General features: G+C 37.2%; 8 protein-coding genes and 1 pseudogene across 19 annotated transcripts; 6 read left to right on the top strand and 3 right to left on the bottom strand.

Annotated features, from left to right (window-relative positions):
• The first annotated feature begins 5,023 nt into the window (after window positions 1-5,023).
• Window positions 5,024-5,983, top strand: LOC106390749. The gene has a single exon (XM_013831275.3). The coding sequence runs from the start codon at window positions 5,098-5,100 to the stop codon at window positions 5,713-5,715; it is 618 nt and encodes a 205-aa protein (XP_013686729.1). The 5' UTR covers window positions 5,024-5,097; the 3' UTR covers window positions 5,716-5,983.
• Window positions 5,984-6,015: 32 nt separating this feature from the next.
• Window positions 6,016-8,234, bottom strand: LOC106390750 (chromatin modification-related protein MEAF6). Of its 10 annotated transcripts, none has more exons than XM_048754249.1 (7): window positions 7,568-8,234; window positions 7,348-7,448; window positions 7,141-7,210; window positions 6,766-6,793; window positions 6,627-6,681; window positions 6,434-6,538; window positions 6,016-6,239 (listed from the first exon to the last, which is right to left on the bottom strand). In XM_048754249.1, exons 1-7 carry the CDS (start codon window positions 7,733-7,735, stop codon window positions 6,230-6,232), a joined length of 537 nt encoding a protein of 178 aa, XP_048610206.1. In that variant the 5' UTR covers window positions 7,736-8,234; the 3' UTR covers window positions 6,016-6,229. The 10 variants fall into 10 exon arrangements, with proteins under 10 accessions (XP_048610206.1, XP_048610207.1, XP_048610205.1 ...); XM_048754250.1 differs by having other exon boundaries at window positions 6,016-6,207; XM_048754248.1 differs by having other exon boundaries at window positions 6,438-6,538.
• Window positions 8,235-34,434: 26,200 nt separating this feature from the next.
• Window positions 34,435-35,181, top strand: LOC106383159 (outer mitochondrial transmembrane helix translocase-like). Its single transcript, XM_022714035.2, has 3 exons — window positions 34,435-34,480; window positions 34,582-34,817; window positions 34,969-35,181. The coding sequence occupies exons 1-3, from the start codon at window positions 34,435-34,437 to the stop codon at window positions 35,179-35,181; spliced, it is 495 nt and encodes a 164-aa protein (XP_022569756.2).
• A 5,776-nt stretch (window positions 35,182-40,957) lies between these two features.
• On the top strand, window positions 40,958-42,728 carry LOC106390748 (transcription factor bHLH104). Of its 2 annotated transcripts, none has more exons than XM_013831274.3 (5): window positions 40,958-41,256; window positions 41,564-41,872; window positions 41,947-42,027; window positions 42,095-42,257; window positions 42,333-42,728. In XM_013831274.3, the coding sequence occupies exons 1-5, from the start codon at window positions 41,198-41,200 to the stop codon at window positions 42,573-42,575; spliced, it is 855 nt and encodes a 284-aa protein (XP_013686728.1). In that variant the 5' UTR covers window positions 40,958-41,197; the 3' UTR covers window positions 42,576-42,728. The 2 variants fall into 2 exon arrangements, with proteins under 2 accessions (XP_013686728.1, XP_013686726.1); XM_013831272.3 differs by having other exon boundaries at window positions 40,969-41,256; window positions 41,561-41,872.
• A 365-nt stretch (window positions 42,729-43,093) lies between these two features.
• Window positions 43,094-44,548, bottom strand: LOC106445741. The gene is made up of 5 exons (XM_013887361.3): window positions 44,312-44,548; window positions 43,844-43,958; window positions 43,676-43,765; window positions 43,472-43,570; window positions 43,094-43,365 (listed from the first exon to the last, which is right to left on the bottom strand). Exons 1-5 carry the CDS (start codon window positions 44,371-44,373, stop codon window positions 43,261-43,263), a joined length of 471 nt encoding a protein of 156 aa, XP_013742815.2. The 5' UTR covers window positions 44,374-44,548; the 3' UTR covers window positions 43,094-43,260.
• A 1,821-nt stretch (window positions 44,549-46,369) lies between these two features.
• Window positions 46,370-48,188, top strand: LOC125585343. 2 transcript variants are annotated; one of them, XM_048754241.1, is made up of 2 exons: window positions 46,370-47,847; window positions 47,935-48,188. In XM_048754241.1, the coding sequence occupies exons 1-2, from the start codon at window positions 47,298-47,300 to the stop codon at window positions 48,024-48,026; spliced, it is 642 nt and encodes a 213-aa protein (XP_048610198.1). In that variant the 5' UTR covers window positions 46,370-47,297; the 3' UTR covers window positions 48,027-48,188. The 2 variants fall into 2 exon arrangements, with proteins under 2 accessions (XP_048610198.1, XP_048610197.1); XM_048754240.1 differs by having other exon boundaries at window positions 46,393-47,847; window positions 47,929-48,188.
• A 23-nt stretch (window positions 48,189-48,211) lies between these two features.
• On the bottom strand, window positions 48,212-52,790 carry LOC125585342. Its single transcript, XM_048754239.1, has one exon. It carries the CDS (start codon window positions 52,788-52,790, stop codon window positions 49,110-49,112), a length of 3,681 nt encoding a protein of 1,226 aa, XP_048610196.1. The 3' UTR covers window positions 48,212-49,109.
• A 7,398-nt stretch (window positions 52,791-60,188) lies between these two features.
• On the top strand, window positions 60,189-60,625 carry LOC111205837 (annotated as a pseudogene).
• A 1,169-nt stretch (window positions 60,626-61,794) lies between these two features.
• Window positions 61,795-62,970, top strand: LOC106390743 (enoyl-CoA delta isomerase 3). Its single transcript, XM_013831267.3, has one exon. The coding sequence runs from the start codon at window positions 62,089-62,091 to the stop codon at window positions 62,803-62,805; it is 717 nt and encodes a 238-aa protein (XP_013686721.1). The 5' UTR covers window positions 61,795-62,088; the 3' UTR covers window positions 62,806-62,970.
• The last annotated feature ends 7,167 nt before the right edge of the window (window positions 62,971-70,137 follow it).

The following is a 70,137-nucleotide window of genomic DNA, read 5'->3' as shown; positions in this document are numbered from 1 at the left end:
GAAACTAAATTAATACAAATCAAAGTTGCAAATGATGAAGCTAGTGAGAACGGGATAAAAGAAAGAGGCAAACCTTTGATAACTTAAGTCCATGTGGCATATGACAAACAACAGTCTCGGAAAAACCTGTTATCTTACAAAAGTGACGAAATCAACAGGTCCATTGTAAGTAGTCTTAGGTTTGTTGACGCTGTGGTGATATGCAGTGTATCACTTTTCAAAGCTAGGGTTTTTGGTCTACTGGTTAATCTGGATATCTCAACCGATAAGGATTTGGTTTGTTGGTCTAACGCGTAATTTTATTTTCTGGTTTGGGTCATCTAGTCGAGCCCAGTATTGAGCCTGTGGAATGGTTTTCATTTTAGTATTTGTAAAACAAAAACACAACTGTTTCAAGCATCTCTAATTTACATTTTTATATTTTGTACTAAAATACATAACTTTGTTATAGAGATGATTCTGCTCCAGTGTATGTTTCTAATTTAGAGAAAATATAAAAGAATACTACTTTTACCTCTATATTTAAAGATGTAAATAACATTTTTCTACATTTTCTCTTAAAAATAGAGAAGCTCTGTTATAAATGTGTACATTGGAGTAAATTCACGTCTATAATATAGTTTCTCTATTTTAAAATAAAATATAAAATTGAATATAGAGGTGGCTTTGGAGATAAATATATATATAGAGAGGTAGCTTGGAAATAATCTTGAAAACAGTGTTAGCTGTACCCAAGTTTTCGACTTGTACATGGCTAGGTTGACTCCAACAAGTTTCGGGCATCCGAAGTATGAATGATTAGAAAAATGTGTGTGTGTGAGAAAGAGAGCTCAGATATTTGGGGCTTTAGAGATTTAGATTTTTGGGTTAAATAAGTCAGGTTTCGGTTCGGGTTAAATAAGATTCCGTTGTTAGTTCGTGTTTATAGGTCGACTTAAGTCGGTTAGAATTTCTAATCAGGTCGTTTTAGGTTTAATTAGGTTAGCTGCTTAAGTTTAGATTAAGGAATAGTAAACCAACTGTAAACCGTCATGTGTTGGTTTTGGATCGTACCTTAAACTTTATGTGGATTTGAGTTTCGATCTTTCACAATGGGGACGAATATGTTTGTTTAATCGTTATATTTGTAATTAGGTTGATATTGAAGATGGTGTACAATGGTTATTATATAGGTGTAGAAACCGGTTCATTTGCTCCTTCGTATGCGCAACAACCTTTGAGAGCGACTCTGTCATAAATTGCTCTTGCATAGTCTCCAGTTAGTCGGTTTGGTGTCACGTGAACGAGATATCACACGTTTGGGATTTACGTCATAATGATGAGTTGGATTTTTGTCTCTTGGGTTTCTCCCATTAGGTTTAGATCCATTTTATCTGAGATGTTTGTGCTCTATTTCAGCGTTCTTCTGTTTTGTTCCGTTAAGCTTTCATCCCCTACTAAAAAAATGATTGGTAAATCAGTTTGATTCAAAAATACGTGGAAACCTCAATCAACAAATCACATTTACATAAGATTGGCCATTGTGATACTTTGTTAAATCAAAGTAAGGAAATGTTACAAACAAAATGCATACAAATTTAAACTATTATCAATTTATATCATCCAAGCTGGAATATTTGATAATATCAAAAATACAATAAAAACTCTATGTATTGATATGTTGAAACTATAATTTATAAAGTTATTAATTTACAATTTTTTAGATTTTTGTGTTTGATGTATTTTTATGTAAAATCAAGAAGAATATTGATTTTACGGTAAACATATTGATTAAATTTTATAGAAACAAATTTTACGATGTTTTTATTTAATTATTTGGTGTATAGAAAATATTTACCGTAGTACATGCATTTTAGGTGTAAAATTACAAAATAATATTAAAATATTTTGAAGTGTTTAAAAAAAATAAATATAGACTTCATTATGAATAAAAAAACTATCCAATATATTTTTTATAATTATATAAAATTTGTATGAATTAATTATTAATGTATATTTACATAATGTTTTTCAAAAGATTACTATCTTATCAAATTGTGTTATATTTTACACTGGCCCAATTCAAAATCAGAAATTTATTAATTTTTCGTGTAATTATCGAATATTATTTTATAGAGTTTCCACTATATTATCCCTAGAAATAGGTTTAGTAACCTTATAACTTGGCAAAACTTGAACTAAAACTAATTGGAAAATCAGACCAGGTTAAAATCAGACCAGGTTTGAGTGTGGCTATTTTATCTCAATGAACTTTGCACATTTTTATCAGTGGGTATTGAGTCGATTGTAGATACTACTGGATACCCAATCCCCTATACATTATTTGCAAAATAATTTTGACACATGTACTCTCTACAATCACTTTCACTATATAAATGTGACACGACATGCTAGAAATGATGATATGGTTTATGGTTAAATATGACATGGATAATTATATTTAATGCTTATTTATATTTTTGGTAAAAAAATTAGAATATGGTAGTAAATGGTAGTAAATATGACATTAACTAATGTAATAGTAAAAATATAATATTTTAAAATTTTCAAAATATTATTTATTTCTATTTTTTATAATTATACAATTTATTACTTAAAAATATTTTCAAATTTGTTTACAATTTTGTAAAAAAATATAATTTTAATCATAATATTGTTAGCTTCTTTTATATATCTACAAATTTTAGAAATATTTTTTAGTTGTACTATTTGATAATTATACAACTTTTATATCAGTTTTTATTAATTTTATACTAGTTGATTTAATAAATCTTATCGAAAAGAAATAGAAATTTTTTATCTAACACTATAATTTTAAATATATACAGATCTATTCTTAAGTTGATGACAAAAAAAAAATACAGATCTATTCTTAAATATAATTTTAAATAAACAAATTATTTATTTTATCTTAATTTTATGCTCAATTAATCAAGATTTATACTAAAATATTGATAATAAAATCTAAAATAATAATAAATTTTATTTTTAAATATAGTTTAAATTTTAAAAATATATTACTGCACATGGTGCCGGAAAACACCTAGTCAAATATATAAATGACTTAGAAAATACTAAATGTATAAGTTATATTTTTGAATATTGGTTCAGTTCAGATACTATAAGTATATATTTGGTATTTCATGTATTGTGTTTTTTTTTTTTACCTTTTCTCAAGTTTTTGTATTTGTTTGGTATTTCATGTTGACTTTTTAGTTTTTTCTCAAATTTTAAATATATTTTTATCTCTTTTTATATATTTTTAGTATATCATTAGTAAATAATTGAACCAAACCGTATACAAAAAAAAATCAAATATTAAATAACTTTAAAATTGAGAATTGAACCGTTCTAAAATCGATAGAACCTGAACTCAAATCAAATCGAAATACTTCCAAATCTTAAATAGGTCCAAAATCACTCTAGCTAAAGATCCAGACCGACCAGAATACCCAAATATCTAAGGCTACTCGATACCTATAAAATGTAAGCATAGAAAAATCAAAGAGCGCAGAAAGTTCAATATTTTATTTACAGTTAATATTTACTCTGAGACACACCTCATCACATCGCCGCGACCAATAAACTAGTCTACCAAATATTCCATCCCCAAAGAAGATAAATAAAAGTACACCTAAAGACTAAAGTGTTTTTACCGAAAACATCCGAGTTTTCTGAAACATGTAAGACATATTTAAGCAGATAATGTCAAATACATGTCTTAAAAAATTTGGTTGGTATGAATGAAGAATATAAAGCTCTTGTTAATTAGAAAAAAAAATAGAATGTGCATATAAATGTATGATTGATTGGTTGGTTGGTTAAACAATAATTATTAGATCAACAGTCCCATCCAATAATTACATTTAGTAGTAGTCTTTATCCATTAACATTATGGGCCTTCCCTTTGGTCGGATCTCACATGGTCTTAGCTTCATGGAGAAGAACGTTTTCTTTACAGAGCTTCAAAACATCTCACATAGTGCAAAGAAAAAAGAAACACAACTCAGATTAGCTATAAAAGAAAAACAGCTCAGGCTCATACTTCTTAAAAGCCAATGTGATAACTCAAATTCTTATTTTATGCCGACATATGTGTCTGGAAATTGGAAAACACCTTCTTTTTATTCTTCAAGCCATTATGTATTAGTATATTCATAAAGTATAAATTTAATTCATAATATACATTATTTATGAAAATATTAACATCCTGAAGATGTGAAAATATGAATATGATTTTCTGCCGACAAAAATGGATAATAATCTCTTTACTACTTTTATCATTGATAATTTTAACCAAAAAAAATCATTGATCAAATTATATTCATATTCATTTCTAAGTTACAAAAAATATTATATTGATTTCCTAAATATATATTTCATAATACACACACATATATATATGAAAATATTAGCATCCTGATTCCCGAAGGTACAAATATGCTCTTTTTGTTGGAAAAAAAGACAAAAATAGCACTAAATCAAGTTTATTTCCAAACTAGCACTCAAGGTCAAAAGTCACAAAAATAGCACTTAATGTTTTATCAAAAGTCACAAACTTAGGGTTTAGAGTTAAAGGGTGGGGTTTAGGATTTAGGGTTTATGGTTTAGGGTTTAGAGTTTAGGGTTTAGGGCTTAGATTTTAGGGTTTAGGGTTTAGGGTTTAGGGTTTAGGGTTTAGGGTTTAGAGTTTAGAGTTTAGGGTTTAGGGTTTATGGTTTAGAGTTTAGGGTTTAGAGTTTAGGGTTTAGGGTTTAGAGTTTAGGGTTTAGAGTTGAGAAATGAGGTTTTGGGGATAAGATTTCAAATTTTGAAAAATAAAAAAATTAAAATTTTCAAAGGATAAACTTAGAAATGTGCTATTTTGGTCATTTTAGTTTTTGAGTGCTATTTTTGTGATATAAACTTAAAAATGTGCTATTTTGGAGATTTGCTCTTTTTGTTGCCAACTTTTTACCCAAAAGCAATGGCGTTTTAGTAATTAATCAAAATATCAAGGGCTCTATTAGCTATAACCAAAATATAAACCATTTCTGTACAATAATACACATTTTGTCCACACATCGCCAAAAGAAAAAAAGAGACAGTAGTGTCTAAATGGTTTCGCTGAGGCAAAAGAAGAGGCAAAATCCAGCAAAGCGAGCATGGAAGAGCTTCACAAACATGGTCAAGTCCAAACTCAGAGACATCGAGATCGCTGCAACGGTCAGAGAATCAACGGCTCGTGTCATTCGTTTCCTTTCTTGCCGTCTCATCGTTCCTTTCCGAACAAGGTACCTCGAAAACACTAGCTATTCAGACAAATACTACAGCCGCAGCAGCAACCAAACTTCTCGGCGGTTTCTCAACTTCTTCTCACGATCTCACACCAAAACCAAGCGTCGAAGCTATGAATACGATGACGATTACTCTCAAATCTATCAATACCAAAACCAATCACACTGCGAAGGGACTAGTGAGAGCACAGAGAAAGTTGTGCGGCGAAAAGAAGAGAAAGTTGTGAGGCGAAAAGAGGAGAAAGAAGAGGACGAAGAGGGGATGCCGGAGATTGCTGATTCGATGGAAGATGCATGGAGGAGAGTGGTGGCTGCTTCGCCGCATTTGAGGGTTGACGAGAGAGCCGACGACTTCATCTACAAGTTTAGAGAAAGTATGAAGATGGAGAAAGAAAGGTCGTTTCTTGAGTTTCAAGAAAGGTTAAAACGAAGCGCTTGATTAATTGGCTAATCATGGTTTCATGTTTGTCTTCACGTTCTTCTTGAAAGGATTGATTGAATTTTTCTGAGTAACTTCGTGTTCTCGTTCTTTCTTCTTTGTTTCTTTTTTTTTTGGGATCAAATCTTCTCTGCTAAAATTTGGATAATCTCAAGTGTTTAAAACATCTGTTTTACTGATGTGAATACATATGGCTCACTATTCTAAACTTGTATGCATGATCATTCTTGATTAATGTTAATGTATAAAAATGTTTATCTTTAAGTTTCTTTTTTTTTTTTGTCAAAAATCATGCAACTATTGTTGGCAAGAGTTTTCATTTCCTGCTTATTAAAAAGGTAATAGTACAAAGAGGCAAAAAGGGAAAGAACAACTAAGTTGGACCCAGAAGAGAAAATTCTATTAAAAGCTTGGATCACAAACAATGAATCAAATGATGATGCATGCCAACCAATTCCACTCTCACATTCCTAAAGCTGCCTTCTCTACATCCTTCAATGAATTAATAATGGACTTATGGACTCCTGAGACCATATAATTAACTTAGAAATATTCCACAAAACATCTCATTTATTAATTGACGTTATAAATCCTAGATTTACTTTGGTTATGTTCTGGGATGTAAAAGAAAAAATGTTACAAGCTGATTTGTTTCTTGCTGTTTTCAGGCACCACAAAAAAACAGAAAATGCCCTAGATGAGTGAACCAGGAACATACATACTCGCATCCGGATCATCTTCGTCGTCATAATCTGGTTCTGATGGTCTGTTTCTCTTTGCATCTCTTGCCACTCCGTGTCCTCTCCCTTTCTTCGGTTTTCCCCTGTAATTGGTCAAACCCAAAATCATGTAGGCGAAACAGACAGGTTATGTATGAACTTAGTAAAGCAAACAGAGTTTGGGAAACTAACTGTCCCGTGGACAATCCACCCTTGGATCTCCCTGGGCCCAATTCAGCTCGTCCATCTACAACATGAAGAGTTTTAAGTGTCTAAACTGATGCATTAATAGGAGAAGTGAAGTGAGTTTAGTTGAAGTTGCACGGTTTACCTTCTCTTCCAACACCAAGTTCTTCAGCCTGAATAAATATCACAGGGAAGATTAAAATACCAGTCCAAGAAACTGCGATTAAGTGTAAGAATCCACTTGAAAACAAACACTATTTCCACTAACTAAAGGGCAAAACACGTTTTGAATTAAAAAAAAAAAAAGGCAGAGAGTAAAGAACAAACAAATGAGAACTTGAGCCTTTCACATCATAGTTTGTTCAGCTTTGGTACTTATTTGATACAGCTAGAGAAGTTAGCCATGTTGTAATTGGAATACTTTCATTCTCAACCTAAACTCTATGGCAGTGATTCTCTTACCCAACCAACACAAGGAAAACAAAAGTTAACCAAATGAGAGAAGGAGATAAAAACATACAGCAGGTGAGGTGACTGAGGACAATGAGAAGACTCTGTCTTCAGGCTGAAACTTCCTTGACCTCTTAGCACTACAAAGTAGGTTCATATCAAAGTCAATCATTATGTAGAAAGCTATAGCAATAAACAAGGCTATAGAAAATCTTAGAGAGTGTATTTGAAGCTGCAAAGAGAATCTAAAGCTGTCTACAAAGCAAAGCAAACCGACCTGGCAGTGCTTTTGGACGAAGAAAGGAAGCCTTCAAAACCCTTCAAGGCATTTCCTATATGGCTCGATTCTTGAAGATAGCTTGTCTCCAATTCATAAACCTATCCGACAAAAACCAAAAAAAAAAAAAAAAACAACCCTAGTTCGAGAGTTTCTCTAACGAAATCGACAAAATTCAAGATTTGAATTTGACCATTTGGTTCGAGAATCAACAACCGACCTGCTTCTCGATGCTCCGTAAGTCTTGTCGAAGCTTCTCTCGCTTGTTCAGAAGGGAAGTGAGCATCGCACCTGGATCCCCCGAACCCTTTTGCCCTAACGACATTTTTGGTTCAATCTCGCGATAATAGATTTGCTTTTCTTTGTTCAATTCAATAGAGTTTATCATAATTCCATCGGGAATAAATAGATAATAAAGATTTCGATTGGTGTTTGGCAACAACTAAAACAATCTATCTACGTCTGGACCCCAAACCTAGACAAAGCCCATTAGAGTAGAAGCTATCACTGACATTTGGCCCAGAAAACAAAAGTCGACCAGGACTAGAAGCTGAGTTCATAAGATCGTAGCAACGCTAGGTTAAAAGGGATATTCGCCAACGAACCCTGGGATTCTTGGCTACCACCAAGTCTCTGACGTTTTTGGGATCACAACCTCAGAAAGAAGAGAAAATATAGGAGACCGCGGATAATACTAGAGTATAAAGGGAAGAGAGAAGGCGACACGTTTTTCATACACACATACCTGCCAATCCATCACCCTCGAACTCTTATCTTCGCAACACATCAACCTCATCCTTCCTTGTTCTTAGTCTAGTTTGATTCAATTGTAATCTATATTCGTTACGAAACCCTTTTTAACATCGAATATATACAAATCCATTTTCGTCAACTTGATCTGATTACATCGTAGTGTTCTGAGAATATCGTTGCCCACAAAGTTCATCTTCCCTAATCTATTACAAACACTGTCAAATACCTATGTTGGTTTTATGATCCACATTTTGGTTCCGTCTGTGAGGAAAAGATAAAACGAAAGACATCCTTGCTAAATATCCGCCTTAAGATTCATAAGCGTGATTATGGATCCCACGCTCATCCCTCCTACGTCAACCTAAACATGGAGGGACAATGTCGATATACCCAGAGCTGACGCGACAAACAAAACCGAAACCCTGCCTATGGGTACCGAACAAGCCAATGCAACCACAACTATTAGAACACACCAGCCGCAGCGAGACTGGAACCAATCGAACGATATGGTAATTGGAGACGATCCCAACCAATCGAATCCATACACCGAGACCAATATCCCCCGCCAATAACGCATACCCGTGAGAAAGTGACCAAGTTACGAAGCATGCTTTCCACCCTCATTTATAAGTTCCAAAGTCAAGGGATCGTTCATTGCACCGTAATTAACCGGCTAGAGCAAGCCCAGAGGGACCTCGTAGCACATAGAGCTGAAGCACTCGAGTGATCTAGTTCCCGATCCAAATTTACTGATCGCAATCTTGTGCCTCACAATATACTAAAACTAATCATTTTTTAAAATATCACCTAAAGCTAATCTTTCTTTGTGGATAGTTTTAACAAAATTGATTTAGTTCATTGTTCTTTGTTTGGCAAGTTAGCAATCTTAACTTAAAAGGTTATCCCATTGTTTTTTGTTGTATCCAGTATTGATCCGCTGAATATGAAAGGCGCAAGCAACAAAGAAATAACTAAGACGCACTAATTAGTAAAATATTTAATATGGTGTTGTGAACTTAGGAGAATAGTTTCTTATTCTTATTAATCATAAACATAAGGAGTGTGCCCTTTATAAATTGGGAATTACATGAGAGAAAATGAAAGATTAAATATGGAAAGTGTACAAATCATAATCATAAGTAAATAAGGAAATAAGGTGGCCGACTCTCTCTCTCTCACTAACCGGTCGGCCTTCTCTCTCTCTCTCTCTCTCTCTCTCTCTCTCTCTCTCTCTCTCTCTCTCTCTCTCTCTCTCTCTCTCTCTCTCTCTCTCTCTCTCTCTCTCTCTCTCTCTCTCTCTCTCTCTCTCTCGGTTATGGATATCCACAATATGGTTTATAACACTCCCCAATGGATGTCATAACCATTCAGAGTTTGTAATACGCTTTAGATGTTGCCTCATTAAAACCTTAAGAGGGAAAACCAAAGGGACAAAACCATGGTGAAGGAAAAAGAGTACAACACCTATTACTCCCCCTGATGTGAACCTCACTGAAGGTCTTTCAGACGATGCATCCCTATCTGATGCGTGAGCTTCCTGAACGTCGAGGTAGGAAGTGACTTGGTAAATAAGTCTGCTGAATTGTCACTTGAATGCATTGGGACCACTTGGACCTCGCCGGCTTTCTGAAGTTCATGCGTGAAGAAGAACTTGGGCAAGATGTGCTTCATCCTGTCTCCTTTGATGTAGCCGTCTTTGAGTTGAGCAATGCATGCTGCATTGTCCTCATACATAATGGTTGGTGCATCCTTGCCTTCGGACATCCCACAATCAACTCGTATGTGTTGAGTCATGGACCTCAACCAAACACATTCGCGGCTGGCCTCATGAATCGCCAAGATTTCCGAATGGTTTGAAGAAGTGGCCGCGATCGTCTACTTCATGGAACGCCATGATATGGCTGTCCCACCGTGTGTAAAGACATAGTCTGTCTGTGATCGAGCATTGTGTGGATCCGAAAGATTACATGCATCAGTAAAACCAACTAAACCCTCTTTGTTTTGGTTAGTATAAAATAAACCCAAGTCTTTCGTTCCTTGTAGGTAACGAAGAACATGTTTAATCCCGTTCCAGTGCCTTTGGGTCGGACAAGAGCTAAACCTAGATAGTAGGTTCACGGCAAAGCATATATTTGGTCGTGTATGACTAGCCAGATACATCAAAGCTCCTATGGCACTGAGATATGGCACTTCGGGACCAATGACATCTTCATCGTCCATCTTGGAACGGAACGGATCAGTGTCCAAGCCGAGGGACCTCACGACCATGGGGCTAGACAATGGGTGAGACTCGGCCATATTGAATCTCTTGAGTACTTTTTCTGTGTATGCCATTTGATACACAAGGATTCCATCTTTAATGTACTCAGGTTGTAATCCCAAACAGAACTTTGTTTTTCTTAGATCTTTCATCTCGAATTCTTTCTTAAGATATTTAATTGTTTGGGAAATCTCTCCAGAGGTTCCTAGGATATTCAGATCATCAACATACACTGCTATGATCACGAATCCTTTGTTGTCGAATTTCTTTATGAATATGCAAGGACTGATTGGATCATTCTTATATCCTTCTTTCACTTGGTACTCACTTAGTCTATTGTACCACATTCGACCTGATTGTTTCAATCCATAAAGTGACTTATTCAACTTTATACAATGTTGTTCTCGAGAACTCGATTTGTTTTTCAATTCAATACCCTCTGGGACTTTCATATATATCTCATTATCCAGTGGACATATAAGTATGCAATTACTACATCCATTAACCGCAAGTCTAAGTTCTCTCTTATAGCCAGACTTATTAGGAATCTAAAAGTAGTAGCATCCACCACAGGGGAGTATGTCTCCTCATAATCGATTCCTGGTCTCTGGGAGAATCCTTGTGCAACAAGCCATGCTTTATATCTCACTACTTCACCATGTTCATTTCATTTCCTCACAAAGACCCATTTGTATCCAACTGGTTTAACATCATAGAGTGTTCGGATTAGAGGGCCGAAGACACCTCTTTTCTTTAAAGAATTTAACTCCACATTTATAGCTTCTTTCCATTTGATCCAATCTGATCGTTGAGTGCACTCATAAATAGACGTGGGTTCATGATCCTCATTTAAATCCATAAATTCAAGTGCTACCTTGTATGCAAATATATCATCAATGTCGACATTCTTTATGTTCCATTGTATCCCACACAAGACATAATTTATTGAGATCTCATTATTATCAGGACCATCAGTACCATGAAGCTTGGCGTCCCAAGCATCAGTGTTAGGTACATCAGGACCGTCGTCCATGTCTAAGGAATTAGGGTCGGACGCGGCCACATCTCGGGTAGGATCGGTCGCGACCATGTCTAGTGTTCCAACATCGGATTCAGCACCTTTCTTTGTTTTCTGAGGTTTCTTATCTTTGGAACATATTGGTCTACCACGTTTCAAACGTTGTCTAGAATCTGTAGAAACTTGATTGTGTCCTTCTTGAACATCAATTCGTATTGGTGCATTAGCAGCTGGTATATATGACTTAGTCACTCTTTTCGGGTCAGTAAAGGAATCTGGCAATTGATTAGCTAGCTTTTGTAAATGTATTATCTTTTGGACTTCTAAATCACATTTTTGAGTCCGAGGATTAGCTAGCTTTTGTAAATGTATTACCAGCTTATTGTTATCTCTCCCTAATGTTGGATGTTCGGATTCATCGAAATGACAATCCGCATATCAAGCCTTAAACAAATCACCCGTAGTTGGCTCAAGATACTTAATAATCGTGGGAGAATCAAATCCAACATATTTCCCCATCCTCCCTTGAGGTCCCATATTTGTTCTCTGTGGTGGAGCAATTGAAACATAAACGGCACATCCAAATGTCTTAAGATGGGATATGTCTGGCTAATGACCCATAAGCAATTGTGATGGTGAATATTTATGTTCACTAGATGGCCTGATGCGTATGAGTTCAGCCGCATGCAGGACCGCGTGTCCCCAGGCTGAGACCAGAAGTTTAGACTTCATAAGCAATGGTCTAGCTATTAGTTGTATGCGTTTTATAAATGATTCGGCTAAGCCGTTCTGTGTATGTACATGTGCCACGGAGTGTTGTACAGTTACCCCCATGGACATACATTAATCATTAAACGCTTGGGACATGAACTCACCAGCATTATCAAGACATATAGTCTTTAAAGAAAGATCTGGAAAATGAGCTCGTAAACGAATTATCTGAGCAAGTAACCTCGCAAACGCCAAGTTGCGGGCCGACAGAAGAGATAAATGCAACCATCTCGTGGACGCATCAATGAGGACCATGAAATATCTAAACATCCCACAAAGTGGGTGTATTGGTCCACAGATGTCTCCTTGTATTCTTTCCAGAAAGTTTATCGTTTTCTTAGTCACTTTAACTGGTGATGGCCTAACAATGAGTTTTCCTTGTGAACATGCTACACACGTTAGGTGTTTAGGGACAACTCGTTTTTCTTTCAAAGTATGGCCATTAGTGTTCAAGATCAATTTACGCATCATGGTCAAACCGGGATGGCCAAGCCGGTCGTGCCAAAGAGTAAAGTTTTCGATGGCCACTTTGTTAAATGTGGCATTGGCCTCAATCATACTGACTTTAGCATGGTAATGACCAGTAGAGAGTGCATGTATAGATTTTAAGACTTTCTTATTGCCTTGGGTGATTTCAATGATCTGAAGGAACTTTTTGTTTCCTTCACCCTTAGTCTCAATATGAAAGCCATTCATTCGAATGTCTTTAAAACTTAATAGGCTTCTATTAGAGCTGGGTGAATACAAGGAATCTGATATTTCAAGATGCGTACCCATAGGCAACAGGATGTTAGCCTGGTCGTGGCCTTCAATGAGGCTGGCTATACCCGCAATTGTTGAGATGTTGGCGTTTTTAAGGGTTAAGTTTATGAAGTATATTTTGTCTCTTAAAATCGTGTGGCTTGACCCACTTTCCACTACGAATACATCCTTGTTATCGTTCATTTCTAAAACAAGATTCATAGGATGATATTTTAGAGACTTCTTATAAAAATCATTCATTTATTAAGTTTAATAAAACAAGTTCAAAGAAATAACAACATGGAAAAACACCAAAGCAAAGAACACAAAGTTTAGATCACAAATGTCGAAATCAACTTCATTCTTTTAGACAATCTGAAGTTTTATAATCCATAAGATCGTATTGGTCATGATTAAAATCATCTTCACCATCTTGATAGGTCATATGGGCTTTAGGATTCTTCTCTTTCAAACTCTCTTGGTAGAGATCAACTAGATGTTTGGGAGTCCTACATGTCTTAGCCCAATGATTGCCCATACCACATCTATGGCACACAGATTTGGTCGAGTTTTGTGTCTTAAAAGAAGTACCACGGCCTCGGCCATGACCTCAGCCAAACGAGTTTCCTTGGCCACGGCCATAAGAGTTATAGTTGCCTCGGCCTCGACCAAAAGAGTTTCGGCCACGACCATGCCCTTGCCATCTTCCACGGCCACGGCCGTGTTGGCTATCACTCTGGACGTGGTTAGATTCTTTCTTTGCCTCTGCGGCCGGATGTGCTTCAGGTAATGGGGTTGATCCAGGAGGTCTCAATTCACTGTTTCTCATCAACAATTCATTGTTTTGCTCAGCGAGCAATAGACAAGAGATCAGATTAGCATAAATCGTGAAACCCTTCTCAGGGTATTGTTGTTGTAACAACTCATTGCTTGTGTGGAAGGTGGAAAAGGTTTTCTCAAGCATATCCTTATCCGTTATATCCTCACCACACAGTTTCAATTTAGAAACTATCTTAAATAGAGCTGAGTTATACTCATCCATAGACTTGTAGTCCTGGATTCTGAGATTCCTCCAATCAAACATAGCCTTTGGTAAGATCACCGTTCTCTGGTGATCATATCTCGCTTTCAATTATGTCCAAAGGTCTCATAGATTCTCAATGGTCAGATACTGATCTTTGAGGCTCTCAGTTAGGTGATGGCGAATGATCAAGATGGCTTTGTATCTATCTTTCTCACTAGCATTATTGGCCTAAGTGATACATTCACCGAGTCCCTTGGATTTCAGGATGATTTTAGCATCAAGTGCCCATTGCAAATAATTATCTCCAAAGAGATTTAGGGCAGCAAAATCCAAGTTGTTGATTTTCGACATCTGAAATCATATGTTTTATAATTTAGATTTTAAAATGTGTTCATGTGAATGTAATCAATATGTTCAAGCAATTCAGTTTCTATATGCAATTAGTACATTCGGTTTTATAGATATGGTGCAAGCAAGCCTCTCGGCCAAGACAAACCTCTCGGCCAAAAACAAGCCTCACGGCTACAGGGTATGTTCAAGCAATGTTCATTCGTTTACAAAAACCCAGCATACGGTTTTCTAAGTGTAATTGCAACCAATCAAGCAAAGCATTAAGAGGTTCATTCGAGAATGTATGAAACTCTTAGGGTTTTAACATGCTGGTCGGATTTAATCAAGACTAGAACATATGAAAACACTTATCCTAACAGTCAGTTTCAATCTCAAGATTATACAATCGGATTCATTAATTTAATCAATCAAATTTGAGTATGAGTTTAGCAATCCTAGCAAACGGTTCTATGTGATCAAATTTCAAAACAAGCATTCAGTTTTAATCAATCAAACAAGCAATCAAAACAATGTCAATTTAAAGACAATCCATCGATTTCAGTTTCAAGCATTAGGGTTTTTAGATTTTATGCATAGTATACGATAAGCATACATGCGATTATAGTTTAATGTTTTAAGGGAATCAATTTTAACATTAGATCATTGGGGTTTTGATTTAGATTATTAAGGTTTCGATTTACCATTAAGGTTTCGGGTTTGAAACATATGAAACACGATTAGGGTTTATCGATTTACTCATTAGTTTCGATTAGGGTTTTAAGGTTTTATTGTTTTGATCTTATGATCATTAGTTTCGATTTTACTCATTGGGGTTTTGATCTATTACCTTAGGGTTTCGATTAGGGTTTAAGGATTACCTTAACCTCAAGTCGGGTTGAATGGACCACCAATGAGAAGAGACGCGAGCTGGACGTTGCTGATCGGGAACACGAACGATCTGCTATTGGGTCGCGAGCGTATCGAGTATCGAGCTGAGCAGGAACGGACTGAGATCGTCTATCGGCTGAGCTGAGACGGGTCGCGAACAGTCTGAGTTTGTGTCTCGCGAACAGGCTGAGATCGAGTTGCGAGCTTGCTGATCGGGAACACGAGCTGGACGTTACTAAACACGGGATGGGATGTATCACGATCGGGATTGTATGTTCTTGCGATCGGGATGGAGGCTCGCCGAGGTGATTAGGGTTTGATTCATTGGGTTTGTTTTAGCTTTAGGGTTTCAGAGTAATCGTGCTGATAACGTGTTGTGAAACTTAGGAGAATAGTTTCTTATTCTTATTAATCATAAACATAAGGAGTGTGCCTTTTTTATATAGGGAATTACATGAGAGAAAAGAAAAGACTAAATATGGAAAGTGTACAAATCATAATCATAAGTAAATAAGGAAATAAGGTGGCCGACTCTCTCTCTCACTAACCGCTCTCTCTCTCTCTCTCTCTCTCTCTCTCTCTCTCTCTCTCTCTCTCTCTCTCTCTCTCTCTCTCTCTCTCTCTCTCTCTCTCTCTCTCTCTCTCGATTATGGACATCCACAATCCCTTTTATATTAAAAGAGGAACATTTTTTAAGATTAACCTTATGCCCATGTATTATTAACCAAAATGCCATTTCCTATGTGGCATCACCATATCAACTCTCACACTCTTTAATTTAAAATCCTCTCTTTACTAGATTTATTACATTCTTTGCCATTATTTATTAATTATAGCTTAGCATAATGTTTTAATAGTATATTTTGGTAACGTACAATCTCATTGTAGACGAAGGAAGTAACCAGTTATTTGGTAATGTGTTTTATATCATTTTAAAACCGGTTGACATATATTATATTACATATACACCGAGACCAATATCCCCCGCCAATAACGCATACCCGTGAGAAAGTGACCAAGTTACGAAGCATGCTTTCCACCCTCATTTATAAGTTCCAAAGTCAAGGGATCGTTCATTGCACAGTAATTAACCGGCTAGAGCAAGCCCAGAGGGACCTCGTAGCACATAGAGCTGAAGCACTCGAGTTATCTAGTTCCCGATCCAAATTTACTGATCGCAATCTTGTGCCTTACAATATACTAAAACTAATCATTTTTTAAAATATCACCTAAAGCTAATCTTTCTTTGTGGATAGCTTTAACAAAATTGATTTAGTTCATTGTTCTTTGTTTGGCAAGTTAGCAATCTTAACTTTAAAGGTTATCCCATTGTTTTTTGTTGTATCCAGTATTGATCCGCTGAATATGAAAGGCGCAAGCAACAAAGAAATAACTAAGACGCACTAATTAGTAAAATATTTAATATGGTGTTGTGAAACTTAGGAGAATAGTTTCTTATTCTTATTAATCATAAACATAAGGAGTGTGCCCTTTATAAATTAGGAATTACATGAGAGAAAATGAAAGACTAAATATGGAAAGTGTACAAATCATAATCATAAGTAAATAAGGAAATAAGGTGGCCGACTCTCTCTCTCACTAACCGGTCGGCTTTCTCTCTCTCTCTCTCTCTCTCTCTCTCGGTTATGGACATCCAAAATATGGTTTATAACACTCCTCAATGGATGTCATAACCATTCAGAGTTTGTAATACGCTTTAGATGTTGCCTCATTAAAACCTTACCAGGGAAAACCAAAGGGACAAAACCATGGTGAAGGAAAAATAGTACAACACTTATTACTCCCCCTGATGTGAACCTCACTGAAGGTCTTTCAGACGATGCATCCCTATCTGATGCGTGAGCTTCCTGAACGTCGAGGTAGGAAGTGACTTGGTAAATAAGTCTGCTGAATTGTCACTTGAATGCAATTGGACCACTTGGACCTCGCCGGCTTTCTGAAGTTCATGCGTGAAGAAGAACTTGGGCAAGATGTGCTTCATCCTATCTCCTTTGATGTAGCCGTCTTTGAGTTGAGCAATGCATGCTGCATTGTCCTCATACATAATGGTTGGTGCATCCTTGCCTTCAGACATCCCACAATCAACTCGTATGTGTTGAGTCATGGACCTCAACCAAACACATTCGCGGCTGGCCTCATGAATCGCCAAGATTTCCGAATGGTTTGAAGAAGTAGCCGCGATCGTCTACTTCATGGAACGCCATGATATGGCTGTCCCACCGTGTGTAAAGACATAGTATGTCTGTGATCGAGCATTGTGTGGATCCGAAAGATAACATGCATCAGCAAAACCAACTAAACCCTCTTTGTTTTGGTTAGTATAAAATAAACCCAAGTCTTTCGTTCCTTGTAGGTAACGAAGAACATGTTTAATCCCGTTCCAGTGCCTTTGGGTCGGACAAGAGCTAAACCTAGATAGTAGGTTCACGGCAAAGCATATATTTGGTCGTGTATGACTAGCCAGATACATCAAAACTCCTATGGCACTGAGATATGGCACTTCGGGACCAAGGACATCTTCATCGTCCATCTTGGAACGGAATGGATCAGTGTCCAAGCCGAGGGACCTCACGACCATGGGGCTAGACAATAGGTGAGACTCGGCCATATTGAATCTCTTGAGTACTTTTTCTGTATATGCCATTTGATGCACAAGGATTCCATCTTTAATGTACTCAAGTTGTAATCCCAAACAGAACTTTTTTTTTCTTAGATCTTTCATCTCGAATTCTTTCTTAAGATATTCAGCTGTTTGGGAAATCTCTCCAGAGGTTCCTAGGATATTCGGATCATCAACATACACTGCTATGATCACGAATCCTTTGTTGTCGAATTTTTTTATGAATATGCAAGGACTGATCGGATCATTCTTATATCCTTCTTTCACTTGGTACTCACTTAGTCTATTGTACCACATTCGACCTGATTGTTTCAATCCATAAAGTGACTTATTCAACTTTATACAATGTTGTTCTCGAGAACTCGATTTGTTTTTCAATTCAATACCCTCTGGGACTTTCATATATATCTCATTATCCAGTGGACATATAAGTATGCAATTACTACATCCATTAACCGCAAGTCTAAGTTCCCTCTTATAGCCAGACTTATTAGGAATCTAAAAGTAGTAGCATCCACCACAGGGGAGTATGTCTCCTCATAATCGATTCCTGGTCTCTGGGAGAATCCTTGTGCAACAAGCCATGCTTTATATCTCACTACTTCACCATGTTCATTTCATTTCCTCACAAAGACCCATTTGTATCCAACTGGTTTAACATCATAGGGTGTTCGGATTAGAGGGCCGAAGACACCTCTTTTCTTTAAAGAATTTAACTCCACATTTATAGCTTCTTTTCATTTGATCCAATCTGATCGTTGAGTGAACTCATAAATAGACGTGGGTTCATGATCCTCATTTAAATCCATAAGTTTAAGTGCTACCTTGTATGCAAATATATCATCAATGTCGACATTCTTTATGTTCCATTGTATCCCACACAAGACATAATTTATTGAGATCTCATTATTATCAGGACCATCAGTACCATGAAGCTTGGCGTCCCAAGCATCAGTGTTAGGTACATCAGGACCGTCGTCCATGTCTAAGGACTTAGGGTCGGACGCGGCCACATCTCGGGTAGGATCGGTCGCGACCATGTCTGGTGTTCCAACCTCGGATTCAGCACCTTTCTTTGTTTTCCGAGGTTTCTTATCTTTGGAACCTATTGGTATACCACGTTTCAAACGTTGTCTAGACTCTGTAGAAACTTGATTGTGTCCTTCTTGAACATCAATTCGTATTGGTGCATTAGCAGCTGGTATATATGACTTAGTCACTCTTTTCGGGCCAGTAAAGGAATCTGGCAATTGATTAGCTAGCTTTTGTAAATGTATTATCTTTTGGACTTCTAAATCACATTCTTGAGTCCGAGGATCTTGCCAAGATAAGGATGTATGATTCCATGTAATTTCTTTTACCAGCTTATTGTTATCTCCCCCTAATGTTGGATGTTCGGATTCATCGAAATGACAATCCGCATATCAAGCCTTAAACAAATCACCCGTAGTTGGCTCAAGATACTTAATAATCGTGGGAGAATCAAATCCAACATATATCCCCATCCTCCCTTGAGGTCCCATATTTGTTCTCTGTGGTGGAGCAATTGGAACATAAACGGCACATCCAAATGTCTTAAGATGGGATATGTCTGGCTCATGACCCATAAGCAATTGTGATGGTGAATATTTATGTTCACTAGATGGCCTGATGCGTATGAGTTCAGCCGCATGCAGGACCGCGTGTCCCCAGGCTGAGACCGGAAGTTTAGACTTCATAAGCAATGGTCTAGCTATTAGCTGTATGCGTTTTATAAATGATTCGGCTAAGCCATTCTGTGTATGTACATGTGCCACGGAGTGTTGTACAGTTACCCCCATGGACGTACATTAATCATTAAACGCTTGGGACATGAACTCACCAGCATTATCAAGACATATAGTGTTTAAAGGAAAATCTGGAAAATGAGCTCGTAAACGAATTATCTGAGCAAGTAACCTCGCAAACGCCAAGTTGCGGGTCGACAGAAGAGATAAATGCGACCATCTCGTGGACGCATCAATGAGGACCATGAAATATCTAAACATCCCACAAGGTGGGTGTATTGGTCCACAGATGTCTCCTTGTATTCTTTCCAGAAAGTTTATCGTTTTCTTAGTCACTTTAACTGGTGATGGCCTAACAATGAGTTTTCCTTGTGAACATGCTACACACGTTAGGTGTTTAGGGACAACTCGTTTTTCTTTCAAAGTATGGCCATTAGTGTTCAAGATCAAATTACGCATCATGGTCAAACCGGGATGGCCAAGCCGGTCGTGCCAAAGAGTAAAGTTTTCGATGGCCACTTTGTTAAATGTGGCATTGGCCGCCTCAATCATACTGACTTTAGCATGGCAATGCCAAGTAGAGAGTGCATGTATAGATTCTAAGACTTTCTTATTGCCTTGGGCGATTTCAATGATCTGAAGGAACTTTTTGTTTCCTTCACCCTTAGTCTCAATATGAAAGTCATTCATTCGAATGTAAAACTTAATAGGCTTCTATTAGAGCTGGGTGAATACAAGGAATCTGATATTTCAAGATGCGTACCCATAGGCAACAGGATGTTAGCCTGGCCGTGGCCTTCAATGAGGCTGGCTATACCCGCAATTGTTGAGATGTTGGCGTTTTTAAGGGTTAAGTTTATGAAGTATATTTTGTCTCTTAAAATCGTGTGGCTTGACCCACTTTCCACTACGAACACATCCTTGTTATCGTTCATTTCTAAAACAAGATTCATAGGATGATATTTTAGAGACTTCTTATAAAAATCATTCATTTATTAAGTTTAATAAAACAAGTTCAAAGAAATAACAACATGGAAAAACACCAAAGCAAAGAACACAAAGTTTAGATCACAAATGTCGAAATCAACTTCATTCTTTTAGACAATCTGAAGTTTTATAATCCATAAGATCGTCTTGGTCATGATTAAAATCATCTTCACCATCTTGATAGGTCATATGGGCTTTAGGATTCTTCTCTTTCAAACTCTCTTGGTAGAGATCAACTAGATGTTTGGGAGTCCTACATATCTTAGCCCAATGATTGCCCATACCACATCTATGGCACACAGATTTGGTCGAGTTTTGTGTCTTAAAAGAAGTACCACGGCCTCGGCCATGACCTCGGCCAAACGAGTTTCCTTGGCCACGGCCATAAGAGTTATAGTTGCCTCGGCCTCGACCAAAAGAGTTTCGGCCACGACCATGCCCTTGCCATCTTCCACGGCCACAGCCATGTTGGCTATCACTCTGGACGTGGTTAGATTCTTTCTTTGCCTCTGCGGCCGGATGTGCTTCAGGTAATGGGGTTGATCCAGGAGGTCTCAATTCACTGTTTCTCATCAACAATTCATTGTTTTGCTCAGCGAGCAATAGACAAGAGATCAGATTAGCATAAGTCGTGAAACCCTTCTCACGGTATTGTTGTTGTAACAACTCATTGCTTGTGTGGAAGGTGGAAAAGGTTTTCTCAAGCATATCCTTATCCGTTATATCCTCACCACACAGTTTCAATTTAGAAACTATCTTAAATAGGGCTGACTTATACTCATCCACAGACTTGTAGTCCTGGATTCTGAGATTCCTCCAATCAAACATAGCCTTTGGTAAGATCACTGTTCTCTGGTGATCATATCTCGCGTTCAATTATGTCCAAAGGTCTCATAGATTCTCAATGGTCAGATACTGATCTTTGAGGCTCTCAGTTAGATGATGGCGAATGATCAAGATGGCTCTGTATCTATCTTTCTCACTAGCATTATTGGCCTAAGTGATACATTCATCGAGTCCCTTGGATTTCAGGATGATTTTAGCATCAAGTGCCCATTGCAAATAATTATCTCCAAAGAGATTTAGGGCAGCAAAATCAAAGTTGTTGATTTTCGACATCTGAAATCATATATTTTATAATTTAGATTTTAAAATGTGTTCATGTGAATGTAATCAATATGTTCAAGCAATTCAGTTTCTATATGAAATTAGTACATTCGGTTTTATAGATATGGTGCAAGCAAGCCTCTCGGCCAAGACAAACCTCTCGGCCAAAAACAAGCCTCACGGCTACAGGGTATGTTCAAGCAATGTTCATTCGTTTACAATCCTAGCATACGGTTTTCTAAGTGTAATTGCAACCAATCAAGCAAAGCATCAAGAGTTTCATTCGAGAATGTATGAAACTCTTAGGGTTTTAACATGCTGGTCAGATTTAATCAAGACTAGAACATATGAAAACACTTATCCTAACAGTCAGTTTCAATCTCAAGATTATACAATCGGATTCATTAATTTAATCAATCAAATTCGAGTATGAGTTTAGAAATCCTAGCAAACGGTTCTATGTGATCAAATTTCAAAACAAGCATTCAGTTTTAATCAATCAAACAAGCAATCAAAACAATGTCAATTTAAAGACAATCCATCGATTTCAGTTTCAAGCATTAGGGTTTTTAGATTTTATGCATAGTATACGATAAGCATACATGCGATTATAGTTTAATGTTTTAAGGGAATCAATTTTAACATTAGATCATTGGGGTTTTGATTTAGTTTATTAAGGTTTCGATTTACCATTAAGGTTTCGGGTTTGAAACATATGAAACACGATTAGGGTTTATCGATTTACTCATTAGTTTCGATTAGGGTTTTAAGGTTTTATTGTTTTGATCTTATGATCATTAGTTTCGATTTTACTCATTGGGGTTTTGATCTATTACCTTAGGGTTTTGATTAGGGTTTAAGGATTGCCTTAACCTCAAGTCGGGTTGAATGGACCACCAATGAGAAGAGACGCGAGCTGGACGTTGCTGATCGGGAACACGAACGATCTGCTATCGGGTTGCGAGCGAATCGAGTATCGAGCTGAGCAGGAACGGACTGAGATCGTCTATCGGCTGAGCTGAGACGGGTCGCGAACAGTCTGAGTTTGTGTCTCGCGAACAGGCTGAGATCGAGTTGCGAGCTTGCTGATCGGGAACACGAGCTGGACGTTGCTAAACACGGGATGGGATGTATCACGATCGGGATTGTATGTTCTTGCGATCGGGATGGAGGCTCGCCGAGGTGATTAGGGTTTGATTCATTGGGTTTGTTTTAGCTTTAGGGTTTCAGAGTAATCATGCTGATAACGTGTTGTGAAACTTAGGAGAATAGTTTCTTATTCTTATTAATCATAAACATAAGGAGTGTGCCTTTTTTATATAGGGAATTACATGAGAGAAAAGAAAAGACTAAATATGGAAAGTGTACAAATCATAATCATATTCTTATTCTTATTAATCATAAACATAAGGAGTGTGCCTTTTTTATATAGGGAATTACATGAGAGAAAAGAAAAGACTAAATATGGAAAGTGTACAAATCATAATCATAAGTAAATAAGGAAATAAGGTGGCCGACTCTCTCTCTCACTAACCGGTCTTTCTCTCTCTCTCTCTCTCTCTCTCTCTCTCTCTCTCTCTCTCTCTCTCGATTTAAAAGAGGAACATTTTTTAAGACTAACCTTATGCCCATGTATTATTAACCAAAATGTCATTTCCTATGTGGCATCACCATATTAACTCTCACACTCTCTAATTTAAAATCCTCTCTTTACTAGATTTATTACATTCTTTGCCATTATTTATTAATTATAGCTTAGCATAATGTTTTAATAGTATATCTTGGTAACATACAATCTCAATGTAGACGAAGGAAGTAACCGGTTATTTGGTAATGTGTTTTATGTCATTTTAAAACCGGTTGACATATATTATATTACATATGACTACTATACTCGAATGTTGTTTAAATGTATACTCGAGATCACACTATATCAAATGAGATTATAACTTGAAATCAGTTTAATGTTTTTTTCTTAATGAAGATTATAATTTATAATTTGAAATCGGTTTAATGTATCTTTACATGTGATCTTAATGAAGATGATATCAAAACCGAGTGTTGCTTTTGTTGTGTTACTTTTCGATTTTATGTTAATGTGTTTTATATCATTTTAAAACCGGTTACCATATATTATATTACATAAAACATACTAAGGAATCTCATTTTCATGTATCGAATATATCACACTATATATTATATCACATATGAAAATAACCAATGATAATTCAATGTATACTCGAGATCCTTGGCAATGTCGATAACCATTTATCAATGCAATAAATCAGGAAATATGGCAATTATGGTATTGATTGCCATAATATAATTTTCAAAGATCATAAAGGCATTGTCAACCACACAATACTTGCGTGACAATGCATGATTGCCGTATGAATATTTCAAATTAGGAAATATGAAGCTAAATATAACACTAATTCCGGTTATATATGTACTCATTAATATTGGCCGAATTTGGTAATGGAAATTCATCGTCGAAACCGAATCATATAATCATATTTTTGATCTTCAGTGACTAATTTTGAATTTAATTTAGTTGACTAGAATCTCAGTTTGTTTCCTATACTATTCTAATAAATTCGCATAGCAACGATCAAGGCAAGTTTTCAAAATTCAGTATTTTGAATATAAATGGGAAGTGAATATTTTGCCTTGGACATAATTTTAATTGATTTTACGGAAATAATTATGGCAAATAGCTATAATTGCCATCGGCCCGCGTCTTGCATATATAAATACAAGGCCGTATGATTACAGGGGGGTTATTGGAATATGAATTTCTGTGAAATTTGATGATTTTAATAGTTGAGAGGATTTTACAAGTTAACTAGATTTAACAAATTTTATCAAATACTTTTACATAGATTTTCATTACTTGTGTATAGAATTCTATTGATTGTTATTAAATTTTAAAGTAAGAAATTAATGGTGGTAGAAAAAAAAGGAAAGAAAATCATTTCAATTAAGGCAATTCTTAAACAATTTTTAAAAAAGTTTTTGTCACAAAAAAGATCTCAAGAAATAAAATGACCAAAAAATTTAATTTTTACTTCTTACTTTATAGATATATAAATAATAAAAAACAAAAAATATTTTTTTATATAATTTCGAAATATATGTTTTAAATTTGAATTTTTGTAAAAAAAATTTTGAATTATTATTTTGAAATGTTTTTTAAAAAAATTTGAAAGTGCTTTTTAAAACTATTTTTACAATTTTTATTTTATATTTTTAATATTTTTTTCTATTTTTTTTACTTGTGAATTGTATTATGTTAAAGTTGTGATTTGTATATTATTTCATTCTTCAATTTGAGTTTTTGTATGTTAGTGTATTTTATTACATTGATTTCAAAAATCTTATGGGTATAGATGATATTCTCAAAGTTGAGTACTATGAGTAAAAACAAAGAAAATTTACATCCCAATAACAACAGATTTTAATAGAATTTTAAAATCAATGAAAACTAAACTTTTCCAATAACAAATGTTTTTGAGTGGAATTTAAAAATCATCACCCCCAATAACAATATATTCTATTTAGATTTTAAAAATTCACAAACCAATAACAAAGGAATCTCAAAATTTAATAACTCCTCTAAATTCTTTGCCCAATAACCCCCCTACATCTCCTCATCCGTAAAGTTGTATCCTATATTATATTTTGTTTCTTTCATATTTTAGTATTATTTTGCTTATGTTTCGTTTTATTTTATATTTATAATTTATTTTATGAAAACAATAATTTTATTGCTTTTGTTTCGTTTTTATCTTTACTTCATAATTTATTTTATATAAGTTTTTTGCTTACTCTTATGGATTCATTTCCACGAAATATACTTCAATTAAACAAAACAAATACACAAGTTTTTAAAAAAAAATCCAAGCTTAATTTATATAGACATACACACTTTCGTTGAATCCTCCTTATTATATAACATGTAATATTTCTTTCTAAGACTATTAACTTTCTAATACCTATTGATTCAAAAATCTATTTAAATCTTCTCATCCCGCGTAGGGCGCGGGTTATCATCTAGTATGGTTTATAACATATGGCTATTAAAGAAAATTGAACTGTAAAAATTGAAAGATATACCCTAAATTAGTACTAAAACACTCTATCATTCCAAAATTAGCATATAAAAGGGAAAAATGAAAAAATAATACTAATTTAAAGTAAAAATATATTTTTATTTTCTGTTTGGATTTAATCATTAGGATTTAAGGTAAGTGTTTAGGAGATGTGGTTAGAGTAAAAGTTTAGGATTTGAAGTAATTTAGCGATTTTATTTTTCAACTAGTGTTAATATAATCATTTTTTTCCTTGTGTGCTAATTTCGTCATAATAATTTTTTGTACTATCTAAGTCATTTATCCAAAATTTTACAAACATCTACATTTACCATTAGACTGCACTTGAAATCTTTATGAGATTATACAAACGAATAAATACTTAATTTGGATTAAGGCCAAATGTCCAAACTTCTCTTGCTTCTGCTCATGGCTGACTCTAGACTCTAATTGTCTCCAATAAGGTTCACTTCACACTAACATGGAGATCTAGGACTTCTATGTTTTTCATGTCTCGAAAAGCCTTAAAAGATAGCTTCCCGACAGTTGTTTCCATTTTCTTAACTATTCGTACTGATTTCAGCGTTAAATGCCTTCCTAAAACCCCACACCGGTATTTTATGTGTTGTATTGCACGAAGGTTTGATCGTGTGAAGTTTGCTTTCACTCAAGTGTTGCTTATCGGCTTTGAGTGTATAAGACATTTAGAGTAAATAATCAAGATGAAAAATAGTTACTTTTATTTACTGTAAAAATATACCAATCATGTGAAATCTCTTTTCCTCCTTAGTTCCTCTAATTACTGTTGAAAGAAGGTAAAATGCACTGACACATATACTCTAACTCAAGCTAGGTAAATATATTACTTTATATTACCCTCTCTCCCATATTTTACTTTTTCTCTCATTTTCACCTTTTGATGTTTCTCCCGTTTACTCCATATTTTCCAATCACACATCATATAAATCATGTGTTCAATGCTTGGAAAATAACATGCTAAAATTATGATCACACATATATACACACACACTTGGTCCATTTACAGCAACTGTTAAGAACTATGGTTTCGAACGTTGTCAAATACACACACTTGGTCCATATAGTTTAGTAAACTAAAAGTCAGAATGTTTAGAGCAGGATTATCGGTAAACTTGTTTTTGGGTTTCTTAATTTTTTTTTTTTTTTTGACAACATCAACTAAAAAATTTAATTTTTTTTTATCTGATTAAAAAAAAATAAAAAAGGTAACCAATCGCGGATCGTCACATATATGTGGGGTCCGCAAACAGTACAAGAAACATGCAAAAGTCAATCACTCTTTCACGACTTTTGTTATCTGTTTTTTCTAAAATGGTGGGATCCGCGCACTATTTTTCTTCCTAAAACCATCTTAGAAACCTGCGATAAATGCTGGTCTTAGTAACCTAAAAGTCAGAATGTTGTCAAATTTATCGGAACATGTTTTATAATTAGTGCCAGATGCATATAAAATTCATTCGATGCCGATAAACCAATCAAGTTGTCTAATGGTTTAAGTAAGACAATTGTAATAATTTATACAGTTGACAAAATAGTAAATTGTTTATTTTTCGTCGTGCGTTCCACATGCGTCGTTTTCACGGGCAGCGAGCAATATAATTTCATAAGAGGATTCTTCAAAAGATTATAATTTTACGGTGGGGAATAATTTTTTTGAGATGTGTTTTGAAACAAAAAACGACGTTACATTGTTCCAAGAGCTACAAAAAGTTAGGGATCCTTTATTCTTTCACTGTGACCACCAATAAGATGACAAGGACTGACCATAAGATGACAAGGTAGACTCTTCTTTATGTCGATGTTGATGTATATATACGATTTTGATGATATGGGTTGATTATTCCCTGGCGTCGAACTGATACACACCATTTGTAATAACATTGGGATTCTTAATCAAGATACAAATTGATATTCGAAACGTGTAAACCGTTAGATATTTTGTCGCTAAAAAGTATTTATAACAAGTAAATCATTCAACCATTTTTATCATATGTTTTTTTGTTGTTTTGGTTTTGATATACGTTGTATTAACTTCACTATTTACATCACTCACTCAAGTGAAATGTATTATAATATTTAAGGATTTTAAGAATGTTGGTGCGTAGAAGGATTATGTATATATGTTAGTTAAAATTAATCATGTATGATTTCTATGTTTATATCTATATTAGTTGGTTGCGGCGTATAATATATTATATTGTGTGGATAGGTGTAGGTGGTATTTTTGTAGTTTTTGTGATAATTCTGAATCCATGATTGGTTGGTTAATTGTTTTTTTTTTGCTATTACTATTGTAGGTTAGTATTTTTGGAAATTATTTAAGATTTTTGTAAGTTAGTTATATTTGTTTACTATTACTATTATGTAAACAGATTGGTTTTATTATTTATATTTTCATAAATTCTTTATTCAATTAAAATATTATGTTATCATATTTAAATATGTAGTATATATTGGAAACTATAAAAAAATATAAATTACTTAAATGAATTTTAACTTATCAGAATGCAAAACATAAATAATGCTAAAATTACATTATTTAAAAAACGTTATTACAGTAAAAAAATAGGTTGAAATTCCAATCATTTAAAATTTTTATTTCCTAACTCCTATGTGCATCCTATTCGCTAATTTTTATTTTATAATTAGTGGCTAAGAGTTTAAATTCTCACCAAAATCTCTAGAAGTATACATGAAAGATAAAATGGGATTGTTAAAAATTTTCTTCCGATTTCAAAAATGTTGGATCTAATAATTTTTTTTTTGTAAATACCTTGATAAAAGGCAAACAGTTAATTTTTTATTGAATATTTTTTCTGAAATTTCATAAACGTCGAGAAACATACAATAGTTTTCAAAGGTGATTGGTAATTACTCTGAATGCTTTCTATACTTTTCTTTTTCACAAACACATAAATTTATCAATCATGTTCTAAGAAAATTAATTTAAAACTACAGCCCAAAAATTATAATTGAAAAAAATATTGGTTATGGAAATCATTTTTTCTAGAGTTTTATATTTAGTGGGTTGGAAATTATTAATATATATCTACATCAATAAAATCTGTAGCTACAACAAAAACTTTTATAGCTTATATTCTAAAGCAAAATAATTAAATCCACATCTTCTACCAATCAAACACTCATGAGATTCTTATGTTATGAAAACTAAATTTCTCTATAAATATCATTTTTACATATTATTAGTTTTTATGAGATTCTTGGTTTTCATCATCCATATTCCAAGAATGAAGATATGAGACATTATAGATATTAGATACTAAGCGCTGGTTATATATTTGTGTATCGCTGGTCCATGAATTCTCCTATTGACCCCCATTAAAGGGAAAAATACATGTTAATCAACATCTTATATCGTAGAATCAAAATAGATTATTAAAAATAAATCAAATAATGTTTTGTTAAAAATAATAATTAAGATTTGGGTGTGGTATCTAAAATACGGTATTTTAAGCAATTTCTCATTAAATTATGATATCTTTTCTAATGTATTTTCATTTTTATTAAAATTCTTAGAATAGTCTGTATATATTTTTTTTAAAAAAATTGTCAGAATATATACAAAAACTTCATATGGTTGTTTGCTGTAAGTTCGGAACATAAAATTCTTTTTTTTTGGAACACAAAATTCTTTTTACCTTCGCATACAATTTGTATTATTATAAAATATTTATAATTTTGAAATAAAAAAATGAGTAAAGCACTAAAAATGGGAATGTAGTTTGGTCTTCTTCTTTGTCGTATTTAGCTTGACCTCTTATCTATTTTGGTAAAGAACCTCTTATATATGTTTATTTTTAGTAACCTTTTTTATATTACAATTTTACTTTTAAAGTTTTAATATTATCACTGGAATAAGTGTTTTTAGCACACCAATTTTCCTGCATTGTTTTGAATAAGTTTTTCAGTGGATATGTTATATAATTCGAATGAGTTTTAGATTTCTATATAACATGAGACTGATGACTGTGATTACCATTTTTCTTTTATCGGATGTAAGTGCTCAATAATTGTCTGAACACACTTCTTTATTCATCTTGTATAGAAAGACAGACAAATATGGTAGTAATATAAATATTATTCATCAAAGCTTCATTATCAATAAAACTTAGATCACCTCTGTTTCTTAAATTATACGAATGACACACAAATGATGGGAACAAATTGTCTTCTTCCTTTATGCTTGTCACTCTTGTTTCATCTGGTGTTTCTCTATGACCTCCAAACTTCGCATCTGTCATAGAAGAATACGTGTATTCATTAACAAATGATGAATCTAAAAAATAGGCCAGTGGCTCACCATGATATATCAGTCAACATGAATGCATGCAACTATTAATCCAAGGAACGGGTCTGTGATAGACACCACAAAATTTGCAACAGAAAATGCTATTACTTCTCTGGAATCATAATCTAAAATGTATGACATCAACTTTAATTTCTCCCTCACTGCAAGTGTGCTCACTTGAGTCTTTGTAAATCCCTCCAGCAAACTTCTATGATGTTGCTGCACCCTCACACAATCTATTTAAAATACCATTAGCTGATGTAGATTTTTAATAAAAGAAGCTTTCATGATTATGGAAGAAGAAACTAAACTCGGATGGGGAAAATATGACTTTAAAAATTGAGAAATTCATGATTTCCAGATGTGAAAGTAGAATAGTAGCTCACCAAAATTGTGACATAAGGTAGACATCATGCTGAAACCTTTTCAAATATATAATTGTACACAAATTAGTTATCAGGTGCTAAGTGATTGAGAGAACGAAGAGCAACAAACAAAAAAAAATGATTCCATGTGACTTATTTTCCGAGGCCAACCGTTTGGTATTTTCATTCACATTCATAATCTTATATGCATTCGCTTGGTGGAGGAGGTGATCACACAAAATGTTTGTGTTGCTTTAACCATGCCTCTGTCTCAGGATCTAAATTGTATTACTGTACAAAAAGTTACTAAAAGAAAAAGATTTGAGGAATAAACATAGTATACCTCTAGGATATCCAGAACCAAAATTTATGTTTATGTTTTCTCCAGTTTTCTCTACCAACCATTCTCTCAAAGCTCTATCTCTTGTTTTCATCAAAATGGTAAGCAACCACCTCCTTTAGAAGAATAACCTCTACGATCTATTGTGGCAGTGATCTGAGCAAGAAAAGCTCCCACATCAAAAGTAACTGCACTGTCTGTCTCTATGTGTCGCTCCAGAGCAGCCACATAAAGAGGTGGCATTCCTCCATCTGATGCTCTGTTTATCACCTAGTGAAGAACACTACACACAATTAAAAGACGTCTTCAGTTAATCATGTCAACTGAAGCCATAAGCTTTATCTCTTTCAAAACACTGTCAAACTTTTTCGATCAATTTAAAAAAATAAGTTTACTGCATTGTTTTGACTGAGAAGATGGTTTCAAGGGAATGAAGACTAACCTTTTTATACTTGAAGATACACCGCCTTGCCTAAGAGAAACTCGAATTGAATGATAGATCGTGGTTGATGGATTTAAAAAGGGGTTAACACGATGAATCTGTAACCGGAGGCATTTTGGATTGTTAAAACGAAGATCAAACAACGCGATCAAAACCCTACGAATAGATTCTTCATGTCGACTTCCACAGCTCAGACTCTGGAACGGCGGAGAAGAAAGAGTGGCTTGAACCGTAAAATCCGAAAGAGGCCTAGGGTTGAGAGGCTTACGATTGATTTACTTTGGGCTGGAAGAGAGGGTTGAGAGGCTTAAAGTTCATAAAGCTCATATACAAAAAAAACCCACGTACATATTTCGTTTAATGAAACAGTGAGTTTCAATTACATGGACACGTGTCACGCCTAGGGCCTTCGATTTTCTGACGTGGATGCTGACGTGGCACGCCCAGGAGAGAGGAAACTCTCTTTTATATAAATAGATACACGTAACTATTTTTTTTTTGTTTGTCTCAACTGCTTAAATTACTATATAGTTAATAAAATTTATCATAAAATCCAAAAGCTGAATATATAATAAAATATCATATATAAATCCGAAAACTGAATAAAATTTGATATTGGTATTATTTTTCATTATTAACTTTGTTAATTAAAAAAAATATCGGTGTTCAAGAAAGTGTTCTGGCCAATCGTCTAAGCGGCGCTAGGCATTATTGGCGACTTCTAAACTGTATAGATAATTATAATATTGTATATGTTGTTACTAATATTTCGTATCAGCAAAATTTAACCAGAGGCGATTTCAAATCAAACCACATATTAAAAAAAAACATGTTTGCAATATAATATACATTTTTCAAAGCATAATTAGATGAAAATGATATTAAGTGCAATATTGCATCTAGGTATGATTTATTTCTAATATGATTTTATAAGTTAGGATATTATTCATTTAATTACTTTTGTATCTATTAATATATATTGCTATTGAAACAATTTAGGATGATATTAAATTTAATTTGAATGGAAACAAATAACTGACTATGCTTATATCCATAGATTAACCAGTCGACAATTTCTTTTTGGGGCTGTTTGAGCAGGATTGACAGATTTGAGAGCCGAGTGGTCGGAGATGCACTCCCTCAAATGCCTACCTCCAACACGAATCATATCTACTCCTCTAGTGCCATGGATCTTTTGGACTCTGTGGAAGGCAAGGAACAAGTATGTGTTTGAAAATTTTGCTGGGAATCCGGCGGATGTACTATTGCAGGCTATAGGTGCAGCTAAGGAGTGGGAGGTGGCACATGTACAAGTAGAGAAGCGGCCCTTAGGGAAACCCTTGGAACTTACCCTCAAGGTTGACTCGATAGCCCAATCGGATGCCGCTTGGTCAGCAACAACACACGATGCAGGATTGAGCTGGATCGTGACGAACCCGGAGCAGAGCTGTTGGGGGAAGAGAGGTGTCAGCTTCATCCCTTCGCCGCTAGTTGCAGAAGGGCTAGCCCTCCGAGATGCGGTTGCTGCCTGCCAAGCCCAAGGAAGAAAAGCTGTGAGATTTGAATCTGACTCTGCTCAGTTGATTAAGTTCATCAACGGGGAAGAAGCGCCATTGGAGCTGTATGGTATTGTGGAAGATATTCTAAGCTTGTCAAGTGCATTTGAGATTGTTGCCTTCAAATGGATTTCTCGTCTAAAAAACATGGATGCAGATGTGATAGCAAAGAATGCTTTGTCTTTGTTTGAACACGGGGTGGTTGTGGATGATTTAATTCCCCCACCAAACTAAGTAAATGAATGAAGTTGGTTTGTGACAAAAAAAAATCATCCACTCTTTTTTCACCATTCAATAAAAAAACTTTTATTGTTTGTTCTTAATTTTTGGACCACAAGTGAAGTATTTCATCTACCCCATGTTTACAGGTAGTTTGGTTTATCCTTGTACTGTATATAATTTTTAAACATTAAATAATTGTATGCTGTTATTAGATAGTTCATTATCTTGATATAATTACTTATATCCAATTAAAAATAATAATAACAATACTAAATTAATACACTTAAGTAAATAATATTTTCATAATACTAAATATACTAAATCAATACTTCACACCAATATAAAATTTACACATTGATATTTATATATAGTTGATATCTATAATAGTTTATATATTATATTCAAAAATATTTAGTGAAGAGATAGTTTGAATTAGTTAAGGCAATATATTTATTTATTTATAATATTCAATCGAATTCAAAATAACTATTTTTAGAAATAATGAAATTTTATTAAAAAGTAAATAAAAATTAATTCCTTGAAAAATAATAAAAAATATATTTTACACGACTTTTTATCAAAATATAGTTATTTTAAAATCATCCAAAATCATATACATATCTAATTTTCAAACTCAAAAGAATAATATATATGTTTAATTTATATGGAAATTTTACTTATACACTTTTTTGGGTACCACTAATCAAGTATACCACCAATCAATGGACATTTTCACAAATACCATATTCATTAATGTGTAAAAGACTATACTACCATCACCTAATTTCAACACAACTTCTTCTCTCTCTCCCCGTCGAGATCCATCATCTCTCTCATCCGTCGAAATCCATCGCCTCTCTCAAACGAGATCCGTCATCTCTCTCAAGCAGCCGGCAACAGAAGAATTTCAGAGAGCCGATATTCAAAAGCTCCAAAATTCTCGCGATGGCGGTGCTTGAGACGGCAACGAAATAAGTTCTTCTCTCTCATGTGTCACGATGTCTCTCTGGAAAGATCATCCGGTGATGACGAGTTCGAGATCATCTCTCTCAGGCGACAAGAGCAATCACACTACACGATTCAAAATGTCTGCTCCTCTTCCAAATTCTCAACAAGTATGCTTCCAATTTGGGTATTTTTTGTTTGTTCCAAGTTATTTTTTATTTTCTTCTTTTTATTATCAAAAAATGAAAGATGGTTGGTTCAGAAAATTTCATTTCCCTAGTTAGATTTAAGAGAAAGAGTATCGATAGTGAATATTGAGTTTTCAAAAAATTATAACCCTTTATAAATCTGGGTTTAAGTAATTTTAAGATGTGTGAGCTCGAGAAGTGTTGCTTGTATTATCCTATATTCTCTGTAAGATTGTTGTTGAAATACATGAACATTAAACTGTTGCTTATATTATCCTATATCACCAGCCCCGTTCAATAGATCATGAAGACTGAGTTTATGGCTTTATGGGATAGATTTTCTACTGATCGTAAGTTGAATCCTTCACCTTTCAGCCCACTCTAGTGCAGTCTAGAGCACGTTCTACTTGGATACAGTAGTTTTTAAATGAGTATAATGGTTGCTTTGTAGCGAATGTGAGGGTGATGGTACTTGCTGCAACAAACAGACCATCAGAGCTTGATGAAGCAATAATGAGGCGTCTTCCTCAAGCCTTTGAGATTGGAATTCCTGAACGTAAGGAGAGAGCTGAGATATTGAAAGTGACGCTGAAAGGAGAGAGGGTGGAGCCCGATATTGACTACGATCACTTAGCTCGTCTGTGCGAAGGCTACACCGGATCGTACATCTTTGAGCTCTGCAAGAAAGCAGCTTACTTTCCTATCAGAGAAATCCTAGAGGAAGAGAGAAAATGGAGACCATATCCTCTAAGTTTCATATGAAAATGTTCAATGCTGTTGCATTCACCAAATTTGCAAGAGTGTTGATGTTGTGAGTTGCTATCATTTTGTTTGTCAGGTACCTAGGCCAATGTCACAGTTGGATTTGGAGAAAGTTCTTGCTACGTCGAAGAAGACGCAAGTTGCAGCAAGCGAGTACTGTGGATTGAGATGGTCAAGGGAACCAAATGAGATGGAAGCAGCTATAAGTGGAATCTCGAAACTACTGGTCTCTCGGTTCATTAACCTTCAGTCTGGTTCTCAGGATAAAACTATTCATGTATGTTTATAAGGGTTTATAAAACCAATCATATGGATATATGAAATAGTTTTGTACATAAATCATTTATAAGAGTTTATAAAACCATTTATGAACCATTTATAAATTTTATAAGAGCTTATAAAACCTTATATCAACCATCTACGAAGTTTATAAAACACATATAAATATTTATATAACTATTTATAAAGGTTTATAAAACTATTTAAAAGGGTCTATATTTAGATCATGTTAAATGTAACTACCAAAGCAAAGATAAACATATCAACTTACATTTTTCTCTGAAACCACAAGATATTCACCAAATTAACCAACTTTCCACCATTTCTTTGCTTATTAAAGAACATCATTCTTTTACAGTTTCTTTTATAAGGCCTTGTAAAAAGGTATAATTGAGCATTGAGATGATTGAGCATTGAGAGATACTTGGGGTTTCTGAACTTGATCGGTGCGCGGCCATCGTCGTTGTGTCCAGAGAAATAGTAGCTTTGCATATTGGAGTCTTGGAGCTGCTTGAGGACGGGGACATAAGAAGCATTAAGCCATTTGAAATACTCAAACTTCTGAACCTCAGCAGTGACTCCTCTGAGGTTGTCCATGTTCATAGCAAACCATGACTTCATCGCATTAGTGAGAAGATGAAAGACGACTTTCTCAGGGGCCTTGGTGTTGAGAGCAGTGGAGTTAACCACAACCGAAATAGCAACAATGTTATAAAAAAACACACATATTTAGAAATATATTATTAAAGTATAATTCATTTATAAGAGTTTATAAAATCAGTCTATAAGGTTTTATAAGGATTATAAATAATTTATAAATGTTTATAAATCATTTATGAAGATTTAGAAATCATTTATAAGCCTTTATTAATAATAAATCAGTTTATAAACTCTTATAAATCAATTTATAAAATGTTATGTGTATATAAACTGGTATTTCCTTTGTAAAAATTTAAAAGGTATTGTGTATCATTTATAAACTCTTATAAAAATATACCCATCAATAAGAGTTTATAATTATTTATAAGTCTTTATAAATTGGTTAAATAAAGGTATTGTGATCGTCGTCTCCATCGTCGTTGTCGTCCCCGTCGAGATCCGTCTCGTCTCCGCCGAGTTCCATCGTCACTCTCTCTCACGCAGCCGGCGACAAGATATTACAAGAATCACAATTAAAACCTCAAAGATGTTGCCTCCTCTCCACGATTCATACTGGTACGTTTCTAATTTGTGTATTTTTTGTTTGATTCAAGTAATTTTTTGGATTTGTTCTTTCTGTTATCGAAGAAAATCAACGAAGGTAGGTTTAGAACATGTCGATCTAAGGGAAAGAGTTTGGATAGTAAACATTGAATTTTCGAAAAATTATAAACCTTCATAAATCTGGGTTCAAGTAATTTTAGGATTTTCGTTCCTCTGTTATCCAAAAAACAAATAAGGTTGATTTAGACTTGTCATTTGAATAGTTATGGTTAGGAGAAAGATTTTCCGATAGTGAACATTACATTTTAAAGAATTATAACCTTTTATAAATCTGGGTTTTAGGATATTGTCGATAGTACAACTCAATGCAATACAATGTTTTATAAATAAAGGTTGTAAACAAGAGTTGATCATATATGTCTATAAAAACATATAAATGTGTGAATTTGAGAAGTCTCGTCTTTTATTATCATATATTCTTTGTAAAGCTGTTATCGAAATACATGAACATTATGATTGGATAAGGTATCTTTAGACCATGATTAAAAGTTAACATCATATTTTTATTTCGTCTTGCAGTTAGATAGCAATGAATTTTTCACATCTTTGAGATTGCCTCTGAGGATTTATGAAGTTGGAACAGAACCAGTAGACAATCCAAAAGTGATTATCCAATCGGTGTCTTTGTCAATAATGTGAAGTGTTTTATAAAAGATTATAAATGTAGTTTTATAGGAGTTTATAAAATTATAAATTAGAGATTTGTAGAGACTTATAAAATTATATTGTCGAAAGTAGAACTTAACGATTTATAAGTCTTTATAAAAAAGTTTTTAAACAAGAGTTCAAGTAATTTTAGGATTTGTTTCCTTCTATTATCCAAAAAGCAAAAAAGGCTTAGTTGGACTTGTTATTTGAATAATTCTGGTTAAGATTAAGATTTTCGGATAGTGAACACTGCTTTTTTACAGAATTATAATTTTTTATAAATCTGGATTTCAGGATATTGTTAAAAGTACAACTGGACGATTTATAAGTCTGTATAAAGAAGTTTTTAAACAAGAGTTGATCTCATATGTCTATAAAAACATATAAATGTGTGAACTTGAGAAGTCTTGTGAGGAATGTTAGGCAGAATAAGTATAAGGAACTCAAAAATGATTTATAAACATTTATAAACTGATTTATAATGGCTTACAAGTTAATTTTTCTAAAGTCCCTCAAAAAGACAATCAACACAAAAGGCATATCTTGTGAAAAAGCCACGTCCTTCAGCAAGGGATATAATGCCTCAACCTTCTCTGTAGACTGTACAGAGACCATGCTTGTGATCAGAATCAAACAAGCTCATTTCAAGGTTTAGTTTTATAAATACTACTACTTACCTTAACTCCTGTGGATGGAGAAGAGAATGTGAGAAGCACCAAGATCTCAAATGAAGGAAGTGGAATCAGCGGCTCGCCCTCCCTAAGATCTCCATCTACAAGTATGGTCCGAGCCCTTGGACGCAACAACATCCTAATTTAGAGATGTCTGAAGAAGATGAGAGAGAAGAATGTATTAAGAAGTCAACTCTGCAACTTTTATAAAGCGGTATAAATATGTAATTCGTTGATCGCACAAACCACGTTCTTGTTCAGAGTCCCTCTTGCTTCTTCAAACAGCTCACCAACCTCGTCGATCTTCAAAATCTGAACGCAAGCCAATCACATATTATTCCTATGCATCAGCACTCACTTCCAAAAACAAGATTCAAAAATAATATGCTTTCGTAACTCAACAAACTCATGCTCCATCTCCAATGTTTCTTTAGATATTATACACAAAAGAAGATATAAAAAATGAATCTCATAAAGTACCAAACAGAACGTTACATTACCAAAACAATAACCTTCCACCTCATATATTGCACATACTAAACCTTGCTAGTCAAACTACAAATAGTAGCATTGTATTACCTCAAGAAAGTGAGGTACTTGATATGCATATCACCACACATATTCTCCACAGCATCCTTTAAATCCAAAAGCTCACAGCACACCTTTGTAATTCCCTGCAACATTACCAGATCAACCAAGAAAAGAAGTAATCATGGAATAGTCTTACTCTTAGGTTAGTAATTAAATATATGTTAAGCTCTATGTCTTTTGATTGCTAACAAATCAACAGTAAGATGGACCCAATTTATAAATTTGAGATTTGAAAACTTCATGAAAAAATTTTGGTCTTCTTTTCCAGAAACAGATCGATTTTGATAAACCAAGCTACAATTACAGAAAGAGACGAAAATCACCATCTATTATCCTTAGGGATGGCAATCAAGGATCTGGACAGCGGGCCTGTCCCGTAAAAGCTTGCTGTGGGGCGGGATTGGGCCTCCATTTGGTAAGCCCGCAAAATTACGGGCCTCGCGGGACGAGTCAAAAACGGGACGGGTCGAAAGCGGGATGGGCTACTGGTTAGTCTGCGAGATTTTAAAGACCCGCAACCCTAAGTCCCCATTTATGCTTTCACCTAAAACATAGAGAGAGAGAGACAGAGAGAAGGCGATTCAACGTTATGTAGCTCCGGTGATGGTGGGTTCAGGGTCGATGATGCTTCCGGTCTCCCAAGCGCCTTCGATCTGCACCGGTGGAGCTTCTTCGAGTCATCATAAGAAATTTGAAAACTCACTTTCCACCGAAGAAGAAGATCTAGTTCCCGCAATGGGTTCTTCATAGTTTTGCATATATGTATTTGTTCACATTATCATACATTTTAGAGTTTTAGGTTTCAATATATCTTTAAATGACTTCTATTATTCTTATTTGCAGAAGATGAAGTTGATGGTGAAGAAGAGAAATCTTCATCTTTTTGTCGCTTGTTGGTGATAAAGATGAAGAACAAGAAGTGTGATTGGTGTTTTCTTTTTATTTGTTTTTGGGAATAACATCTTTGATTTGGTGTTGGTTTTATTTAATTTTGGATTCAGAAAACTAAAGCATTTGTTATGAACTTATGAGTTATAATATTTGGATTCAACAACTAAAGTATTGTTTATTTTTAAAATGTTTGGAGTCTAACAAAAGTAAATAAACTAGTGTTTTGATCCAACTAAAATCTTCAACTAACAAGTGTATTGCCTTATCCAGTTCAATCCTTGACTAAACTCACTAACTGATACATCATGAAACCGATGAAGCGTCCTGAATCATGTCTTGAAGCGTTCAGGAGTCATATGTCCGTTTGTAATTCTATGTCCCGCGGGCCGATCCGCAAAGGCCTACATGTTTTGCGGTATGGGTTTGGTCAGCCATTTTGAGGACCGCAGCCCGCGTGGGCCTGGCCCGCTCGAAGACGAACCCACTGCGATATGGGACAGGATGGGACGGATCAACCTGTTTGACATTCCTAATTAACATCTTACCTTTGTTAGCGTTTCTTAGGCGTAGGGAAAGAGATCGCCTCGTTCGTCTGAGCTTGTAGAGTCTGCCAGCTTCGTCGGAGACCTCGTCATCGTCAGATCTCGCCGGAAAACTCGTAGTCAGATCTCGTCGGAAACTCTTCAGCGTTTGTAAATCTCGCCGGGAACTCGTCTTGTTCGTTTGAGCTCATCAGCGTCGTCTGATCTCGCCGTACAACTAGTCAGAATTTTTGCCGGAGAACTCGTCAACATCGTCTGATTCGTCGAATTTGATCACTGGTATCGTTCATTTTGGATATGAGATTTGAAGAAATCTTGGGGAAGAAAAGAATAGTTTTAGGTTTAATTAGTTAGGGGTATAAAAGTTTTTTCCTTATTAAAATTTTAATGGTAAAGTTGGTTAAAGTAGAAATGAAATAGGGTACAAGAAAAATAGTATTTTTGGCAAATCCCCTTAATTTATATTCTCTTCGTTTCATAATATAAGTATTTTATAATAAATAGATTAGATATAATTTAACCAATAAAAAATAAGTCTATTTAATTTGATTGGTCACACTGTATTCAATAAATGTAAAAGTTACCTAGAAATACGAAAACTACTTATATTTTGAAACAAAAACATTTCCCTAAAACTACTTACAATATGAAACGGAAAAAATATTATATTGTGAATAATTTATTATTTCTTTATAAAAATATTTTTAAAATAACTATTTTAATTATGAAATAAATAGTATTATAATTATATATATATATATATTAATTTAAACTTGTACAGTACTTTAGGTCACTTTATCTATTTGTATCATTCAAACATATGTTTTCAACCACTATATCAGCTTGATCCACACTTGTACCACTCGAAACGTTTGATCAGCTGGATGGATCCGCAACGCGTATCCGTTTTCTCCATTCTCAGTATTAATCAATTCATTTTGGGATATGTCAATGTTTGTCTGTGAAGTTTGATGACTGAGTTGATTTGGTTATCACAAAAGTTGAACATCGCTTATTCTAATCGGGTGTCGCGGTCTGTAACACTCAATTAAATCGAAGTAAGAAAAGCAAAAATTAACAAGAAAAAGTGCAAATGGCAACAAATTCCAAAATACCGGCTGATAATAGCCCCACATCCAGTCATTAAGACAGATATATCGTTTTGATTCCGATTCAATACTCTTTGGACGCGATTTGTCTTTTCCCGAATAAGAATTTTAAGTTAAAAAAAATAAATAATCCTTCCTTTAATTTTCCACTAATATCAAATCGTAGAATATTGTTCCCACCATTCTTATCATCATCTCCTTGGCATCACTCGATTTTTTAAATCTGTAATAATTATAATTTTCCTCCGACATTGGCGTCCATCTCTCTCGAAGCATTCCCAAATCTTCAAATCTGTGTTCCTGAGATTCAGATGTATCCTTCTCTTGACGATGAAGATTTCGTCTCTGATTTCTTTTGCTTCGATCAAAGGTTCTTCCTTTATCTCTTTTTTTAATCGATTCTGTTGTTTTCTATTTTGATTTATCGAAATTTGCTTGTAACATAAATACCCAGGCTTTTTATTTCTCAGATGATCAATTCAATTTCTGTGAGATGATGTTTTTCCCTATTTGTAGGAGATTAATTGTGTATTTTGATGTTAATTTGACGAACCCGAATCTATTTTTTTTTTATTGTTTAACAACGTTGTTGATTCGGTTTAAGCTGTTAAATTGATTTGTTGATTTGATGATTCCATTTCTCATTTGATGAATGAGAGAGATGTCTGTTTCAGCAGAAATGGAGCAGAACTCGATGATTACACACAGTTTGGTGTAGATTTGCAGCCTGATCAAGCAGGTACCTTCCCAGATTTTGGGTCATACGGTGTCAATCTACAGAGCGACCCAGAACAAGTTTTCAGCATTGGAGATTTGACATCGTACGGTGGAGTTTTAACGCAAGAGCCAGGGCAGTTTCGTAACTTTGGTGGGCCAAATGATTGTGGAACTGTGCAGGAAGATGAAGTAGTTGTTAACTCTAGCTCATCTGGTGGAGCTGTTAAGCAAGAACAAGAACATGTAGATGAGGAATGCTCCAGAAAGCGGTAAGCTTTTTAAAAATCCAAACTTTGTGTGATCTTGATTGTGTTTGATAAGAATCTGTGGTGGGTGTTGATAGGGGAAGGACTGGATCTTGTGTCAGACCAGGAGGAACCAAAGCTTGTCGTGAGAGATTGAGGAGGGAGAAGCTAAATGACAAGTACAATTTGTTTAAAACTTATTAATTTTGTAGTTTGAATTGTCTAAAACTGGGTTTGTGTCTTTAGGTTCATGGATTTGAGCTCCGTTTTAGAGCCTGGGAGGACTCCGAAGACCGATAAACCGGCTATACTCGATGATGCGATCCGTGTCTTGAATCAACTCAGAGATGAAGCTCATGAGCTTGAAGAAACTAATCAGAAGCTCTTAGAAGAGATCAAGAGTCTCAAGGTTGGTTCACTTTCTCCTCAATTCCAAGAACCTTAGTCTATGGAACGAGAGTAAAGATTTGGTTTTGACTTATAGGCTGAGAAGAATGAGCTGAGGGAGGAGAAGCAAGCCTTGAAGGCGGAGAAGGAGAAGACGGAACAACAGTTGAAGTCTATGATGGTTCCATCTACAGGGTTCATGCCTCAGATTCCAGCGCCATTTAATCAGAACAAGATGGCTGTTTATCCGAGCTATGGTTACATGCCAATGTGGCATTACTTGCCTCAATCCGTTCGTGATACCTCTCGTGATCAAGAACTCAGGCCTCCTGCTGCTTAAACTCTCCATTACATTACATATTATGTTTGGTACTTGAGAATTTAGAGAGATATCTAATCCACTTGGTTTTAGGATTCTTCCGTTTGGCAAGTGTAAAAGCTTTACTCTTTGTCTTGGGTTGTATTTCAATAAAATGCACATAAACTCCAGAAACTTGTGGTTTCTTGTGGATTTTTTTGACTGTGACGCTTGTTGTGAAAACTTAGGGGGGGGGGGGGGGGGATCAAAAAGACTCGAGAACTCCCGCTTACTAAACGGGTGCTCTAACCAACTGAGCTACGAGAGCTTGTTGGTTTTACAAAATTCTATTGCAAATTCATATTATTACTTGCCAGTTTGTGGGTTAGTAGTCCTGAAAAGGAGGCTCTGTGAATGGAACTGTGCAGCGAATTTTCAGCAAGCGAATGAATTTTCATGAGGTTGTTGAGCTGATGGCAATTCCACAACCAAAAGCATGAGTCACATTAATTTAGTCTAAATCCGAAAATGAAATGGTCTCTCTCTAAGAGAACCGAAAGTGTGAAAAAGTGTCAATATAATAAAGCAAAAATGATTTGCAGATTTTTGCCTCATCGCATACATCTTTAAACCGATGTCTGGATTCCAAAACAGAAATCTCAAAATACAGAACAGATTGTGCTACAAAAGCTGAAAAAGAGAAAACGATGAAAACATTCCTCTATCTTCAGTTTGCTTTAGCTTTTGGAGCCTTCCTCCGGAGTTGCCTACCATGTCTCCTCGAGTTCTTCATTCCAATAAAGAAGAGTAGTGCACCAACGAGTGCCACGCTCTGAAGAGTCAAATTAAGAACACATAATAGAAAAGTCTCAGATCATGCATGATAAAAGATTGAATATGGAACTAACATATTTGTTTCAGAAACCAAGTTTGCTAACCTGAGTAAACTTGGAAAACAGTTGGCTAAATTCCTTTCTCTCAACATCGTAGTTGTAGAAATCGTAAAGAATCGGGGTGGCAACAGCTTGATGAAGAAGCTGCAACCATATTTCGTAGCGTTAAAACATGTTTTTTCTCTTCATTTAAGATAAAACCGATGAAAAATATACTAATATTTCAATAAAGGAACAGTTGCTACATACTAGGAGATATGCTCCCAAGGAGCTGCCAGAAACGAACAAAAGTCCACCAATACCCTTTAAGGCTATAGCAGCAGCAACAAGAAGCTTCGTCTGCAAAGAAAACAACAAGACTCAATCAGAGATTAAATTTTTTGGTTGTTGTTGACTAGACATGAAGAAGGCACTTACATCGACCGGTGGCAATTGCTGGCCAGTATGAGTTGTTACGTGACTAACAAAAGCATTGAACTTTGGTCTTAGAGATTTAGCTGCTCGGCCTCCATTATCCCCAAATTCATTGAACCTGCTCCAGAGAAAGAAGAGGTTAATTAAATAGAACCGAAGCGAAGAGAGTCAACTGAAATATGAAAAGATCAATTCAACTATTAGAGAAAGAGCAAATCTTTGGAGCTAATTAAGAAAAAAAAATCATAAATAAATCCAACACCATCAACAATCCATATGTTTTCTTTACAACATTCTTCTACTTTCCCCAAAACTAACTCAGCTATGATTCATGTCTAGATAGCCATAATTTATTTATTCTTTTGATATATTAGACACAGATTTTGATTTTTTTTTCTCTCAAGAATACAAAAGCAGATTTTGAAATGAGAGTAACAAGAGCAGATCTAGGAGTGGAAGAAAATTGCATACTCTTGCCATGCGGAGAGAAGAAAGACGGAGACGAACAGAGCTCTACCAACAAAGGAAATCATCTCAACTGAATCTCGAACACAGAGACAGAAGGAGAGAGAGACAAAAGAGAGTTAGATTTGGGTCCGTAAAGGAAGAGAGAAGGAGAAAGTGAAGAGGCCGGCCAAATTTGAAATATTAAGGCGGAGAGAGTATTCCAAGACTTTGGTCATCGCGAGTACAATACAAATACATTGCCAATTTTGTATTCGCTGCTTCCTTCTTAAGAATGCGCCACGTGGACGATCTTACACGCCGACTGGCCAATCATATGCGTCCTTATCATTACACGTCGACCCTTAAAGCTTACAAATTTATATTACTAAATTTAAAAAATATTTAACAAAATCATCATATAAAAATAACTTTATACTTAGAGAAAAATATGTATTTAATTCATCAAGTATTTACAATCTATAAATTATTGATTAAAAATCACTTGCACACATAATATTAGAACTTATATTTGACGACACAAATTATAATAAAAAACTACGTTCTTTATCTGTGCATGCGAACATAACCCTCTTGCAGATATATAATTTAAAGACTAATATGATAAATTATTTTTCATATTCTTCCTCATTTTTATCTTTCCGACTTTTTAGTTTTATTTTTGTCTTTTAAACATCAATGTAATCTATAAAACTATGGAAATGTAACTATTATCAAATATTTCAGGCAATAAAATAGTGTAAGAAAGTGAATATTTACCTCTTTTAATCCTCTTTGTCTCTTTAAACAAATAACATGCATCAAAATACTTTAAAAAAAAATAACATTTAAGCAATTAACAATGTAAATTTAAATTTTGACTGATAATTGTATTAAAAAGGAATTGAATTGAGATAATGATAATATTTATTTTATTTACTCGATAAATATAATACTTAATTATCTTACTATTTCATAAATTTAAAGTTTATGAAAGAAAAATAGATATTGATAATTTCATTATTTTAATATAACTATATTTAAATTTTTTTAGTACTACATGCATTATGAGACCAAAAATTAAAATACTAATCATTTCTTTGCCTAACATCATCTATATTATAAAATTGAGTTACAAATATAAATTTACCCTTAAAATATCTTTTTAATTACATTGTAATGCCATTGAAAACTTCCTAATCCTAACTTCAAGCATTTTCTTTTGTCAATTAAAACAACAGATATCTAAATCGATTTCAAACTAATTAATGCTAAATCTATATATATTTACTGCATTTAAAGCGTAAACTACTATGCTTAATCGATAACAGGATACCCATTATTACATGAGTATTTTTGAATGATTTTTCCTTATCCCCTAAATAAAGATTATTCATTACTATTACATTTTTACCAGGTGTCTTCCTGCACCATGTGCAGTAAAAAAATTTAAAATATTTTTTAATAAATAAATATAAATTATATTTTAAAATAAATTTTTATTAATATTGTAATTTTTTTTTCGTATCAATATTTTAATATAAATGTGATTTAATTAAACATAAAAATTATATTTAAGAATATGCATGTATATTTGAAATTATAATCTTAGATAGATTTTCTATCTATTTATTTTAATTAAATATATTAAATAAATCTGTAAAAGTTGCATAATTACCAAAAATTAAAATTAAACAATATTTATAAAATTTGTAGATATATAAGAAAATAATGATTTTACGACTAAATTTTTATAATTTTCTAAAAAAAGTGTATACATTTTTGAAAAATTTAGTAATAAAATTGTATAATTTAAAAATATTTAATTAAATTATATTTCGAAATTTATAATGTCATATTTGAATATATTTATTTTAATGATAACTTATGAGTTATTCTCATATTCTAAAAAAAATTTCAAAAATATAAATTGAGATTAAATGTAATATATGTGTTATTACCATATTTTAAAAAGTTTACCAAAAATATAAATTAACATTAAATGCAATTGTCCATGTCATATTAAGCTATAATACATGTCATTAATTTCAGTAGTCATATCATATTTGTTTTGTGAAATTGATTGTAGAAAGTGTGAGAGACAAGGTTTCACTTCTTAGATTTAGGTTAGGTCAAGAGAGATGAATGAGAATCGTGGGCTGAATCCCGTAAATAAACTTGAAGAATGAATATGATTTTATTGATGAGTTGAAAGATGATGAATACACAGGAATATATCTTGTGATGATTAAAGAATACGTAATGCTTTTAATCTAGTACAAAAGTTGATATATGGAAAGAGATGGCTTGTCTTTTATCTTCTCCGTCTTTATATAGTCTAGGTTTCGTTGGCAACCCTTCAACTGTTCTCCTAGATCTTTGGCTTCAATTACGGAGCTCGCTTTAGGCTCCTCTTGACCGAGTCCCTTAAGGTGTTAGCTCACTTTCTGTCGTGACCTCTGCTATGATGTCTCCCAGGTCCAGTCGTCAGCTCGGCTTTCAGCTCCCTTTGTTATGATGGGCTTATCGCAACCCACATGCTAGCTCACGCTTATCGGTACCTCACCTGAGGGTCATATTCGGGTCCAACAGTTGCCCCCAGCTTCCGAATAAAATCCTTTGTCTCGGAAGCTAGAATCTAGCTATCGATCTTATCTTTTCGTTAAGATAATGATTAGTTCTTATCCTATTTAGATTCAGCTTACTCGATCTAACGGTCTTTATTACGTTTGGCAGAATCTATGGTTCAGATGGAGAGGGTTTGAAATGACTTTTCCGAATCTCGAGAGGTGATGGGATATAAAGCGGTGAACATTAACTGCTAGCCTTCCACTTTCTCCACGCCTCCGTTCGGTTTTCAAGGTAACTTCTCTCTCTTTGGAGACGATGATATATATATATATTTTCTTTGGATTTATTGCAGTTGGCTGGGGCTGTTAACAGGGCCCAGCTCAGGTTTGAGAATGCTCTGTGTGCTGCCCCCAATGCTGGTGAACTTGCTGAGGTTACCGAGATGGTTAAGGCAGCCAAAACCGATCTTGACCAAGCCCGGGTTCGAATTTCTGAACTCGAAGCCGAAGTGACGAGGCTAGGCTCGAAGGCCGATGCTCAGCAAGGAGAGATCGAGAGTCAAAAGCTCGATATCCAGGTGAAGAGCAGGAGGATCAATGATTTAGAGGCTGCTCGAAAGATAGCTGAGCATCAAGTACGTGAACTCATTGCCTCATCCCGGGATAGCCAGAAGAACAAGGAAGCTGAAGTCAAGCTGGCTGTCAGGGAAGGGAAGAAAGAAGTCGCCGAAGCTTACGGCAAGATCCTGGTCTGTGTTAAGGAGAAGTTTGCTAGGAAGAAAGATGAGGTCGACGCTTTGGTGTACGCTCAGGAGCTCCAAGCTAATGCCGACCTCTTGAAGGATATGCTGAACAACAAGATCCAAAGCGTTGAAGAGGAGTACAACCAATTGGTGGCCTTATTACCAGAAGCGACAACTGCGTATGAGAAGGCTCAAGTCTCTGACTTCTCGGTCAGCAAGCTTCCTCTTCCCCAGATCTCGGAGAGTTCAGGTACTTTCGAGATTAACATGTTTAATCCATCCTTTTCTGGGGAGTATGGCTCTAATTTGGGTTTGATGGCTCCTGACTTAGCTCCAGTCGAGGCAGCAATAGGAGGTGACGGCAATGTGGTCGATGAGGGAGTTCCTGCCGGTGCTGGTGATCCGATTCAGGAAGAGAAGGAAGATTGAGAGCTACGGCTCTTTTAACTTTATGTTTTGTGTTTTTAAGACTTCGGCCTAAGGGCTTTGTTTCGTTATGTTTTGTGACTTAGTGCCTGAGGAGGCCTTTAAACCTTAACGCTTGCTGGATTTCAATAGCCTGGGGAGGTTTTTAAACCCTTTCTTATGTTTAAATCGTGGCTATTTTTCTGTTTTAAGTTTTTGAACTTAACCTCGTTTCATTTAATCATAGTGATTGCGAATCTCAGATGAGTTGTGTGCCGTCATCGTTGAGTCGGATTAGGACCTTTAGTCTTTATTTATGATAAGCATTTAGCTTAATGGATATTCGGTCGTGATAACCTTAAAGAGGAGTTCTTGATTTTAGCTCGGGGACCTGAGTCCGATTCGTAAGGTTCTGGGACCTGGTTGTTCAGGTTCGTAGGAACCTTTATTTAGATTCATAGGGACCTGAGTTAATTCGAAGGACTTCGAGGCCTTTGAAGTTTAACGGATGGAATTGAGGAATTTCGGGATTTTCCTGATTCTTTAGGATTTTAAGACTTTTCGATTTTGATAAGGGTTTCAAGACCTTCTGGTTTTGATTAGGATTTTAGGACCTGGTTGATTGTTAAGGATTTTAGGACCTTGCTGATTGTTTAGGATTTTAAGACCTTGCTGATTGTTAAGGATTTTAAGACCTTGCTGATTGTTAAGGATTTTAAGACCTTAGTTTATGTTAAGGATTTTAAGACCTCTGGGTGTATTAAGGATTTTAAGACCTTAGGTTCAGGTTTTCAGGGACCTGAATGTATTCGAGATTGTTGAGCTTAGGTCCCGATTTAGGGGGACCTAAATTTTCTTGGAGGGTTTTAAGACCTTTGATGTTTATGAAACTGAATCAATCGTTTTATTAATATCAGATATCAGAGAATACATGATTCGGATTATTTACACAGTAACTATTTTTAGGCTAAGTGTTCTTGGTAACACCTGCCCCTTTGGCTTAGGTGAGGAGGTTGGTGAGAAGAGGTTGGGGCTGCACTCATGACGGAGCTGCCTACGTACCCAGTCAAGGGATCAAGCCAAACGTAGTTCAGGGGTTTTAGGTACCTAATGATAGTATCTTTTGAGGTTCGTGGCATTCCACGATCGGATTTCAGGTACCCCGGTTCGTACCTTCTGGAGTTTGTAAACTCCGGGTCGTACTATGTGGATAATTCGGTAGGGTCCTTCCCAGTTGGTTCCTAACTTTCCAGCTCCCGGTTCCTTTGTTCCTTCGAACACTTTCCTAAGCACTAGGTCCCCTACGGCGAACTGTCGGGGCCTTACTTTGGAATTGTAGTGTCGTGCCATTGCTTGCTGATAATTTTGAATGCGAAGCAAGGCTTGGTCTCGTCTTTCCTCGATCAAGTCGAGGCTATCCATCAGGAGCTGGTTATTAGCTGCGGGATTTGAGGTGCAGAGCTCCCGTCTGAGGCTACCTGCGGTGGTTTCTGCTGGGACGACAGCCTCCATCCCATAAGCTAAGGAGAAGGGAGTTTCCTCTGTAGCTTTTCGTGGGGTGGTTCGGCAGGCCCATAGTACTTCGGGTAGTTTTTCCGACCAAAGCTCCTTTTGGGCTCCTAGGCGTTTCTTGAGGTTTGCTAAAACTGATTTGTTGGCAGCCTCCGCCTGTCCGTTCCCTTGAGGTCGCCGAGGTGATGAGAAGGTGAGGCGGATGTTCCATTTATCGCAGAAACTTTTGAAGTCGTGGGATATGAACTGTCCTCCATTGTCGGTTACGATTTCGTATGGGACGCCATGCCTGCATACGATGTTTTTCCAAACAAATCCTTCGACCTCGAATCTGTTTATTTGTTGGAAAGCTTCAGCTTCAATCCATTTCGTGAAGTAGTCGGTTAGGACCAGGAGGTTTAGTAACTTCTTTCCTTTCCCTGAAGGTACTAATGGACCTATAATGTCCATAGACCACCTCATGAATGGGTAGGGAGCTGATATGTTAGACAGCTTTTCCGCTGGTTGGTGTATGATCGGTGCATGCCTTTGGCATTTGTCGCACGATGAGGAGTAGACCTCACAATCTGCGATAATGGTAGGCCAGAAGTAGCCTTGCCTTTTTATTCGGATGGCTAAGGCTCTGCCTCCGGAATGGTTTCCACAGGAACCGTCGTGCATTTCCTTCATGAGTTTCATAGCTACTAGGCCGTGAACGCATTTTAGGTAAGGTCCGGAGACACTTCGTTTGTGGAGGGCTGACTCGATTATACAGTATCTTGCTGCTAAAGCTTTGAGTTTTCGAGCCTCCCACTTGTTGGGTGGAATTTTTCCCTCTAGGATGTAATCCATGATCGGTATTCTCCAGTCTTCTCTTCCTACAACTTTGTTGTGAAGAGAGGAGGGAGATTCCTGTTCGGGACCTGGTGCCGTGGTGCCCCCGGAGATATTTGTTGGAGTAGGTTCTGGGTTCTGAGGAATATCTCCAATTTCCTCGTTATCCCCTGTGGTTTGTGTAGCGTTCCTAGATGCGTTTTTAAGAGCGGTGCGGCTTCTTGTTTGGACTTTATAGACAAGTGGCTCCGAGGTCTGGATGGTGCCCCCGGAGGTACTCGTAGAGTTAGGCTCTAGGGAGTCTGAACTTCGGTGAGTACCTTCACTTTTGTCGTTGTTTTCCGGGTTCTGGGTTGCTTTCCTGGAGGTGTGCTTTCTGAAGCTGCGTGTTCTAGTTTTCGGGAACCAGAATGTCGTGAAAACTTGGGTAGCTACCGTCGGGAGGCTGTTATCCTCTATTTTTTCCTTTGGTTTGCTATCCATCTCAGCCTTGGTAGCTATGTCGATACTTGGCTTCTCGATTCCTTCCACGGGTATAATTCGTTTTACGAGAGGGTCGGATGTGGAAGCTAATGCGGCGAGCGCGTCTGCTGAGGAGTTCTCCCCTCGTGGGATCCTCGTTAGCTCGAACTTGTCAAACTGCTTTGTGAGGTTTAGGACGACCTCGAGGTATGCCCCCATTCTTTCGTCCCTTGTTTCGTATTCCCCGTGAAACTGGCTAGCTACCAGCTGCGAGTCGCTGTAGGCGTTTAGCTCCCGAATTCCGAGGCTCAGGGCGAGCTTTAATCCAGCGATTAGTGCTTCGTACTCGGCCTCGTTGTTGGAAGCGTTAAATCCAAGTCTATAGGATTGTTCGATGGTTTCTCCGGCTGAGGAGGTTAGTCTTAAACCGACACCGGAGCCTTGCCTTGACGAGGCTCCGTCCACGTATAGGCTCCATTTCGGAGCCTCTGTTTCCTGGTCTAGATGTCCGGATGCTAGCTCAATAACGAAATCGGCGAGGACCTGAGCTTTTGCTGCTGCTCGGGGTCTGTACTCGATGTCGTACTCGCTGAGCTCTATAGCCCATTTTGCTAATCGTCCGGATTGGCTAGGGCTATGCAGAATCGTCCGTAATGGTTGTGAGGTCATTACGATGATCGAGTGCGATTGGAAATAAGGTCGCAGCTTCCTGGCGGCTGTCACGACTGCTAGGGCTAGTTTTTCCATGGTGGGATATCTCGTCTCGGCGTCTATTAAGCTTTTGCTAGTATAATAGACAGGTCTCTGTTCGTTTTGTTCCTCTCGTACTAGCACTCCGCTGACTGCAGCTGCCGACACGGCGAGGTACAGGTACAGTGGTTCTCCTACTACAGGTTTGGATAGTATCGGAGGTTCCGAGAGGTAAGCCTTCAGCTGTTTGAAGGCTTCTTCGCACTTTTCATCCCATAAGAACTTCTTATTATTTTTCAGAAGTTTATAGAATGGAAGGCATTTATCGGTGGACCTGGAGATGAATCGATTTAGTGCTGCGATCCGTCCGGTCAATCTTTGTACCTCTCTGGTCGTTTTAGGTGATGGCATTTCCAGGAATGTCGCTATTTGTTTCGGGTTGGCTTCGATGCCTCTTTCGGTTACGAGGTAACCTAGGAATTCGCCGGAAGGTACTCCGAAGGTACACTTAGCTGGGTTTAGCTTCATGTCGTATTTGTTGAGGATTTCGAAACATTCTCTTAGATGGGAGATGTGGTCCTCCCCCTTTGAGGATTTGACTAACATGTCGTCGATGTAGACTTCCATGGTTTTTCCGAGTTGTCCAGCGAACATTTTATTTACTAACCTTTGATAGGTAGCTCCCGCGTTTTTCAAACCAAACGGCATGACCTTGTAACAATAGGTTCCTCGTTCAGTTATGAATGCGGTTTTCTCTTGATCCTCAGGATCCATCATAATCTGGTTATATCCTGAAAAGGCATCCATAAAGGACAAGAGCTGGTGTCCAGCCGTTGCTTCGACCAAACGATCGATATGAGGTAACGGGAAGCTGTCCTTAGGACAGGCTTTGTTTAAATCGGTGAAGTCTACACAGATTCTCCATTTCCCATTCTTCTTTTTTACTACCACTGGGTTAGCTAGCCAATCGGGGTATTGTACCTCTCGGATGGACCCGGCCTTTGTTAGTCGATCGACCTCGTCGTTGACAGCTTGGGCTTTTTCTAGACCTAGCTTACGACGTTTCTGTTTGATCGGTTTAAAAGTAGGGTCTACATTGAGCTTATGAGTGGTGACATTTGCATCTATGCCTTTCATGTCGCTGGTGGTCCATGCGAAAGTTTTGATATTCTGTTTTAGGAATTCGACGAGCTCCTTTTTGGTTTCGAGAGGTAGCTCGGATCCGATGCTCACCTGTTTCTCAGGGTTTGAGTCGTCGATGCTAACTTTTTCGGTGAGGTTCTTAGGGGGACCTCGGATATTTCGTTGCATTTCGCGACTCTCCTGGATCTGTAATTGCTATTGGGGGGATTCTTTTATGATTTCGAATCCTCCCAGGTAACAGATCCTTGAAATCTTTTGGCTACCGTGTATGGTAGCTATTCCGTTGGTTGTTGGAAATTTCACGCATTGGTGATAAGTTGAAGCTACTGCTTTCATCTTATGAATCCAAGGCCTTCCGAGGATTGCGTGGAAAGGGGATGGTTTGTCGACAATTATGAAGTTGGTCATTTTCATGACTCCGCCAGCTATAATTGGGAGCTTAATTGTTCCCAATGAGGTGGCTGTTTCACCTGAGAAACCTACGAGGTTGGATTTCTGGTCGACAATTTCGTAGTCGTCTATTTCCATTCCCTTTAGTGCGTTGTAGAAAATAAGATCGACGGAGCTTCCGGTGTCGATCATGAGCTTAGGTACCTCGTACCCTGCTATATTTAATGTTATGACAAGGGCATCGTCGTGAGGTCTATCGAGGTCTAATGTCTCGCTCTCCCAGAAAGAGATCTTAGTGTTAGACTCAGGCTTGGTCGGTTTGGACTGAGTGTTTGACACAGCTTTCCGTACGTGACTTTTAATAGAGTTAACGGAGTCTTGACACACACCGGACCCTCCAAGGATGTAATCGATCCTTGAGCCAGGGCTCGATTGGGGAGGTGGTTTACTCAAGAGGGCCTCGATTTGTAGGCTTTTTCCTTGTGGAAACTTTCCAAGGATCATCTCGACTCTCTTTTTGGGAGCTGGGGGTGGTGAGTCTGTTTCTTTTTCAGGTGACCTCTCGCGTTTCGGAGAGCTATCTCTGGGACCTCTCTTCTGATAAGGTTGTGGCTTTTTGAGGTCCACATCTTTTATTTCTCCGGCTGCGAATTTAGCAGCCAGTTGTCGTTGGAGGTCCCAACATTCTTCGGTTGAATGTCCCTTTCGATCGTGGTAAGAGCAATGTTTGCTCTCGTCATAACCTTTGGACCAGGGGGCTTTAGCTGTCGCGGCGACAGGTTTTTCTTCCTTGTCTTCCTCGACTACGTAAGAATGTTCTCCCTGGGTCTGATTATTTCGGGAGCTACCTCTTTTGTGAGGTCCCTTTCCATCGGAGGCTTCGCCTTTCGGGTGACTCTGGGGTTTTCTGTGGAGCTTATCTAATGCTGCCATTTCCTCCTCCAAGGTAATGTATCTAGAGGCCTTATGGAGGGCGTCATCGATGGTTGGAGGGGGATTTAGCGTTAGCTCCGAGAAGAAACCTGATTTATACCAGAGACCTCTCCTAAGAGCCTCAATGGCTACCTGATCGTTGGGATTCGAGAGTTTAGTTCTTACTGCTCTGAACTTTTCGATGTAGACTCGCAGTGAGTCTTCCAGTCCTTGTCTGATCTTCCAGAGGTCAGCCTCAGACGCTTGTTTCAGGATGTGAGTTGAATATTGCTTCATAAAGGCGTTAGCCAATTGATCGAAACTGTCTATAGAGTTCGGCTCGAGGCTGGAGAACCATTCGAGGGCTGTTCCGATCAGGTTTTCGGCAAATGTTCTGCAATATCCTGCATCACACTCTTCCTTTGTGAAGTGAGCTTTAACGATAGCTAATCGGAAGGCTCTTAAATAGGCCTTTGGGTCTGCGTTCCCATCGTATTCAGGAATTTTAATTTTTCGAGTATCTCTTATGTAAGAGTTGGCAATTCTATCGGTGAACGGAGTTCCACGAGTCTCCTCAATTAAGCTCTCGATTTCGGGAGCTGAGCTCGTTACCTTGTGAACTTGAGCTCCCAATTTCTGGAGAGCTGCGTGGGTTCGCTCCATGTACCTGCGAATTGCGTCAGGTCCCTCGAAGGGAAGGACATTTGGGTCATTATCAGATACTCGGCGAGCAGGTTCCTGGTGAGACCGAGCTCGGTCGTCTTCCCAGCTAGCTGGCGAAATAGGTCGCTCATTGGTCCTTAGGCTCCGAGCGAGGTTAGTGCGGAGAGCTGCAGGATCAGCATCCGTTCTTTGGTATTCGTCTGTGCTTGGGGTTGAAACCCTAGCTTGAAACACTGAAGCTGATGTTCTGGCCCCGGACGGTATGTTGGTTCCTGCTCCAGACCCGGAAGGAGGTGGCGGTGGAGGCAAACGGGTGCTCCCACCGGTGTTTCGATCAGGCATGGAGCTAGTTGTAGCTACATTGCTCCCCATGGTGCTGGTGATAGGAGGGGTAAACGCAGGAGCTGTCCTAGCGCGAGGCGTTCGGAAAGCAGGTTCCTGCCCTTCTGCACCTGGGCTATCAGGGGAGAAGTTCAGGCGCTCTCTAGGGAAGGAAGGGTCGGCTAACCGTTCATGGAAAGTGACTCCTCTTCCCTGGTGGACGGACGGTTGGGTCGTTGCGGATTGAGATCTGGTTATCTCTTCGAACTGTTGCTGCCGTTCGGCTAACTGTTGCACCGTTCGCTCGGTCTCTTGAGCTTTGTCCACTAACTGGAGCATCATCCGACGGATCTCAGAAAGCTGATCTTCCGTTTGGTTCGGAGCGGATTGATGCGATGGGTTATTGAGGGCTGAGGACCCAAAGTTGGTCCCTCCGGAGGCTCTCGGGTTATTTGCCCCCGGAGCAGTGCGGTTCGGTGAGCTATTGCTCTGGTTCGATTGATCGGGGTTAGATGGATTCGTTCCATCTAATGGATTCATCCTTTAAGCTTTAGAGAAAGGGATTCGATTATTTGTCCCCACAGACGGCGCCAATTGTGAGAGACAAGGTTTCACTTCTTAGATTTAGGTTAGGTCAAGAGAGATGAATGAGAATCGTGGGCTGAATCCCGTAAATAAACTTGAAGAATGAATATGATTTTATTGATGAGTTGAAAGATGATGAATACAAAGGAATATATCTTGTGATGATTAAAGAATACGTAATGCTTTTAATCTAGTACAAAAGTTGATATATGGAAAGAGATGGCTTGTCTTTTATCTTCTCCGTCTTTATATAGTCTAGGTTTCGTTGGCAACCCTTCAACTGTTCTCCTAGATCTTTGGCTTCAATTACGGAGCTCGCTTTAGGCTCCTCTTGACCGAGTCCCTTAAGGTGTTAGCTCACTTTCTGTCGTGACCTCTGCTATGATGTCTCCCAGGTCCAGTCGTCAGCTCGGCTTTCAGCTCCCTTTGTTATGATGGGCTTATCGCAACCCACATGCTAGCTCACGCTTATCGGTACCTCACCTGAGGGTCATATTCGGGTCCAACAGAAAGGACATGTGACAAAATTATTTTGCAAATATAGTTTAGGGGATACTAGTAAGATATTGATATACTTATATACATGACTCAAGTCTATTTATTTCCGCAGTCGGATACTTTTGATACGTGATATAATTAAAATATTTACATAAGCAATCCTTCTATGCAACCGAAAATACCTAATTTTGTTACAGATTACGATTCTGTTTTCTTTTAAATATATATTTAGAGAAATTGCCAAAAAAACCACATTCATAGTACCACTTTTTCATATTTATCTTAACCATTTTTTATCCTAAATTTTAAAGAGAAAAAAATACATTTATAATCGTAGTGTTAATTAATCTAGACGTAAGTTTAGAATTGAGAGGTGAGGTAGGGTTTTTGGAATGTTGAGTTTAGGGTTCCAATAATTATATAAATAAATACATAATTTTTTTTAATAGCCTCAAAAAGAAAATTTGAAGAAAAAAAATTTGAAAAAATTCAAAAAAATATTTCACTAAAAAAGTTCGAATTTTAAAAAGTATAATTTGAAAACATATTTTTTTTAAAAAAATTATTTATTTAAATAATTATTTATTATATATATATAGTAAGAGTATAAGAGTATTTTACCTCTTAATGAAGAAGTTATTTTTGAAAAAATTTCTTTATTGATGGTACGTATGAAAAATAATACTAACAAAGTGATAAATATGAAAAATCCCCTTATATTTAAGTCAGTTGTGGTAGGATCTCAAGCACATCTTTCTTTTTCTTATAAAAACTAAATTCCATTTTACATATATTTATATTTTTAAGTCAATTGTTGTAGGATCTCAACCACATCTTTTTTTTTATAAAAACTAAATTCAATTTTACAATGCATTGATTAGCTTATTTTGATTTTGGTACATCTTTGATATTTTTTATGAAAACTTATTTTCCCCTTAAATCAATAGTTTTAAAGTTAATTACCCACCGATGAAAATTTTCACAGTGAATATTCCTAATCTATTCTATTAAAACTGAAATAGTTTTTAGAAATAACCTTCATTCATTCTAATAATTCCAGTTTGTGCCACTGGATTAATACTTACTAATTAATTATCTATAAATCATTTATTTTATTAGATTATTCTTTAACTGGAGTATTCTGTAACCAAACTTACTATTATTCTCTAACCGGATTATTCTCGAACAATTTTTGTATAATAAATTAAACAGATTTATTTAAAATATGACATACAAACTTTAAACTTTATATATTCATATATATTATTATTTAGTTTCACATAAAAAATAAACTAAAAATGTTTTATTAAAACATGTAAACTTATTTTCCAACAGTTACAAACAATTAAAAACCACCAATCTATTATATATTACAAATAAAAAAAACAAACACCTCTATGAATGCATGTCTATGTAACCATTATATTATTTTGTTGTGAATAATTCAATATGTTTATTAACTAAAATAAACATATGTGTGGGTGCACAGGTCAAACTCTTGTTAATTTATTATAATATGAACGTATTACACTATACAAAACAAGTGAAATATAAAAAAGGACGTTACTATAGTACATGGAAAAGGTCACACCTCATAATATAGATGTTTTAGCATTGGTTTAACTTGTTTTTCAAGTGAAATATAAAAAAGGACGTTAATATAGTACATGGAAAAAGGAAACTGGAATATGCACAAACCAGCATTGGAATATACATAAGATAAACTGGAATACTATCAAACCAACATTGTGATATACATGAATTAATTTTATTTTAAATCACGTTGCTCATTTAATGTTTGGTTAATTGCAATTAAATATAATCAAATGTATAAGTAGATAATTATGAATTTATATAATTATTCATTAAAGATAATAACGATTTTAGCTGCTCTAAATTTTAATGTGAGAGCCCTATTGTGATTTCACAAACAATGATATAGATCAACTGTTAAATAATTAGCGAACAATAAAAATATATTTTCAAACCAAATCACCTTAGTGTTAGACCGATAAATCAAAAATGATATGATTTTTTTTCTTTATCTATTATGCAAAAAATTTATATAAATATACAGAATTATGCTTAACACGTAAATTTTCATAACTAAATAAATCGATAATGAAATATACAAAAACAGAGAAATCTATATAATTTCACGTTTTTCAGGTGAGAAAAACAAAATTTAGAGGCTAATGAAATGAATGATGGTTACAAGAAAAAGAACAAGCACTAAAATGATGAAAATGCTAATTGATGCAGGCAAGGCACATGAGGTGTGACCTTACAATGGGATAGAGATGGGGGTGATGACTGTGTAAGACTCTCAAATTGATCAGAAGATAAATTGAAGTGGATCGGTTATGAAATTGAACCATCTAGTTGTATAATGCTCTCTGGTTCGATCAAGGGATGGGGTGGACGATTGAATGGTGGATTGAAGAAACCACAAAGCTGTATGGACATGAACTTTGATAGATTCTAAATTATTCTTTAAACAATGTTGCACCTGAGTAAACAAAAGCTTTTTGATGAATACAATTTTATATTTATTAAAAAAATGATAAATAATGATGACAAAATGCAGAATTCATTGGTTAATTTTTGTGTAAAGTTTGAGCGTCACTAAAATGCACACCTATCTAATGAATTCTGTAAATTTTTCATTTACTTTCCCGACAGACAACATCAGACTCATGTTCGAAAAGCGTAATTGCACAATTTCGATCTATTAATAATAGCAATATCAATCAATGACAAAGAGATTGTTATTTCATCCCAAAGTTACATGAATTGAAAATAAATTGTCAAACTATATATGTGTTTCAAAATTACCTAAAAATGTATCTGTTTTAAGAGTTGTGTCTTTTTAATTACTTTAAAAACTATTGTATTTTATACTAGATTAATTTATTTAGTTTTAGAGCATCTCAAGTTCACCTTTTTTTCTCTAAAATAAAAGTAAATTTTATTCTAATATTAGGTATCGGTCCGCGCTACGGACGAGATGTAATGTATTGTTTTGTTTAAAATATAAATTTTTTGATTATAATTAGATGTTCACATGCTTTTGATTGTGTTCGGTATCCATAATTTGTTGTGATTGGATTACCTAAAGTTTTTTTTCTTGGTTGTTATGTTTACGTGATTTTCTGGTTGATGTGGTTTTTCATGAAGCATTGATCCTTGTGATCTTTATTATTTTAGAGTTGTAGTTCGTATTTCGTTGTACATATTTGATACTGGTTTCCTTATACGTAGACGATTTGATGTGAGGAGACAATTAGCAGGTTGTTATATTTTTGTAGTAGACATAATTTATCTGTGCGGATGTGGTATTTTTTATATTATAAGAAGAAGGTAAATGTATTTTGTGATCCCATTTTGGTGCTACCATGGCTTTATTATTGAAATCTTTTTTTTTTATTTATGATAGAGTCTATTTTATGTATACATAGACTATTTGATGTCTATTGCATGAAACATGGATGTTGGACCCAATTTCGGTCAACTATGTAAATTGGGCCTGAGTAATCTGGGCCGCGCAACCAACGAAGATGTCCGACTCCGGCGAACAAAAGGAGATCGATTTGAAGAGCCGGAGATCGCGGAGAGGTTGAGAAGAATCCGGAATCAATCCGCTATAAGAAGAGATCGATCGACGAAGAGGGACACAAAGAAAATCCTATAGAGAGCTATAAACACACATCGACCTCATTTCACTTCGCTTTAAGTCTTTTCTCTTATCGATCTCGTTTGTAACGTTGGATCTCATTTCTCTTGTTTTATTCGATCTTATTAATCAATAAAATCCATCTTTGCCTACTGGAATCTGATTACATCGTTGTGTTCTAAAGATATTGTTGCCCACATCATCTTTTACTTTCAATCACTACAAAATACTTAGTGTAGATTTTAGGATCTACAATAGAGTCTTTGTGGATTTGATTCCTAAGTGCTACATCACACTTTGAAATTACAAAGTAGCTCAAGGGTAAATTTGAGCCTATCACAATGACAACAAGGTCCAAAGCTCGGAATGTAAAACTTAATCCCAAGTACAATATATCTAAGCTGAATACAGTTAAGTTAGCACTTAACTTTCCACGTCGGACAAAAATCATGGGAGAGGAAAATAGACACAATGCATGAAACACATACTTGGGACTTGAATCCTTCCTCTTATGATATCTCTCCTCTTGGCTATCATTGGGTTTTCAAAACTAAACTTCTAGCTGATGGATCACTACTCACTAGACAAACTCAAAGCTAGATTGGTAGCAAAAGACTATGAACAAACAGATTGCTAGCGCTAGATGTGGACATCTCCATCCAATTTTAACTTCTCTCTTTCATATGTTACTTGACAATATAAAGTTGGATACAATTTCGTAGATCTTGAATCTCATAAGGGGTGCTTATTGTAGCTGAATCATGTTTTCTGTATGATTTACCTGGATTTGGATCAGATATGAACTGGGTTAAACGCAAAATCTACCTTTACAATATCACATTTGGGCTCTACATGCTCGATTGGTGGGAACAATACCTCTTCCACGGTTTGGTGGTAGTCTTAATGTAGTTACAACGACACACTCTACTTTTCAGAACTATTCAAGAGCCATTTTACATGAAAACAGGCTGCACGGTAGAGCATGAAAAGCCTGGAACCTCCAAAGGCAATTGCTTAACACCAGTCATCTAGACATGCCCACTCCGTTGGTTTTAGGCACCTAAAACCCAACCCACCTATAAAAATATATTTTCCGTTAAAAGAGAAGTTCAAATCTCAAACTCTATCTACGTTAAAAGATTGATGACACCTTCAACCACTACACCACAACTAACTTCTAAAATTGCCCTTTAAATATGTAACATATTTTGGCAGTTAAAAGATGGGATTTACTAGCTTTAGCCTAGGGCCGGCCCTGCATCTAGATTTTTTCGTTACATTTTTAATATTGTGTAAATTGGACGTCCCTCAGTCCTTGTATAACTGAGTACATTAGTTTACCCTCTTTGTGTGTGTGTGCACAGTTTAACCCCTTTTTTTCAGTTTAACCCATTTTAAGTTTGATTTATGCCCTTTATTTGATTATGATATCATTTGTTGACTATTTTCTTCTTCCATGTAGCTTTTCTATTTATCAAAGGAGTTAGTGAGCTAATCCAACTAATGATAAAAAGCCAGTAAACTAATTAACCAATAATGTTGATCTCTTTTATATCGAATAAAATTTGATAGAAGTGTGTCCATGCCGAAATAGTCAAATTTCCTTCAAGTCCTACCAATCCATACGTTATACTCCATCAACTCAAAACAAGATATCTAAAATGACACCTACACTCAAAGCTGATAAAGTTGTTTATATCAAACTACTTATAGCTGTACAACTATAAGTACATTTATAATTGTTAATATATAGATAAAAGAATATAGATCCCATCTCAATTTATTGGGACAATGACATAAGTTTTGTAGAAAATTTGATAGAAGTGTGTCCATGCCGAAATAGTCAAATTTCCTTCAAGTCCTACCAATCCATACGTTATACTCCATCAACTCAAAACAAGATATCTAAAATGACACCTACACTCAAAGCTGATAAAGTTGTTTATATCAAACTACTTATAGCTGTACAACTATAAGTACATTTATAATTGTTAATATATAGATAAAAGAATATAGATCCCATCTCAATTTATTGGGACAATGACATAAGTTTTGTAGAAAACTAAAACTGGTGAGGACATGTCAACGTGTACATAATACAATCACAAGTTAATGCATATACACCACTCAACTATGCTTTCTTTCAGAGCATTCTATTTTAAAAATTCTAAATTCCCAACTACTACAATTACTTTTACAGCAAGAAAAGTTTAGAACGAGTGAGAGTTACACACATCGTTCCCGTATGCATTTAATAAGAGTGACAACAAAATGGTTGGGCGTTTACCCAATTAATGACTTTAGGTGCTACATTACCTCTCATAAATATACAGTTGGGTTTATCTCTTCTCCATATACTTCACTACTAAACTTCGCTCACGTATACTAAATCAGTAAATTTACTATCTCTTCTCCGTACGCACCATGTGCACATTAGAGAAGCGCGGAGATCTCTTTCTCCTAACCTTAACCGGCGACGACGAGCACAGATTCCACCCCGACACGATCTCTTCCGTTCTCTCGCTTCTCGAACAAGCCAAATCTCAATCCACTCGTGGTTCCGTCCTCATCACCACAGCTCACGGAAAATTCTTTTCTAACGGCTTTGACCTCGCCTGGGCCCAAGCCGCTGGATCCCAAACCGGCGCAGTAAACCGGATGCACCAAATGGTCGAATCCTTCAAACCTGTGATAGGAGCACTCTTCGATCTTCCCATGCCGACGATTGCCGCCTTAAACGGGCACGCTGCCGCCTCCGGGCTGATGTTCGCGTTGAGCCATGACTACGTTTTCATGAGGAACGACCGTGGTGTTTTGTACATGAGCGAAGTGGATCTTGGGCTGCCGTTACCAGACTACTTTGCGGCAATGTTCGCGGCCAAGATCGGGACGAGTATTGCGAGGAGGGAGCTGTTGCTGAGCGGGAAGAAGATCAAAGGAGAGGAAGCGGTGGCTTTGGGGATCGTTGACTCCGCGGCGCATGATAGTGTGGAAGGTGTGGTGGACGCTACGGTGAGCCTTGGACAGAGTTTGGCGGCTAAGAAATGGAACGGTGAAGTTTATGCGTCAATCAGAAAGAGTTTGTATCCGGGCCTTTGTGCGATGCTTAGTTTAACGGCCAAGATCGCTGCGAGTCCTTAAATCTTTAGCGTCTTCTTAATTAAGCGGCAACTTTTTGTAAAATGTATTACAACATATACTTTACAAAAATGATAAGAAAAATGTAACACTTATGTTTTTATAGTATTTCTGCTGCTGAAAAGGGTGGACGGCAGTCAATATAAGAGAATCTGGCACCGTTTAATATTTTATCTTTTGGCGAGGATTCTTCTACTGGCGGCAAGCTCACAGTAGATTTTTTTTTCTTGTCAATAATTTTATTCATTGCAAAGGTAAACATGTAGTTACAATGGCTTAGAAATTTTGCCTGGATATTACATAACCTTGATTTCTTATCCTGGCATTTTTAGCTAGTACATCAGCACCATTACTAAGGCTCCTAGGGATATAATGGAACTTGAATCCACTTTTGTTTGCTGAGTGGAGTATGTCTTGGATGATAGAATTCGCTTCACAAATTTTCTTCATATTGCACGTTCCTTGCTGTGAAGAGCTGTCCAAGTTGTTGAACAATTCGATACAATCACCTAAGAAGACCACATCCTTATAATCAAATGCATGCAGTTGCTGGACTACTAATAACAAAGCCATGGCCTCAGCAATGGGTTGTGTGGTAGTGGGGTCGATTGCGGAGCTTCCATGGAGCCTAGGAGTGCCTTCTTTACTGAATAAGGACCAACCCTATCCCAGCCTTCTCAACTGGTGACTTCCATGATGCATCTACAATGCAATACATACTTGTTTGATGATGGAGAATCTCATTTAAAGAGTTCTGAGGAGGGTTATGCATGACCTGTAGATTAGGAGTGATCTGCTGCATTGCTTCATTCCATACGTACCCTTTCATCCAGGATTGCTGCATGAGTGGTTTGAACAATGTGCTCCCTCCTGTTTTCAAATTGTAATTTATTACGCATCTTCCATATTCTCCATCCTTTAAAGAAAGGTAAAATTCCATGTGACTGAGTGTTTGACTTATCTTAGATAATGGAATAATTGGAATGTAGCTATACATGTATGTGGGAATTCAGGAAGATCTCTCAATAGCAAGGACCAGATTTCTCTGGCCACCCTGCATTGCATCAGCATATGTTGCACTGTCTCAATATCTTCACCACAGACCTGACAGAGTGACAGTAGCTATAATTCCTAATTCCACGTTTGTTAAGATTATCAGCTACAGGAAGTCCATTATGAAGTATCTTCCACCAAAATATTTTCAGCTTTGGTGGTATTTTTAGCTTCCATAACTTAGATATAAGACTGTTCTGTAACTGATGGTAAGTAGAAAGAGGAATCTGGTTCTGGAGACTTTCTTTATCCATCATTCTTTGGATATGATATCATGTTTTAACCGTGTATGCTCCAGATCTACTTGGGGTCCAAAAGAAAACATCGTGAGCTCCAAACCAGCTTGGACGGATGGTCAGAGTCAGAATTCTAGATACATCCTCATGCTGCACCAGGTTCTGTATCTTCTGGACGTCCCAGAGCTTAGTTCCTGCAATAAATAGATCCTTTAGTAGCAAATCAGGAAACAGAGATGTGCCAAGACCTGTTTGTTTGAACGGGATTCAGTCGACTAGAGTGAAAGAAGTCAGAAATGGGATGACTAAAGACGTTTTATTAGATTCGAACTGAAGAGTTACAAGAGTGACATAAAAGCGAAAGAGCAACAAGATCAAAGAGATCGCCTAAAACCCTAGATCTAGCCGCTTCGTATGTCCAATGGCCAAGTCCCCTTTCTTGTTGCTTCCTCTCCCCCTTTTATAGGTCTTCTGTCCTTGATGCCCTAATTTCGTACCTCTTTGGACCTTGATGCGAGAGGCCGAGTATGCGGGCCTGGACAAAGTTTCCTCCAAGCCGGGTACTTTTGGTCGGCTTACTCGACCGGCTAAAAGTACTCTAAGGTCGAGCTGACGCGTTTAGCCGCCGAACCGACCAAACTAATCCGACTTGCTGGATTAGGACCTGTTATTCGATGGGCCTTGTGGAGGGATGTAATCCATCTCCTACAATAAGTCCCCCCCCCAGTTCACTTGTGAGCGACGCAGCGGTCTCAGTGAATTTGTGGGTCAGGTTTATTCGGATAGTAGGCTCTAATACAAGGGATAACCCTTCCCGTTTAGTCGTCGGTATGTGCTTTTAGTCGCGTGATGTTCTGTGGGTGTCTCTGGTCGCTGAGAGTAGCGCTTGTCTTGACTCGCTTACTTGCCTATCTGCTTTTATGATGGGATACAATTTACTCGGGTGATAGATCATCTCGGATAAAACGACGGGGATTGGTTTTGCTGGTTAACCGGGGGCCGGTTTAAATCGAGACCAGGAATTGATTCCGGTCTGACAACCTAATTGAAAACCGGTTCAAGCGAGAAACCAAACCATCGCGAGTAAGTTTCTGGGCATTTTGGCGGCCTTTTGAGGCCCGTTTAGGCCTTTGTAGACCTAATGATTGTGCTCGGAAAACGTGCCTTCGTTTTTGCTATAAATAGGTTTCTCTCCTTTGCTTTCGTCATTCTTCTCTGCAGATTCAGGTATCCCGTTTTCTCTCCCTTCTCTCTACTTTTACTTTCTCTCTCTAGATAGGTTTTTCTTCATATAGACTCGTTGGTATCGTTCGGCGGTTGTAGTCGTCCCCTGAATTAAGGAACATGCCTCCGAGAAGTCGATTGTCGCGAGAAGAGAAAGGGAAGGACATCGCAGATTCTCCGAGTCTGACCAGAGATGCGTCAGCGACCGGTAGTCCACTGGCCGATTTCGACTTGATTCATCGTGATGCTCTTCGGGACACGGAAAACATGACTCTATCTCAGTCTTTTGGTCGCTGATGCTCATAGGATGATTCGTGATGAAGGCGCAGATCGTGTTGAAGTCGGGAGCAGTGATGTGAGCGGAAGTGAGGATAGAGGGGGAGACCAAAGCGATACTGCGACTGGTTCCAAACGTGGCGACACTGATGAGTCTGGTCGGTCCCCGACGCCTTCGAGACGGGTTCGCACAAGAGTTTGTTTCTACCAGATAGACTGTCGTCCAACTATTTACCATCCTGGTGGGATCTTCGAAGAGTTGGCTCCGCTGCCACCCAAACTGCTATGGGACCCGCGGGCTCAGTCGTGGGGGAACGTGTTTGGATCTTGTGCTTCTCACCATACCGTGAGGGATCTGTTAAGGGCTAGCGGCGGTGCTGGCGTTACTTACATCATCCCGTCTGCTGAGCAGCGTCCCTGGTCGCCTCCGGTTGGTTACCAGTGCGTGTATGAGTCTTATTTCGGGGATCATACGAAGCTATGGTTACCGATTCCTCGGTTGGTGACGGCTTATGCATTCCGCCGAGACATTGCCATCTCTCCACTTTTGAACGGGTCGCTGCGAATAGCCATCATGTTAATGGTAATGGCAGCTGAGATGGACATCTCGATGAGCGTGAGGGTCTTCGAGGAGCTGACTTTCACGAAGGCGGAACCAAACGGGATCTTCTTGGTGAAAATGCGTTCGAATTACAACGTCTTGACCGGTCATCCAAATAAGACGCAGGATTGGCAACGCGCGTATTTTTTTGTGAAATCTGATGAACATGCTTTCGAAGAGCCGCCAGGGGACGACTACCGCGTTTTGTGGAATCGGCAACTCGGTAGAGACTCGTCTGTTGGAGTTTCGTTTTAGTCGTTAATCCTAACTCTTCTTATCCTTGTATTTGCAGTTTGCCATCCGAATACGATCGCCTACCCCGAGAAGTTTTTTGAAAGTGCTCAAGCGATTGCGGCGCACAGTCATCTTCGTTGGCCGGATCTCAGTCGGGAGTGGATACGTCATCAACAAGCTAGGATCGCTAGAGGTAAGCCTGCTGATTGCTTTTAGGGCCTATTCGAGTTTTCTTTTGTGATTTTCATGTTGATTCTCTGCTTCTGTAGTTGATTGGGAGTCGAGGCTTCCTTGCGTTCTCGGTCCCGTAAGTCGCGCCTCCCTTTGTTTACTCGAAAACAACAGAGACTTCTCGACAAAGCTAGAGAAATGGATGGAGTTCCGGATCTAAGCGCCCTGTTAAAAGGGAAGTTGCAACTGCTCGCGAAGAAATCGACTATAGTCGATCCTCAGGGACCGTCTAACTCCGGAGTCGACGTCACTTCTGAAGGTGGTGGAACCTCCCGAGAAGGGGCCTCCAAAGAAGGAGCCTCCAGAGAGGAGGGCCCTATTGAAATCGATCAAGGGGGAAGAGCAGAGACTTATACTTTAGGTCCCAAGAAGAAGAAAAAGAGAAAAAAGACTAAGGTGGGAGCGATCGACGAGGTTCCTCCCGAAGAGTCTGCTTCCCTCGATGCGACTTCCGAGGGTTCAAAGGCCAAAAAGAAGGAAGATGGGAGGAAAAGGTCTCGTGGCGGGGCAGCTTCCTCTGCCGATAGAGGTGAGGGCCTAGCAGAAGGGCAAGAGGCTGTTTTAGTCGGGGCGGCACCAGATGGTCACCCAAAGAAGAGAACTAAGAGGGCTGTTGAGGCAGAGCCCCGTCCTTCTACCTCCGACGCGAATGCTGCTGATGCGACCTTAGTCGACGCTGTTGGGGAGGCCAGCGGCACTCCTGAAAACCTGTCGGAGGAAAGGAGGAAAACCAGCTCGCGAGAAGGAGGTTCTGGTGGTGAGCCTGAGAGGTCTGCTCCAGACTCTTCTGCGAGAAAAAGATCTGGATCTGAAGGTTCCGTAGCGAAGAGAAGGAGGATCGAATTCCCTGATCGCGTCGAGTTTTCCTACGACGAGACAACTCCCCTAATCCTTATTCCCCTTAGGTGCGCGGAGCTGGCGCGTCAAATTCGTGGTGGGACGAAGGAGATGCCGCAATTGGAAGACCTTTACTTCAAGAATGAATACATTGACGCTGCTTCCTCGAGAGCGCGGGTATCTGCGCTTCCTTTCACCTTTTATCTCCTTCTTTGATTTATTGGGTTCATCCATCTCACGTGGTCCGTGTTTGTCGTTCTGCAGAGTGATGGGAGCATGAACTTCCTTGTTGAGAAGTACGACAGTGCTCTGAAGCAGACGATGATCCAGTTGGGATCTTCAGAGAAGCTTGCTCAGGCAAGATTGAAGGCCATCGAGAGTGTAAGGGCGGTGCATAAGAAGGCTAACGAGAAGGCTGCGAAGGAGAAAGAAATTCTTCGAGTGAAGTTCGAAGAGCTGGAGGGTAAGCTCAAATCCGCCAGCGCGGCGAAGAAAGAGCTTGCCCGAGAGAACACTCGTTTGGACCAAGCGGCTGCGACCCTTGAGAAGGAGAAGACTGAGGTACTCAAAGAAAGGGACGCTTCAGTTGAGAAATTGATCGGAGAGAGGCAACGCTTGAGAGACTCCCGGGGGTTAGAGGTTACTCGTGAGAGGGAAAGGGTCGAAGCTACTATGGTCGAGAAGGCAAATCGCTACTTTGGTCGCTTGCGCGACCATTTTACTCGCTTGGACGCCTTTGGGAAAGCGAAGAACCTGTACGGTCAAGCTTCGGGGACGAAGAAGTGCCTCGAGATGATAAAGGCAAGTGGGACGGAGATCCCGCAAGAAATGATCGACGTCTTTGTCGAGCAGGAGAAATTCTATGAGGTGGAGGCTACAAAATTTTGTGTAGGTCCGCTGTCTGATAGCGACCTCACTCTTTCTCCGCTGGTTCTTCCTTCTCGTTTCGTCAAGGACATGTTTAGAGCGTCGTTTGATCCTTATGGATCGAACGTAAATTTGATCAGACCAGGGACGGCTTCTCAGCTCATTACCTCGCTCGAAATTAGCGAGGAGCCATTGGTTGATGTCACGTCGGTCCCTGCTGAGCACATCGAGGTCCCGGAGGGTGGTGGTCTTGATGAACGTCCAGAAAACGAGAACCTGGAGGAGGTCCCCGGAGAGGACAGCCTTGAGACAGGCAACACTCCGGTTCGAGAGGAAGAGACCGAGAACGTGGGCATCGAGGATCCTGTCCTTGTCTCGGATTCTTCCTCTGAAGGACGAGAAGACGAAGAGGAGGAAGACGATAGAGTCGAGGAGACGTCGCCGTCGCAGCCTGTCGAGGAGACGACCACCGAAGTCGGGAATAGAGATGTTCCCCCGCCTCCTGCTGTGGCCTCTCTTGTCCCTGTTCCTACTAGGGTGGAAGATCCGACTGTTGCCACTACTGAAGACCCAGTCGGTCCTTCTGATCTTGGGACGCTAGAGGAGGACGGTCAAGATTTTGCGCCTTGACGCTTTGCCTATGTTGTGTTTTCTTTGTACTTTTTGTGTTTGTGGTCTTGATAGACCCTGTTGTTGTATGACTAGACATACTTTCATTTTGTCGATAAGTCCTGTTTTCAAGCAGACTTTAGATTTGTGGGTTGTTGTGTTCCTTATCTGTACTTGCAACTTGTCTAAGTAAATTTCAGTTATCTTTAGAGTCTCGCAATATATTCGCCTAGAAACAATAGATTCCTGACCTTTGGCTTTTGCAAATAGATAACGACACAACCCGCTAAGGGACTTTGTTCAGCTCCTGTCGTGTTTCGATTGAGATAACGTCTAGGTGCGTTTTTCTACTTTGAAAACAAGAAACTGAATCTAAGAGTGGAAGGTTCTTTCGTCCATTTTCTCAAAGACAATCAAGTAGATGGGTAGCTAATCCGTTACGCGTTTAGTCGAGAAAAGGTTAAAGATTCACTCCGTTTGGTCGGTCAGTGCTCTTTGGGCATAGGTGACCGTTGGGTCCTTAGGCTAAGTGTCTGATCAGGACATAACTAGGAGATGGAACGTGAGTGTCCGCATACCTCCTGCTGGAGATACGGGAGCCATTGGGTTCGACAATCGGTATTTACTCGATCGAAGTCGAAACAAAGAACAAGATTTTAACTTTGGTTTTGTTACAGCTGGACCGGTTAAGGCTGCTTACGTACCTCGGTTGAGGATCAAGCCATTCGTAGTTCATTTTTTCCCGAGTGAAAGTGGCCGTTAGAAGCGCATTTACTCGGTCGAGTAGAAGTGACCGCAGAGGTGCATCGACTCGGTTTTTTTTTTTTTTTTTTTAATGTCTCTACGAGTAGAAGCGTCGTAGATACATTGAGTTCCATGCTCGAGGCACTTCTTCTCCGCGTGACGTTTGAAGTCGGTAGACGCCTGGTTTCACAAATTTGATGATTTTGTAAGGTCCTTCTCACCTAGCGCCGAGTTTACCGGCTTTCAGCTCCTTAGTGTTCTCGAACACTTTGCGCATGACAAGGTCACCGAGTTCAAGGGGTCGGGCTCGGACCTTTTTGTTGTAGTAACTCTCTATCTAATGTTGATAGTTTTGGATTCGTAGCAGAGCTTGGTCCCGTCGTTCTTCAATTTCGTCGAAGGCATCAAGCAGCATCTCCTTGT

Source organism: Brassica napus, chromosome C4 (assembly GCF_020379485.1).
Source record: "Brassica napus cultivar Da-Ae chromosome C4, Da-Ae, whole genome shotgun sequence".
NCBI lineage: Eukaryota > Viridiplantae > Streptophyta > Magnoliopsida > Brassicales > Brassicaceae > Brassica > Brassica napus.
Note: the sequence above shows the minus strand (reverse complement) of the source record. Positions and strands in the feature narration are given on the sequence as shown.

What these genes read in the sequence shown, in the direction of transcription:
- LOC106390749 (XM_013831275.3), top strand. Translation starts at nt 5,098, where the DNA reads ATGGTTTCGCTGAGGCAAAAGAAGAGGCAAAATCCAGCAAAGCGAGCA.
- LOC106390750 (XM_048754242.1), bottom strand. Translation starts at nt 7,735, where the DNA reads ATGATAAACTCTATTGAATTGAACAAAGAAAAGCAAATCTATTATCGC. An exon ending in TACGGAGCATCGAGAAGCAG is followed by an intron (nt 7,449 to 7,567) that starts GTCGGTTGTTGA and finishes TTTGTCGGATAG; the next exon opens with GTTTATGAATTGGAGACAAG. An exon ending in TCGTCCAAAAGCACTGCCAG is followed by an intron (nt 7,211 to 7,347) that starts GTCGGTTTGCTT and finishes CCTACTTTGTAG; the next exon opens with TGCTAAGAGGTCAAGGAAGT.
- LOC106383159 (XM_022714035.2), top strand. Translation starts at nt 34,435, where the DNA reads ATGAAGACTGAGTTTATGGCTTTATGGGATAGATTTTCTACTGATC. An exon ending in GGATAGATTTTCTACTGATC is followed by an intron (nt 34,481 to 34,581) that starts GTAAGTTGAATC and finishes GTTGCTTTGTAG; the next exon opens with CGAATGTGAGGGTGATGGTA. An exon ending in TCTTTGAGCTCTGCAAGAAA is followed by an intron (nt 34,818 to 34,968) that starts GCAGCTTACTTT and finishes TTTGTTTGTCAG; the next exon opens with GTACCTAGGCCAATGTCACA.
- LOC106390748 (XM_013831272.3), top strand. Translation starts at nt 41,198, where the DNA reads ATGTATCCTTCTCTTGACGATGAAGATTTCGTCTCTGATTTCTTTTGC. An exon ending in GAGGAATGCTCCAGAAAGCG is followed by an intron (nt 41,873 to 41,946) that starts GTAAGCTTTTTA and finishes GGGTGTTGATAG; the next exon opens with GGGAAGGACTGGATCTTGTG. An exon ending in AGGGAGAAGCTAAATGACAA is followed by an intron (nt 42,028 to 42,094) that starts GTACAATTTGTT and finishes TTGTGTCTTTAG; the next exon opens with GTTCATGGATTTGAGCTCCG.
- LOC106445741 (XM_013887361.3), bottom strand. Translation starts at nt 44,373, where the DNA reads ATGATTTCCTTTGTTGGTAGAGCTCTGTTCGTCTCCGTCTTTCTTCTC. An exon ending in CTTCTCTCCGCATGGCAAGA is followed by an intron (nt 43,959 to 44,311) that starts GTATGCAATTTT and finishes TCTCTGGAGCAG; the next exon opens with GTTCAATGAATTTGGGGATA. An exon ending in TGTTTTCCAAGTTTACTCAG is followed by an intron (nt 43,366 to 43,471) that starts GTTAGCAAACTT and finishes TTGACTCTTCAG; the next exon opens with AGCGTGGCACTCGTTGGTGC.
- LOC125585343 (XM_048754240.1), top strand. Translation starts at nt 47,298, where the DNA reads ATGGTTAAGGCAGCCAAAACCGATCTTGACCAAGCCCGGGTTCGAATT. An exon ending in CCAGATCTCGGAGAGTTCAG is followed by an intron (nt 47,848 to 47,928) that starts GTACTTTCGAGA and finishes CTCCTGACTTAG; the next exon opens with CTCCAGTCGAGGCAGCAATA.
- LOC125585342 (XM_048754239.1), bottom strand. Translation starts at nt 52,790, where the DNA reads ATGCAACGAAATATCCGAGGTCCCCCTAAGAACCTCACCGAAAAAGTT.
- LOC106390743 (XM_013831267.3), top strand. Translation starts at nt 62,089, where the DNA reads ATGTGCACATTAGAGAAGCGCGGAGATCTCTTTCTCCTAACCTTAACC.